Here is a 71,740-nt window from a genome sequence, read left to right as displayed (position 1 = left end):
CGTCTACTGGGAGCACCCAGCTCCTCGGCATGCTTTTCCCCTCAGGGAAGGATGTGTGCCTCCTCACCATTCAGTTCTCCCTCTACATGGACACTGGTCTAGTGGCTGGTTGAGTGGCAGCTCCCATCCCTGACCACAGGCTCCAGGTGTCTCTCACCTACCTCTTGTTCAATGAAGCATGAATCTCCTCTGTGTCCCTTTTGGTGTCCCCTGCCTGGTGACTGATGCCCAAGAGGTGTCCCAGTTTTGTTGCAAGCTGTGCTATTCTCTGGGTGCCCCATTTCACTGATTAACCTAGATGATCCTCTGGGGAATGAAGCAATGAATGTCCTCTGATATCATCTTAGCTCCCAGGAACTTTTTTGAAATGAACATACTTGGGTACATGCATCAGACCTGGGGTAGGGCCTGGCATTCTATGTTTACAAGCCCTCCTGGTGATTCACATGCATACTGAAGAGAAAACCAGGGAGTTAGACTTCATGGAAGCTCCTGCTGTTGGGTACACCAGTGACATTATTTCTGAACCATAAATTATGTTTGGATTATGTTAAAATTATGTTTAAATTGTGTTATTAATTTAAACCATAAATTATGTGGTTCCCAGATACAGATTTTCACTCTTCGATCCTTCACATCAGCTGTCTTCTCATAGACACCTTCCCTCAAGTTGTCAGGTCTTGTCCAGTGATTGTGTGTGTTCCCTGCTAGGTGTGTGTCTCCCAAGCTTCTAACTACTATGTCTGTGTTCACAGAGAAGTTCCATGTGTTTGGCCCCTCAGAGCCCATTGTGGCTGAGCTGGGTAAGGATGTCATACTGTCCTGCTCCCTGGAGCCAGCCATGAGTGCAGAGAACATGGAGGTGAGGTGGTTCCGGTCACATTTCTTGGAGTCAGTGTTCATCTATCAAGACCGACAAGAGCAGAATGAGCAGCTGATGGCCCAGTACGCAGGGCGGACTTCGCTCATGGGGAAATTACTTAGCATAGGGGAAGCTGCTGTGACCATCCACAAGGTCCAGACTGCTGACAATGGGCTGTACACCTGCTTCTTCAGCAATGGAATTTATGATGGACAAGCTAGACTGCAGCTGCAGGTGGCAGGTTGGTGACATGGTTAAATATCTCAGAGTCCTGGGGTTTTTGAGTTTGGGAGAAACTAGTACAATGTAATTTACTGTCTCAATTTATTCATGAGAAAGAAAAGGCTTATTAATTCATGGTTGCATTAAGTGTAAATATATAAGGTACCCACTATATGTCTGGTGTTATTTTAAACAGTGAACCAAATGAAGTTTTCACTCTGGGTTTTTATTTTCAATGGTAGATAGAGCAATCATAATAAATAAACAGGCAATAAATGATGTTATTAAGTGTTAAATGATGATAACAAGAAACTAAATGGCCAGTGAAAATGATCAGCAATGTGGGTCTGGGCAAGTTGCAGTAATAAATAGGAGCTCTGAGGGTCCTATTTGAGCAAAGACTCTTCATTTTGTATCTGAGCAAAGACTGAAAGGAAATGGGGATTTAGCCAAGTAGGTATCTGGAGTATGTGAGTACTTTCTCCCCTATTTCTACTGAGAAACAGTTAATATATATCATTGTGTAAGTGTAAGGCATAGAGCATAATGTTTTGATTTACATATACAATGAAGTGATTGCCAAATAGTCCAGCTAACATCTATTTTCTAATTTAGGTGAAATATAAAGAAAAAGAAGACAAAGGAGAAATATTTTCTCTTGTGTAAAACCTCTTAGGACTGACTTCCTTAGTATTTTTCCTACATATCACACAGCAGTGTTAGCTACAGTCATCATGTAGTAAATTACAAGGAAGGTGACTTATAAGAGGAGGGAGCAGCCAAGTGTGACTGTGAGTTGTAGAATAGGAGAATAGGGGTTGTAGAATAGGAGAGTTGTTTTGATTCCCTTTTTACATTCACTGGAACAGCAGGAGGAGCTGCACTGTGGTGGCTGAGATGTAGGTGAGAATGAAAAACTAGTTGTTTGTGGATTATAGAGTGTATAGTTCTAATAAGGGACAAAAAGATATTCTAGAAAGATTTGCACATGTTTATATGATTACAAAAATAATAGGTAGAATGGAGAGATTAGCAGTCATGAGTAAATACATTTAAGATATAAAAGAAGAGGAGAGCGGTGGATAGAGGAGTGAAGAGGGGAGTGAGACAGAGAGAGTGGGAGAAAATGACAGGAACAGCACTCTGGAGAGAAGGTGGCCTGTGGGTTTAGAACTCTGGGAATAGTCATGCTTAGTGGGGAGATTCCCTCTCCCTGGACGCCAGGAAGGTGGGAGTGAAGTCAGTTAGAATATAAAAGAGTTTTCAAGTGATTAAAATAAACAAAACAACATACGTTCCACAAATTTTCTACTTTCAAACATTTTCTTGTATCTAGAAGTGCACTAAAGATTTTGCGTTTAAAGAACGTATGGCAGAGTTTAATTTACACCTTTGAAAATTTTGGTATTATGTACTTTATTCTTCCAGGACTTATGTGGGTTATTACCCTTGATTTATGTTATTGGGCTGTGTTTAGAAACAGATGTCAAATTCTTTCTCATCTCCTGTGGGCATCATCTCTCTACCTGCAGGGTTGGGGGAGGAGCTCAGGTCCCTCCACCCTCTCATTCTCCTTCCGTCTGGTTTCAGGGTCAGGGTCACCATCTTGCTCCCCCAGGGGTGGTCTCCAGAATGAACCTTGACAGCCTCCCTGCAGATGTGCACAGGAGGGCCCTGCCCCACCTGGCTCTCATCTCCCTCCTCAGGTGTGGGCTCTGCCCCCCAAGTGCACATCACGGGGCCAGAGGAGGACGGGGTGCATGTGGTATGCATGGCTTCGGGCTGGTTCCCGGAGCCCCAGGTGCAGTGGAGACACCCCAATGGGGAGCAGTTCCATGAGTTCTCTGAGGCCTACCCCAAGGACACTGAGGGGCTGTTCAGCGTGGAAGCCGCTCTGGTGGTGAGAGACAGCTCTGCGGGGAGCGTGACCTGCTCCATATTCAACCCCATCCTGCACCAGGAGAAGGCCATGGCCATTGTCATCCCAGGTCAGCGCTGCTCCCCTGCCCCATTCCCTACAGGGTCAGAGGGAGGGGCCAGCACCCCCAGGTATGTTGGGCTGGGCTGTCCTGGGCTGTGTCCTGATGGGGTATCTGTGGGGGACTCTGTCTGCAGAGCCCTTCTTCCCCCGGGCCTCTCCGTGGAAGCTGGTTTTCCTGGTGAGCCTGCCCTTGCTGGTGCTCCTGCTCCTGGTGGCTGCCTGCTATATCCAGATAGCAAATTGCAGAAAGATGTGGGAGTTTCAGAAACAGAGGATACTGTTCTGGGCTAAGGAGAAGGACAAACAGATCAAGGAGGAGGCCCTGAAGGACACAGGTAAGGCAGGACAGGGGCCAGGCTGGTAAGTATGACAGTGGGTGCTGAGAGGGACAGGCTGACACCAGAGCCAGAGCCCAGGGTCCCTCTGCAGGGAAATCAGAGCAGGTGCCGAGTCCCAGAGAGGACAGTGGGGGCCGGAATCTCAGATTGGTTTGATGGTAGAACTTCTGAACACAGAGATTCATTTTTGTGTCTTCTCTAGGCACAAATTTTGTTCTTAGAGACATTTTATGCTTATATTTTTCACTCTCTTTCAGATGAACTCCAGGGAACTCTAGGTAAGCTCTGCTCTCCCTCCTGAACTCTCTCTGTGTCCCTTTGATAGGAGACATTCTGGTTCTTAGCTCTCCTGTTTCCTATGTTGCTTTTCAGACCAGAGGAAGGCAGCTTACCTGGCTGGTGAGTGATGCTTCCAAATCTTGTGTCCCTGTCCCCTCTGTTCCCAGTGGACTCTCCCTTGTCTGAGCACAAACATTTGGACCCTTTTCTGTTGGATGGAAGTGGGAGCAGGTAGGAGGCAGGACCCTGCTCCATGGGCTCTCCCAGTTCTGGATGCTGTTTCCCTCCTAGTCTTGGGATCCTGGTGGGGTGGTGACGCCTGGAATCTCCTGCATCCTGGGTCTCAGCCCAACCCCGACCTTCCCGCCATGGTGTTGGCCCTATAGCCTTCAGTGCCTCTTGTTCTTGGTCAGCACCTGGAAGTAAAGCCAGCTGCTCTGAGATTTTATAAATAACTGGGCTCATGAAGTTTAGGAGAGTGACCTCCTCCTGCCCTCTCTCCCCAAACACCCCCAAGAAGAGTCTGTTCTCTCTGCTCCTGAAGATGCTGATCAATAGTGATGGGAGAGTATGGGGTGACCCTGAAGGGAAGGGCTGGCGGGACTTTCCATCTCCCAGAGTTCATCTCTAGAAATATTCTATCTGAGGGCCTTCCTGGTGGTGCAGTGTTGAGCACTGGGCTGTGTAGCTGTCCGCAGCCTCTGCAGCGCCCTTTCGATCCCCCGCCACCTGTGAGGGTCCCACATGGTGCACAGACCTCTCCTGCCACGCCCGCTGCTCCCCTCAGCAGTGAACTTCGTCGGTCTGCATGTTCTGCTCCCAGCTCTGGCTCTGGTGAATTCTCTCACCCTCCTGCACTTCTGACTGTACCCAGTGCTTGTATAAATAAATAAATAAACAAACAAATAAGTAAATAAATAAATATTAAAAAAAAAAAGAAATATTCCATCTGAGAAAGATGGGCCACTTTCACCCTACAGCTGGCCTGATGTCCATGTTGTGTTTTTTTGTTTAAAATTTATTTATTTATTCATACAAGAGCTGGGGTACAGGCCAGAGATGTGGAGGGTGAGAGGATTCACTAGAGACAGAGTGGGGAACAGAACAGGCAGATTGACTAAAATACACTGCTGAGGGGAGCAGTGGGCGAGACAGGAGAGGTCTGCTGAGCCATGTGGGATTCTCCCTGGCTGGCTGGGGATCGAACTCATGCTGCAGAGGCTGTGGATCGCTTCATAGTGTGGTGCTTAACACCTTGCACCACCAGGGAGGCCTCATGTTGTATTTTTATTTCATCTTCCCATTAATTTCCAAGGAAATACTGAATGTAATAATTATGGAATGATATATACATTAAAAATATCTTCCCATTTACCGGTTTTGATATTTGTAGCAACACTGAGTAGCACGTGAAACAGGAGCTTTGAAGGCTATGAGGCCCAGAGCCGCTCAGTGACTTGCCCAAAGCCCCAGAACAGCAGTAGGCAGGGCTGGATCAGTCTGTCCTGCAGGCTCCTGATCTGACTCAGGGATTTCCCACCACCCACTGCTGTCTGCACAGCGCAGGAGGTCATGACCTCTCAGCCTCTCCCCTCCACCCCCAGAGAGTCTTACCTGCAGAACAGGGGGAGACCAGGGCCCCTGGATCACAAGAACAGGTGGTTGTGCTGAGATCTCACCTATTTGTTCCCTTTCAGCCTGGAGGAAGGCCCAGCTGTATGCAGGTGAGTAGCCCTGAGGGTTCTGAGATCTCCTCTCAGCACCCCTCCGTCCCTTCTCTATCAGGGACCCCTTCCAGGAAGGGGTTGGTTGTCTGATCTCCTTTCTATGGCCTCCATCTGAGAACAACAGGGCCCCCCTTATAAGCAACGACCTGCTTCCACCTGCCCTGTCCTCCCTGCAGGTCATGTGGGGTCAGGACACCCTCTGACCCCTTGTCACCTGTTCCTTCTTGTGGTGAGGACAGTGGGGGTCAGTGTGTATGGATCAGGAATTGCTGATCTCTGGAAGATTCCAGACAATCTGCTTCCTGCTTAGGAGTCTGGTCTTGCTAAAGTAGTCCCTTGGTTATTGATCGTTCTGGATCCAAAATTCCTGTCCTTTTTTGGATCTAGCTTTTGTTCTGTCTTCTCATACTCTATTTCATACTCTGGTCCATGTCCCAGCTGGATTTTCCCTCTAAGCCTTTTTGGTTGCTGAGGATTTAGTAGTTTTAGAGCAGGTAAAGCTGTTCTGAGTCTGGCTTCATAGCTTGTGATGTTATGGACTTTTTTTTGGGACCTGTGAAAGATCTGAAATTATAAGAAAAATTCTGTGTGTGTGTGTGTGTGTATTTCTGTTTGTGTATCTTTGTAACAAGATAAACAGTGTAAGAATTTTCAGAACCGGGCCTCCCCGGTGGCGCAGCGGTTGAGCGCTGGGTTGCGAAGCTGCCCGCGGCCTCTGCTGCGCCGGTTCAATCCCCGGCTGCTCCCCACCCCGGCCATCGGAGGAGGGTCCCACATGGCGCGCAGACCTCTCCTGCCGCCCGCTGCTCCCCTCAGCAGTGTACTTCGGTCCTTCTGCCTGCTCTGCTCCCCGCTCTGGCTCTGGTGAATTCTCTCACCCTCCCGCGCCTCTGACTGTACCCAGTGCTTGTATAAATAAAAATAAATGAATCTTAAAAAAAAAAAAAGAAGTAATTAAATAGATTGGAAAAGAACAAACCTAGAATGGTTATAGTCCATTTCCAAATTGTAGGAGGGAAATTTTGAAAGAAAAGTCTAAATGGAGATAGAGAGGGGAAGAAAATAGAGGGGTGTGTGGGTGAAGAACTTTCTAGGGGTTTTGGGACTGAGGAGAGGCCACAGGAATAGTCACCAATTTGAATATGTGCAGTGCAAGGCTTGGAAATGAAATACAGTGGGCCTTTATGAAGTATTTAAGATAAACTTAGACTTTACCAACCATCTTGAGGGAACCAACATCTCACTGAGTTCCCTCTGACATGACCTCCCCCAGCAGTGTTCCCCCAGAAGAAGAGCCTTCTAGGGGTTTTGGGTACAGTCACCAGTTTGATTCTGTGCTGTGCAGACATTGTGCAAGGCTTGGAAATGAACTACAGTGGGTCTTTTGGAGTACTTCAGATAAAGTTACACTTTAGCAACCATTATTGAGACGACCATCTAATTGCATTGCCTCTTACATGACACTCCCCCACTCCCAGTGCACCCAGGGCAGGGTCTGTACAGGGTCCTGCAGGGAAGGTCAGAGATGCTGGTGAAGGGAGATCTGAGCCTCCTGAGCCTGAGTCACAGATAGGGGGACTGTGGGAGAGGGGCCTGGGAACCAGGAGTGCGAGGACCCTCCTGAGAGTCTCCCTGGTTCCCCCTGGGCTCATTTCCACATAGTGAGGATCACAGAGTCATCTTCACCATCATTCCAGCCTCTGCTGAGTTTGTGTCTCATGTATTTTAACATAAACTTGTCTTTGCCATCCAGAAAGAATGATGTGTTTGAATGAAACACCATAATACACCAGAATCAATATTTTGATACTGACAGTTTCACAGATACAAGTATGATCTCATATCATTTATAAAATGTAACAACAATTTTTGACTTAACGTTTTCCTACAAAAATTACCTGACTAGTGCAGTGCAGTGCATACACATTCCTGGGCACACTGTGTCTCACGTTAAATGCCACTTGGTTTTCTCCTTTTGTTCCTGCTGTTCCTGTTTCTGTTCTCCTCCACACCCTCTTTTTTTATTGTTGTATAAAAGAAGTGTGGTGCAGAGTATTACAGTTGGATATCAAATAATGTCTTCTTGAAAACAAATAAATTTAAAATCATATTTTTTCTCAAAGAGCCCACTCATTGCATGTGATCTTGTTTCTCATCAAGCAAATCAGTATAGACAGAAATGCCAGTATCTGGCTGAACTTATCCAGTGTGGTTGGTGTCACACATTTATACACAACGTGTACAAGAAAATGTTGTCCCTTATGTCTATAACTGCGGATCCTGAGTTCCCTTTTCTCACCTCTCTCCTCACAGAGTTTGGAAACTCAAATTCTCCCCTGATGGCCTCTCTGAGTCTTCATATGTACCCAACCTGAGTGTTGGTGAATGATCTGAATTTCTTCTCCCCAAGGCAGGTGTGGGGTGGGGGATGACATGGCCTTGGGACAGTGGAAAGAGTGGCCTGTGCTCCCCTTTCAGTCATTTCAGGGGTTCCCCAGGGGCCACTGGTCTAAGAGCCTGTATGGCACATGCTAAGGAGGGCAGGGCACATCCCATCTGGTCATTAGGGCTTGTGGGTGACCCTCCCTCCACAGCAGAGTCAGGGTCTGGGTCTGTCTCTGGTCAGCAAATTGATGAACCTTCTGGTTCCTTCCTCCTGTCCCACATCCTTGTCCCCCTTTCCTCACCCGTCCTTCCCTCCCTGCCTGCTCTCCAGGCACCTATCTTTCCCTCCACCTCCCCCCAGAGCGTTGGACACTTCGGTGTCCTCATCTTTCCACATGCATCCTGGGGTAGTGGTGCTCCCTCCAGACCCTCCCCTGCCAGGGCCTTGCTCACCTACCTGGGCCCCCACATGGGGCATCAGAGCTCCAGCTGCTGCTGAAAAACGTCACCACACCCTCACACGCCTGCAGGGCAGACACCTGAGACCATGTCCTGGGACTAACTCCAGGGTCTGGCAGCTCCTTCCTTCCAGGAGCCCCTTCCTCTCCCAGGATCTTAGGGCCCCCTGCATTGACTGGGGACCCCATCCTCTGTCTACACAGCCTGCCGTGCAGCCTCTTTATGGCCCTGCTGCCGTCACCATGTGACTGTCTCTGAGCACAGGCGCAGGGTCACGGCTGTTAAAGCTCATGTGATTGGTTCCACCTGGTGATCCACAGTAACATCCCTGTTTCCAGGTGCCGTCTCTGTCCCACCTGCAGATTTCTCTTTTCTCTGTTACGGACACATATTTACAGGGTCATGAGATTAGGACATGGACATCTCTGGAGCCATTAATTTACTTAGAGAAGTTTTTCTTGGAAGCTTCCATCTCTCTAATCTATTCTAGGCGGAATCCAGTATGTCTGTGTTCTCCTTACAGTAGATTTTGTTCCCAGTCTATGTTGATGTGCAGAGATGTCAACAGTGTTTGAACTTCTCAGTGTGTGTCTATGTTTCCTACTCTGCATGTCTCTCTCCCCCTAGACCCCTCTCCACCCCCTCGTGAGTGGGCAGGGCCCTGTGTTGAGTGTCCTGAGTCTCCTCACTCATGTCACAGTCACCACCACATGCAGCTCAGTCACCTTGTTTCATTCTTTCTCTCTCTCCCTCTCTCTTTCTCTCCCCTGTTTGACAAACAGATTTATTCACAATCAGAGGGAAAAGCTCTGCCCACCAGCCCCCACATCTCCAGGCTTCCCCAGGCCTTTTCTGTCCCAGGAGGCAGGAGCATCAGGATGCACACAGGCCTGGGCTGGTTGTAGCTCTAAGACTCATGTCCTAGAAAGAAGTGGTATGTCCTGGTCTGTTAGTTCTTCATAAGCACATGCAGTCCTGGGCATTTCATCTCCATAAAACCTGTTCAAGAAAACCTAGTTTCCAGGATGGGCCTATGGCTGGTGATTCGAAAAGTATAAAGTGATGGTCATGTCTGGGTAAAGACCTTTCTTTTCAGTGTTATCCAGCCTCTCACCCCTGAGTATTAAGCTTTATGTCTTAAACATGGGAAATTTGCAGCATAAAAACTGTGTGTGTCTGTGTGTTTGTGTGTGCACACGCGTGTGTGTGAATTTAAAAGTTAAATGCATCCACTAAATGTTTCCAAATATTTTCCCCTGTGAACTCTGTGTCACTTCCTTGTAGAAAACTAGGCATGGACCCTGATGTGTGAGTATCTAGAGTCCCTCACGTGCCGTGTGTCTCTTGCAGATTGGCGGAAGGAGCAGTTTCAGGCCTGTGAGTGACTCTGTTCTCTCTGGGGCTGCTCAGCTTCTGGCCTTTCCTTCTGTTCTCTGTGTGGGCACAGACTCTGCACCCTCCATGGGGGTGGGGTGGGTGCAGCTGTGATGTCACATAGCCGGGGTAGGGGGGGACTGGTCATGGGTGCTGAAGGGTTTCCTTAGTCCTTGAGGTCCAGATGGGTCCCCAGGGGTCCTGTGACATATTTGACCCCCAATAATCTTATGGCTCCTTCTCTTGCTTAGGGACTGTGCGCTGGGGTCACCAGGCTCTCATTTCAGGGAACATATCCCTCTCCCCATAAAGCTGAGTATCTGGGGTGAGGAGGTGTGTGCCCTTGTTATGTCAGGCTGGCGTATGGGTTCTCTCTCCGCAGGGCCTGTCACTTTGGATCCAGGTTCTTGCCACAGCAGAATCGTCCTCTCTCATGACAACAAGAGTCTGACCCATCATCACGATGGAATAGAAGGAGGATACAGTGTTTGTGGTCTTGAGGGCATCACATCAGGGCGCTGTTACTGGGAGGTAGAGGTCAGGAGTGGAGACATTAGCAAGTGGGCACTGGGGGTCTGTAGGGAAGATGTAAAAATTACATATGGTCCTCATTCCCCACTGAAAGGGAAATGGGTTATTGCCCGAATCAATAACTTTTTCCAAGCCCTTACTGACCCTCGTACTCTACTACCCTTTAAGAGGGTTCCCCACAGGGTGGGGGTTTTCCTGGACTATGATCAGGGGGACGTCTCCTTCTATGACATGACTGCTGGCTCCCACATCTTCTCCTTCCCTCCTGAGTCCTTCTCTGGGGCTCTCTTTCCATATTTTGTCTGCCGATTAGGAGACGTGTCCATGACCCTCTGCCCCCTGGCGGCTGGGCCCCAGAAGCCCTCTGTGCCCATGAACAATCCTCCTTCTCTGGAGGAGCCTGTGAGTCCCCCAGGGGAGGGGATCCCCTCAGGCTCTGGTGTGGATGGGGCTCCCCCAGGGCCTGAAGACCCCCTCCTCCCCTGCACCCATGAGACCATGTCCCCATGAGGCCCCTCCCTGTCCAGCCCTGCCCTGGGCTCTTCTTGGGGCTGCAGGTTCCCTGTGGACAAACCTGTGAGTGAGTCCTGGATGTTGGAATCTCGTCCTCCTGATCTGGGTGCAGATTCCTGGGCTGTGGCTGAGAGAACAGTCAGGTCAGGCCTTGTGCTGAGACGTAACTTTGAATCCCATTTAGGGCAGGATGAATTTTTCCATGGGAAAACTTTTTATTTGGTAAAGAAAATATTTACTAGGGATTTTATGCTGTTAGGCAAGAAAGGGGATGAGCTCTGAATGATTCTCCTAAATTTATTGGAATTTACTTTACCCAACTTGACTTTGTTTGAAGGAAACTAGAGCCTAATGGAGAGAGCCCAGATCTATTTTTAGGGTCTGGACTATCTGATCAGAAAACATCTGCCTTCAAAATATTTGGGGAAATGGCAGATGATGGACTTTTAGAGGAGCCTAATATTCTGTTATCTGCTTCCTAGTCTGGAATGGATGAAATACACTTAATTTTATTAAACTTGATGAACTTCTATGACCAGAGATAAACTTGTGGTGTGTTAATTTGGTGACCTCAGGAGAAGGATCTGATTCCTCTTTCGTGTCAATGCCATTTGCAAAGGAGATAATAGCTCTCTGATTTAAGATGAGAATAAAGAAGAGACTTTCAGACTCGGGGTGACTTGGGGAGCTGTGACCTGAGCTCCAAGGACCCCTGTGCTGACTTGGTCCTTCCATGTCCTGTCACAAGGGTCACGGGAACCACAGCTGCCAGAGGAAGCAGGATCCTGAGCCCCAGACCTGCAGGGAGGAAGGTGTGATCCTCCCCCAGGGGACACTAATATGGTTCTGGTGGGAGGAGAAGACAGAAGGGGAAGTGGGGGAGTCATACATCATGATGGTTTTTAACTGTAAGAGATTGTAATAATTTTAACAATTTATCTTGTTGTGTTTGTTAATTTGTATTTATTACCCATTGTCTTCATTTGACATCTTCCCTTGTGCTTTTATACAAGTAGATGTAGTTTATGTTTATAATATAGTTTTGGGTAACAATAGATAAAAGTATTGTGAGCAATTTTGAGAAATACCTAATATGACATGTTAGATACAAAAATTGAGGCTGTCTCTCCCCTCATTTTGGGGGAAAGGTGAGCACTTCTTCACTTGTTAAGGAAGCTTTCTCTTGATATTTAAAGATTAGCTGTGTATACATTGTGACTGTGGGGCTGAGGAATCAAATGTGTGGACTCTCCCGTCACCCATTTACTGCCGTTGCTGTGGGAACAGTCAGGTCAGGCCTTGTGCTGAGCCCACAAATGGTCAAATCGACTGACTTGAACCTGTTTGGGATAGGAAGAATTTTATCCTGGGAGATTATTTCTTTTTTCATAAAAAAAAATATATATATATATATTTCAAGGGGTTTTCATACCGTTTGGACAAGGAAGGGAATGAGCTATGAATTTGTGTCCTAAATTAACTGGAGTTTTATCTAACTTGAGCTTGTGCTGAGGAATGCAGATGTTTAAGAATACCTTATGTTTATGATGTATTTTTTGGGTAGCAGATGAACAATTGAACTGTGACTGAACTTGAAAAATAATTAAGATAGACACAACAAAGATTGGCACTGTCTGTTTTGGAGACGTGTAAAGAGAGCTTTCTCTTGGTAGTTAAAAACATAATTGTGTTGTGTGGTTGTTCACGTGTGTGTTAATTGTGCATATGGGGCTGAGTAGTCACAGGTGTAGACTCTGCCCATCACCCATGTATCACTTCCTGGCCTACATTCCCCACGTGCCCTCCCGTGTGACCTGGAGCTGGACCCCAGAAGTGTGCCCCTTTGCCACCTGCACAGTGTCAGGATGAGCCCTGGAGGGGACACTCCAGTCACAGCCAAGGACATGCGTCTCTCCTGGTCTTGCTGCTTTTCTTCTGGATCCTGTGATGGGATATTTGTCATATTCAAGATGTACCCTCAGCTATTATCCATGAAATTTTTCCTTCTATTGTTCTGAAAAACTATTAAAAACTGATAAATGAGTAAGGTGTGTGTCATGTCTTTTGATCTAATGGGGTATTACAGAGATTTTGTGCTTAGATTCAAACTTATGTAACTATTTAGAAAATGTACAAGGTTTGACTTGGGTTTTATCATTAAGTAAGGATGTGTTTGCTGTGAAGTCACATGCTGTCTGTAAAGCAAAAAAGAGAATTCCAAAGAGTATATATTTTTTTATTCATAGATATTACCACTTTTGTTCTTTCTTAGAATATTTTATTTTAAGTTGCTTTCCTGCTGTACAATAAAGGATCTATTCCTCAAAATCCTCTTTGTAGCACGTTGCAATAATACCAGTACTGATACTGATTAATTAACAATATTAATTGTGGGCCTCCTTGGTGGTGCAGCGGTTGAGCTCTGGGTTGCGAAGCTGCCCGCAGCCTCTGAAGTGCCGGTTCGATCCCCGGCTGCTCCCCGACCACCAGAGGAGGGTCCCGCAAGGTGCGCAGACCTCTCCTGCCGCCCGCTGCTCCCCTCAGCAGTGTACTTCGGTCCTTCTGCCTGCTCTGCTCCCTGCTCTGGCTCTGGTGAATTCTCTCACCCTCCCGCGCTTCTGACTGTACCCAGTGCTTGTATAAATAAATAAATAAATCTTTAAAATATATTAATTTTTTAAAATATATTAATTTTTTATGTATTTGTCTGAGTCATGTTTATGATTTCATAAAAAATTACACAAGATTACTTATTTTAAGACATTTTTATACAGGAAACTTTGTATGATTATAATAGAAAACTTTTATGCTAGCAATTTTATTTTATTTTTAAAAAATTATTTATTTATTTATACAAGCACTGGGTACAGTCAGAAGCGCGGGAGGGCGAGAGAATTCACCAGAGCCAGAGCAGGGAGAAGAACAGGCAGAAGGACCGAAGAACACTGCTGAGGGGAGCAGCGGGCGGCAGGAGAGGTCTGCGCGCCATGTGGGACCCTCGCCGGTGGCCGGGGATCAAACCGGCACTGCAGAGGCTGTGGGCAGCTTCTCAGCCCAGTGCTCGACCGCTGCGCCACCAGGGGCGGCCCTATGCTAGTAATTTTAAATTAAATGCATTAACCCCCCCCCACTTTTAACATAAAAATGAGAAACTGAAATATCAGTTATAATATAGGTAACTTCCCCTCCCTGATAGGTTGAGGAGCAGCCTGAGGAGAGGAGGAGACACCAGGCCTCAGACAGGACGGGGTATACCCTGGGTCTAGACTGCAGCTGCTCATCTGACACTCATGGTCCTTCTCACCTCAGGAGCTTGTCCACCCCCAGCTGAGCACCACAGTCCATGTCCCCAGAGTCCTGGGCGGGGCTTGTCCCCTTGTCCTCTGTGAGCTGATCCCCATCCATCTCCCCCTCTTCTCTCTTGCTCTCTGGGCTCAGGGAGAAGTCATCTGAGGAGGTGAGATGTTCGTCCAGAGGGAGAGGAGCCCCCGAGTGGGCAGGTTGGAGGCACTTGGGAGAGTCCTCAGCATCCTCCTCCCAATATGGCTTCTGATTCCTCTCATGGGGACACCAATCCTCTCCCAGCTCTGCGGGGACCATGTCATCACTGTGATTTCAGGCAGAGCAGACATGGCTCCCTCAGCCCTGGTGGTGCTCCTGTCTAATACTCCCATGGGTCCATCTTCTGTCCTCCCTATTTCCTTGCTTCCTCCAATTTCCCCCTTCTGACAGTCACATGACCTTTCCCAGGCACCTGGAGGGATCTATCATATCCTGTGTTGATCAGGAAGATGATCCATGTTACACCTGACATTCTCTCAGGTACCCCAGAGACATGAACCCCAAGTTTGGAATCTGCCTCTGACCAGCTGACCTGGGAAGCCAGAGGTCACCCTGCTCCAGAGGAGGAGTGTCCCCTGCTGAGAGCAGCCCCAGGGCAGGAGGCCTCACCCTGCATGGGGAGGGGAAGGGAAGGCCCAGGACCAGAGACAGGAGCTGGTCTCTGGTGGGTGGGGGGGCAGGATCCATGATGAGAGCAGTGCAGGGGGCAGGGTGTGGGAAGGGAAGAGGGACAGAGGGGACCTGTAGGGTGAAGCCAGGACCCTTGGGAGGAGCCTCAGCTCACTGCGGATGATATCGAAAGCCCACTTCAGTTTCCTTCAGCCAATAAAAGGAAACAGTTTGAGGAAAAGGAAAGTGGTTAATTAGTCCACAAATGAGGGCAGCAGACTCATGTCTGAAAGACAGCCGTCCTGCTCTTTGACAGAGGGCAGCGGTATTTATACAAAGGGAAAAAAAATGGAGATGGGCTGGGGTCTGCAAAGGGCAGGGGGTAAGATCCAGCACTGAGAAGTGGGCTCCACCTTGTTTTTCTTTAATAGCTGATGTTTAGCATTCTCTTTCTTTTTTTTTTTTCATTTTAATGTCTTTTTTATTTAAATATTTTATCTAATATAATTTATACATCTTTTTTCATCTTTGCACAATGTATACATTTTCAATTTGGTTATATCCACCATACATTTGAACCTCCCTCCTTATTTTGACTCTAGTCCTTCCTTTCCCCGTCCCACCTTCCACAACCATTAGTGTGTCTCCGGTTTATAGTTGCTTGTTGATTTTGATTTTTACTTTGTATTGTTAGTCTTTTTCCTGGTCTCTTATTTAGGATTTCTAAATTCCTGCAATGAGTGAGACCATCTGGTATTTTTCTTTTTCTTTCTGACTTATTTCGCTGAGCATTATCCCTTCCATCTCCATCCATGTTGCTGCAAACTGCATGTGTTTATCTTTTTGATTGCTGAGTAATATTCCATGGTGTATATGTACCACATCTTCTCGGTCCAGTTATCTATTTTTGGGCATTTGGGATGCTTCCATAGCTTAGCTATAGTAAATAGTGCTGCTATAAACATAGGGGTGCGGGTGCCCTTTGGAATTACTGTTTCTGTGTCACTTGGGTAAATACGTAGGAGAGGAATTATTGCTGGATCATATGGAAGCTCTATGTTTAGTAGGTCAAGAAATATCCACACAGCTCTCCATAGTGGTTGGACCAGTTTACACTCCCACCAGCACTGCAGGAGAGTTCCTTTTTCTCCACACCCTCGCCAACATTTGTTGTTGCTAGTTTTTTGTTTTTTTTTTTAATATGTGCCATTCTCACTGGTGTGAGATGGTATCTCATTGTAGTTTTGATTTGCATTTCCCTGATTACAAGTGATGTTGAACACTTTTTCACATGCCTTTGGCCATTTGCATTTCCTCTTCAGAGAAGTTTCTTTTTAGCTCCTCTGCCTATTTTTTGACAGGATTATTTTCTTTGTTTCTGTTGAGTCTCATCAACTCTTTGTAGATTTTTGTGATCTGTCCTTTATCGTTAGTGTGGTGTGCAAAAATGTTCTCCCAGTAGGTGGGGTTTCTCTTTGTTTTGGTTATTGTCTCTTTTGCTGTGCAGAAGCTCTTTAATTTGATGTAGTCCCAGCTGTTTATCTTTGCCTTCATTATCACTGCTTTGGGTGATGTGTCTGTAAAGATGTCTTTGAGGTGCATGTCATGTAGTGTTTCGTTATATTTTCTTCTATGTATTTTATGGTTTCGGGTCTTATGTCTAGTTCTTTAATCCATTTTGAGTTGTTTTTTGTGCATGGTGTGAGGTAGTGGTCAAACTTCATTCTTTTGCATGTAGCAACCCACTTTTCCCAGCACCATTTATTGAACAAACTTTCTTCACTCCAGTGCATATTCTTCGGTCCTTTGTCAAATATTAGTTGACCATAAACCTGTGGGTTTATTTCTGGATTTTCTATTTGATTCCATTGGTCTGTGTGTCTGTTCTTGTTCCAATACCATGCAGTTTTGATGATTATGATTTTGTAGTAGAGTTTGAAATCTGAGAGTGTGATGCCTCCATTCCCTTCTTTTTTTTCTTTTTCAGAAGAGCTTTGGCTATTCAGGGTTTTTGGTGATTCCATATCAATTTCATCAATAATTGTTCTGTTTCTTTGAAGAATGTCATTGAAATTTTTATTGGGGAATACCATTGAATCTGTATATTGCTTTTGGTAGGATGGCCATTTTGATGATGTTAATTCTTCCAATCCATGAGCAGGGAATGTCTTTCCATTTCTTTGTGTCTTCTTTTATTTCTTTTAACAGTGTTTTATAGTTTTCTTTGTATAAGTCCTTTACCTCTTTTGTTAGATTTATTCCCAAGTATTTGAATTTTTTTTTGTTTTAATAATAAAGGGTTTTTTTTTTTTATTTCTTATTCTTCAGATTTATCATTTGTGTATAGGAAAGCTACTGATTTTTGATTGTTGATTTTGTATCCTCCCACTTTACTAAACTGATTAATTAGTTGGATTAGTTTTTCTGTGGAGTTTTTGGGGTTCTCTATGTATATTATCATATCATCTGCAAATAGTGATAGTTTGATTTCTTCTTTTCCTATTTGGATTCCTTGTATGTCTTTCTCTTCTCTTATTACTCTGGATATTATATTGAAAAGCAGTGGTGAGAGTGGACATCCTTGTCTTGTTCCAGATCTTAATGGAAATACTTTCAGCTTTTTGCCATTGAGAATGATATTGGCTGTTGGCTTGTCATATTGGCCTTTATGATGTTGAGGTATGTTCCTTGTATCCCAAGAATTTCAAGGGCTTTTATCATGAATGGGTGTTGCACTTTGTCGAAAGCTTTCTCAGCATCTATTGATATTTTCATATGGTTTTTATATTTCTTTTTGTTGATGTGTTGGATAATGTTGATTGATTTTCGGATGTAGAACCCTCCTTGGGTCCCTGAAATGAATCCTACTTGGCCATGATGAATTATCTTATGGATACATTGTTGGATTCTGATAGCTAAAATTTTTTTGTGGATTTTTGCATCAGTGTTCATTAGGGAGATTGGCCTGTAGTTTTCTTTTTTTGTGTTGTCCTTGTTCGGTTTTGGTATTAGTGTAATGTTGGCTTCATAGAACGTGTTTGGTATTGTCCCTTCCTTCTCAATTTTTTGGAAGAGTTTGTGAAGGATAGGCACTAATTCGTCTCTAAATGTTTGTTAGAATTCATTTGTAAATCCATCAGGTCCTGGGCTTTTGTTTTTGGGGAGGTTTTTGATTACCATTTCAATTTTGCTACAAGTAATTGGTCTGTTTAGGTGTTCTATTTCTTCTTTCTCTAGCTTTGGGTGATTGCAGAGTTGTAGGAATTTGTCCATCTCTTCTAGATTGTTGAACTTCTTTCCATATAACTGTTCATAGTAATTTATGATTATTCTTTTGATTTCTTCTGTGTCCATTGTGATTTCTCCTCTTTCATTTATGATCTTGTTTATTTGTGCTTTCTCCCTTTTTTCCTCTTTGTGAGCCTGGCTAGGGGTTTGTCTATTTTATTTATTTTTTCAAAGAACCAGCTCTTGGTTTCATTGATCTTTTGGATTGTTATTATTTTTTTTTTAGTTTCAATTTCATTTATATCTGCTTTAGTTTTTATTATTTCTGTTCTTCTACTGGTTTTAGGGTTTTTTGTTGTTCTTTTTCTAGTTCTTTGAGCTTTGAAATTAGGTTGTTTCTTTGAATTCTTTCTTGTTTCTTGATGTGAGCTTCTATTGCTATATATTTTCCTCTTATTACTGCTTTTGCTGCATCCCATACATTTAGGAAATTGGTGTTCTCCTTGTCATTCAACTCAAAGAATTTTTTAAATTCTTCTTTAATCTCCTTTTAGTCCGGTGGTCTTCCAGTAAGTGTTGGTTTCAATTGCCATGAAGTAGGAGAATTCCTTGCCTTCTTTTTATGGTTTATTTCTAATTTGATACCTTCATGGTCAGAGAAGATGGTTGGTATGATTTTGATCTTGGTGTGCCTGTTGATGTTTGTCTTGTGTCCCAGTATGTGATCGATCCTGGAGAATGATCTGTGTGTGCTTGAGAAAAATGTGTCCTCAGATTTTTTTGGGTTTTGTGTTCTGTAGATGTCTGTTAAGCCCAAGTGCTCTAGATCCTTATTAAGAGCTTTGGTATCCTTACTTGTTTTTTGTCTCGTTGATCTATGCATTATTGATAGTGGTGTATTGAAGTCTCCTACTATGTATGTGTTTTCTCTGATGTCTGTTTTCAAAGATGATAATAGTTGTCTGATATATTTTGGTGCTCCTTCATTTGGTGAGTATATGTTAATGAGTGTTATTTCTTCTTGAAGTATTGTCCCCTTGATCATAATGTAGTGACCATTGGGGTCTCTTTTTACCTTTTTGAGTTTGAAATCTGTTTTATTTGATATAAGTATTGCTCTTCCTGCTTTCTTTTTTGGTCCATTTACTTGTAGGATTGTTTTCCATCCATTAACTTTGAGTCTATTTTTATATTTTGTAGTTAAATGTGTTCCCTGGAGACAGCAAAAGGTTGGGTGTTGTTTCTTAATCCAGCCTGCAACTCTGTGTCTTTTTATTGAAGAGTTTAGTCCATTTACATTTAGAGTTAATATTGATATGTTAGCATCTGTATTTACCATTGTGTTTGTCTTTCCTCTGGTTTTATTTATTTATTTATTCTTTTAATAACTTTTTTTTGTTTTTGGCCTTCTTTCATTGTTATTCATCCCTCTGTTGGTTCTGGCTTTAGGACTCCTCGCAGTATTTTTTGGAGTGGGGCTTTAGTTGTAATGAAATTTCAGAGTTTCTGTTTGTCTGGGAAGGTCCTTATTCTTTCTTCATAGAGGAAGGAAAGCTTTGAGGGATAGAGTATTCTTGGTTGATAGTTGTTGTCTTGGAGTCTGTTGACTATGTCCCTCTACTCTCTCCTTGCCTGTAGTGTTTCTTTGGAGAAGTCTGATGTCAGTTTGATTGTTTTTCCTTTCAATGTTATCTGTTTCTTCCCTCTTGTCAGCTTCATTATTTTTTCCTTGTCTTGGATTCTTGGGAGCATTACTATTATGTGTCTTGCTGTATTTTTCCTTTTGTCATGGAAGTTTGGTGTTCTTCTTGCTTCTTGTATGTCTATTTTTAGCTCCTTTGTGTTTGGGAAGTTCTCATCAATTATTTCCTTGAATATTTTGCCTGTCCCTACGTCTCTCTCCTCTCCTTTGGGATTCCTATAACTCTTATATTTCCTTTCCTCATGGAGTCAGATAGTTCCCGAAAAATCTTTCTTTGGTCTTTTTCCTTTGTACTTCTCTTTCCTTTTCTGTTTTTTTTTTTTTAATTTCTGTGTCTTCAAGAGTAATTATTTGTTCTTCCATTTCATCTATTCTGCTTTCATTGCTTTTCCTAGAGTTCTTTAGTGCCTCCATTAATTCTTTGATCTCCTGCATTTCTTTTACTTCCCTCTTTAGGGATTCAATTTCATTCTTCTTATTTTTCATTATTTTCCCCTTATCATTGTTTTCCTTTATGACTTCCTTCAGATTTTTAAACATGACAATTTTAAATTCTCTTTCTGGAAGACTCAGGAGTTCTTCCAAGTCACTGTCATTGCCATCTGGTGGGTGGTTTACTTTTTGTGGTGTGTCTTTGTCCTGAGGAGTTGCTAGGTTGCATGTAGTTTTTCTTCTCCCTGCTGCCTGTCTTCTAATTTGCCGTATGCATTGGGACACTGTGCTGCTGATACTGCCCAGCATCTTTTTGGTGTGCTCTTTGTTGGGTTTCAGAAACTGGTGGTCCAAATGAGTCAAATACTGTTATGCCAGAAGTCTAGTGAGGCAGTGATACTTTGAGTATGCTAAGAGTCGCTGTCACAAAAAATATTTCTTCCTTCTGTGTTTAATTACAAAGGTGTGTCTTGAAGTCCCACAAACTTCCCTGAGGGTGGGGCAGCTGGATTGCACTCTGGGTTCCAAAATAACTGGATCCCCTTCTGGGCTCCAACTTCCTGGCAGGTGGTACTAGGCTTGTGGGGGTCATAAGCTCAACTCTGACTGTGCAGGGAACCTACTCCCTCTGGCTCCACGGGTAACCTTCCTCCAGTTTCAAGCAGTCTTTATTGAAGAAAGGTCCCTGTTCTAAAATGGCAATACGGGTATGCACTTCCGTGCGGGCCTGGTCTGCCCTGGCCTGGGGTGCCGCTCCCCCTCTGGGCTCGGACTGCTGGCCACAAGAGGCCTGGCATGGGTGAACTTCACAGCTCACCTCTGGCTCAGCCGGGAGCCTTCTGCTGGTTTCAAGCGGTCTTTATTGAAGAAAGGTCCCTGTTCTAAAATGGCAACACAGCTACGCACTTCCCTGCGCACCTGGTCTGCCCTGGCCGTGGGTGCCCGCTCCCCCTCTGGGTTCAGACTGCTGGCCAGAAGGTGCCTGGTGTGGGCAAACTACCCAGCTCACTTCTGGCTCGGCCCGGAGCCTTCTGCTGATTTCAAGCAGTCTTTATTGAAAAAAGGTCCCTGTTCTAAAATCAACTTTCTCGTTCTTGAAATGCAAAAGTGCTCATTTGGGAGAATGGCTCACAAAGATAAATCTATCAAACAAGGGGGAAATTGCAACAAATGGGGGAAATACAAACTGTTGATCTTGTTAATGCCCATCAAAGACAAACCTGTCAGGAAATAGGGGGAAGACAAATTTGTTAATGCCTGTCTAAGAGACTCGTCATTTGTAACTGTATCAAAACTTATATCTTAACTTTCCCAAAGGATGACAGGGCCCAGGGGTTTTACTCAATGAAACTGAAGGCACTTGAGCAGGCAGCCCTGGGTCCTGTGATAAGCAACTTGCTACATTTCCTGGGTTGTAATATGGGGATCCATGCTACTCTTGTCATCTGACAAAGGTCCGGGCATGGGGCAGATTCCTGAAAAGTCAGGAATCTCTGTAGCTGACCCCTGCTAGATTCTCCATGTTTATTTATGGATAGTTTCTACCATTGCTAAAATATGCATTTAAAAGTAAAACTGCAAACACTGATCAATCACTGAATAACCAATTTGATGACTAATGGCATTGCATGATACAAATATTACATTTTTTATAAAATTAGTAGTCCTATGCTAAAAGGCAGCAATTCAACATTTGGCCTTACATTAACAAGTGAAAAAACTTCTGGGAACAAAAGGCTGTAAACATCCCTTGGCCAAGTCTTTTAGTATGCAGGTGTGGCCATTTGAGGCAAGGGCTAATTGGAGAATGAAATTATTTTAATTTAAAGTTAAAAATAACAGTTGAGTGTCAGAGGTGAGCCAGGCTCCAAGTATAAGAAAACTCCTTATCAGCCAGGATGTGCCATAGCATACTCCTGCTGAATTATTCCTGTTTGTTTAGGGCTAATTCCCATGGATGTAGTAATTGGTATGGTAACTGTTAGAGTGTACATTCAAGAATAAGACAACAGCAATTTTGTGACTGGTTTAGCTAGCTATAACCATCTTTGGCCCTGCATCTGATAAAATATTTGTAATTCCTTATAACTACAAACAACAATCAGCAATCTTACAGAGAAAGGAATTTTCCCTTGATCAAAATGTTAAATATGGAAACTAGACTGACTAGATAAGTAGAGATGTGATAGGAAGAAAACTATTTGTTTAGATTAGGAAATTCCTCCCTTCATTGAGAGCTGGGGGCTAGGGAAGAGTCCCTGCGGCTTGCCTGGCATTAATGCCCTCCAGGCCCTTGGTTCCTTAATATCCAATCAATATTATAACAATATACTATAGATAATGACTTCTATATAAAAGCCTTCTATTTTGCTTTAATCAATTGGTTATATTTTAGTCTAAACTTTATAGGTTAGTTAGGAAAAATCCCTTTGTCTCCCTTCCCCCAGGTAACTTCCTGCCCTTTGTTTCCTCTGGCCCTTAGTTAATCCCTTTGTGAGGGAGCACCCCCAATATAAAACAGGTTGCCTGGCTGTGGGTCCTCAACCACACGCTTAAAAAGGGACTTATTAATACTCCACTACAGACACACACAAAAGGTTAATTAAAGGTTATTTACAAGGGAAAAGGAATTGAGGAAATGTACAACTCAGGGAGAAAATAGGGAAATAAAGTCTTCAATGCGTCCTACCCAATCCGCCAACCTGGAAACCCAAAGGGACTCTCAGAGCTGGCCATGTGCTGCAGGCTGGCGGGGAGCTAAGAAGGGGAATCCCCCAAAGCCCATGTGTCTGGTTTTATACCAAACCTGGCTGCTTAACCCCACCATCAGGTTCCAGCAACCTTCCCTTTGGTGGTGATGGGATTTGTAGTTCCCAGCGTCTTTTGGCTTTGATCTGGAGTGGGGGTGGAGTCCACAAAGCCTGTATGGAATTAGCTTTAGGACATCCTTTTCCCCCTAATAATTCTCCCCTTTCACTTTTTGCCACCATTTCCATGGTGACAAAGATCGAATACATGATGTTGGGATGTAGTCTCAGATTAAAATTTTTACCTGGTTCCAGTGTGAAAGAAAACCAGTCCCTCCAGGTATTGTCCATTGTGGAAAGCAAAAGTCCTCCATTCCTGGAAAAAAAGTTCATCAGTCCAAGCCAAAAAATAAATGAAAAAAAAAAATCTGGAGGCATTAGCCAAAAAAGACAGCAAACACGTCAAAATCACAGGAAAAAAAATCTTAAAATGGCTCAACTGATGTAAAACACAAATTTTCTTAACCTTGATCCCAAACTTTTAACAGCATAGCAAAAATTTGCAGACTAAATCTACTTTTAAACCACTTTACTGATTTTTGCTAAAATTGCAGGGCAGAATAACTAAATAGCAATTTTTAGCTTGCTTTATTGGAATATTCCATATAGAATCAGAGCGAACCGTTGGCATCTGGTCCATGGAGGCTTCAGGAACAAAGTTGGTCTCATCAGATTTCACTTGGCCCTTCCTCTTCTCAAGGGTACCAGGACTTTTTTGTGGGCCAGGTTGTCCAGTCCTGCCAATGGAGGCAAGCTTCCTCACGTTCTTTCGAGGCCTCTGGAACCCTGCGAACAAAGCAAACAGGTTCTCCTCTTCTTGGTTCAGCTCTGTTTCAACTTTCTGGAAGAGCTCCACACAAAGCCACACAATCAAACTCATGTCCCATTGTTTTTAGTTTAAGCAGACAAAATCCCTATGGAAGTTATGCAAAAACAGAATCTGATGTAAGTAGTAAAATATTACTACCAAAATTTTTATGCTATGTTGGTATCAAGGGGAGAGAAAATGCAAACACAGGTTAGCTTTGCTGGAAAAAAAAAAAAATTGTAACCTTGCTGCAGATCCTGGTCACCAAAACAAGAAAACTTTGTGGATTCAGTACAAAATGCAAAAAAAAAAAAAAAATTACCAGTATTATGTCAAAGAAAACTTAGTAAATATCAGGTGTATTACCAGTTCTGTTAGTCCTTTGTAGGAAAGTTTACTCTCAAGAGGTCCATCAATGGGAATCTGTTGAGACCTTTTCTCCCTACATTTCCAAAAACAATTTCTGTAGATATTAAACAATTGAAGTATACAATATTACAAGGCAACAATCACCATTGACAATTTACATACATATCAGGTACTAAGAGATTTTATACACATTTTAGAAAACCACTGTTAACATTTCTGTACATGCCAAAGTTTTATTATTTTCCCAAGTGACAATGCTTCCCTTCCAGTTTTACTTCATGAGGTAAAAGCCAAATAGAACAAATTCATCTAATGCCTTTCCCAGGAGGAAAGGGAGTAACTTTGTGGAGTGTCTCAGGAGCTCTACTGAGGTTCCACAAAATTTATTTGCATCTGCCAAATGACAGGCTATCATATTTGCACTTGAATTTAGATTTCTGGGAAGTTTTGCCATAAATGTCAGAAAAACAACAGAAACAACAATATTCAATCTCTATGAAGGCACCGGCTTAGTTCAGTAGTACAGTGTTGACAATCAAACCATAACCTTTAGTTTTTCTCATAACTGGAGACATTTTTGTTTTTTTTTTTCCCATGACTATGGGCACCACGTATACCAATTTGTCAACCACTGGAGGTCAAGACAAGGACACAAGGAAAGGACATACAGACATAGAACATATAGACACAAAGAGCTCTTTAGTTACCATTCTATCACGTGTGGGATATCTCATACAAGTGCAGTTTCACTCAGAGGCCAAATTAACAAAACAAAACAAAAAAAATAACAAGCAGAGGAAACAAAAACCCTCAAAGTTAAAAAAAAAACATTTCTATGTAAAAAATATGCTGCCAGCACACGCATGATCCTAGATGTTATTTCACGTCTCCTAAACTTTGAAAGGAAGTAGATTGGTTAGAGCATGTTACTTCCCCCCCCCTCAGGGTGTCTTCAGAAAAAAATGAGTCCTTGGGTATCCTGCAACAATAACTGGAAAAGAAGTAAGTAACATTCAAGTTTTTTTCTGTTTCTTAAACAAATATCTCAAGTCCTCAATGGGTTCACAAGACCAGTGGGACTTCGTCTCTGGGTCAGTTCCTTCTGGTGCTTTCTTAACTCTGGAATGATGTACCAAGGGTTTGATGCCTGAAAGTTTCAAAGAAGTATATGTGCTCAGCAAAATGTCATATGGACCAGTCCATTTTTCTGACAGCTGGTTTTGGGTATCCCCACTCTGCCAGGTCTTCAGTAAGACCTGATCTCCAGGTCTGAAGGGGTGCAATGGTTGATCAGGAGGCATAGAGATCCTCGAGGTTGCAAAGTTGTGAATTACTGCCAGAACCTCCTGGATGTGTTTCACATATTGTGTGATCCGGCAATCTTGAGCTATTTCCGGACTGGCTTTCAGAACTGAGGCCTGGAAGGGTCTTTCAAACACAGTCTCAAAGGGGCTTAATTGTAGCCCTCTTCTAGGTGCCACTCTTATGCGGAGGAGGGCAAGGGATAGTACCTGGTCCCAAAGAAGCTATGTTTCTTGGCACAGTTTTCCCAAGGTTTTCTATAAGGTGTGGTTCATTTTCTCCGTTTGTCCAGAAGACTGCGGTCTCCATGCAGCATACAATTTCCAGTTGATCTGTAACGCACTGCTTACTGCATGAGTAACATCAGAGAAAAATGCTGGCCCATTATCACTCTGGATAGAGTCCGGCAACCCAAAGCAAGGAATTATCTTCTTCAGCAGCTGTTTGCAACCTCGGAAGCTTTTTCCGTCTTTGTGGGAAATGTTTCCACCCATCCCGAGAACGTGTCCACAAAAAACAATAGGTATTTGAAGTTGCCTGTTGTTCTAGTCATTTGTGTAAAGTCCACCTGCCAGTCCTCAAAAGGGCACTTGCCTCGATATTGAACCCCAATGGCTTTAGGGTGGGAGTCATTCTTGGGGTTATTCCTGGCATATAGTTTACAACCTTGGGTGATCCGTTGTGCTATTTTATGCAAATATGGTCCCTTCAAATATGGACACACTGTTTCTAATAAGGCATCTCTCCCATAGTGAGATCCTTGGTGAAGATGTTTTAGCACCGGATATACCAGGAGCTCCGGGACCAGTATCATCCCATAGGAGTTTACTCTCCAAGCAGAGCTGGGGTCAAACTCAGTAAATCCCCATGCACGAGCTCTCTCCTCATCCTGCTCGGTGTATTCAGGAGCATACTGAGTCAGGTCCACAAGAGGGATGAGTGCACTCTGGAGTGAGAAAGGGCAGCGGCCTTAGCCACCCGATCAGCGGCCCTGTTTCCCTTTGCCATGTCAAACCCGCCATTTTGTTGACCAGGACAATGCATCATGCAACAGCTGATGGTAAAGCTACTGCCTTTAACAAGGCCAGGATTTCTAATGGGTGTTTGACATCCTTGTTACCAGCAGTAAGAAGTCCCCGCTCATTCCAAATGGCCCCATGCCATTCTTCCCATGTGGAGAATGATAAAAGAGCATTTTGAGTCACTAAATATATTGACTCTTTTACCTTTTGAGAGTTCCAAGGCACGGGTCAGGGCTATTAATTCGGCTTTCTGCACTGATGTACCTGTCGGAAGAGCCTAGGCTTCCACGGTGTTCCGGAGTGTCACCACTGCGTATCCCACACTTCGACGGCATTGGTCCATGAAGCTGCTGCCATCTGTAAATAGCTCCCACTCTGGATCCCCCAGAGGCTGGTCAGTTAGATCTGGTTGGCTGGCATACACTGGGTCTATGGTTTCTAAACAGTTATGGATTAAAGTGTTATCCTCAGATCCGTCTGCATTGCTTGGAAGCAGTGTGGCAGGATTCAGGGAATTAGAAACCTGCAGTTTCACATTAGGATTGTCCAACAGAGCTGCTTGATATTTTCCCATTTGCCCAGCGGTTAACCAAAGTCCACCCTTCTGCTCCAGCAATGTCAAGACCTGATATGGCACACAAACAGTGATGGACTGAACCAAGGTAAACTTCTCTGCCTCGTGTAGGAGGTCACAAGTGGCAGCCACAGCACACAAATATGGAGGCCATCCATATTTAGTGGTGTGGTCCAATTGTTTGGACAGATATGCACCGTCTGCATTTCTGGCCCAAACAATTAGATCAGTACTCCTAGGCCAACCCCCTGTCTCTCATGTACATAAAGTCTGAATGCCTTCCTAAGATCTGGAAGCCCTAATGCTGGTGCTGAGGTCAACTTTACTTTTATTTCTGACATTTTGACATTCTGGAACTTTTGACATTCTGGAATCCAAGGCAAAGGTTCAGAGTCCAGGCCTTTGAGAACATCATAAAAGAGTTTGCTATTAGTCCAAAATTAGGAATCCAAATCCTACAAAACCCAGACATACCCAAAAATCTGCACAAATGTCACCAGTTCCTGGGGACTCTAAGGGCTGAAATTACCTGTTTTCTTATCATCATCAGGCTCCATCTGCCTTTCTTGATTTAAACCCCAAATATGTCACAGTTTGTTTGCATGTCTGTGCTTTGTTATGTTACACCTTGTATCCATATTCTGCCAGGTGGTTCATTACAACTATGGTATTTTCCAGACAAGATTCATAGTCTGGACTTGCAATCAATAAATCATCTACATATTGCAATAATACACACTGGTTTAGTTGAACCTTCCTGAGATCCCTGGCCAGTATTTCCCAAAAAATAGTTGGGGTGTTCTTAAATCCCTATGGAAGCACAGTCCAGCAATACTGGGGAGTGCCCTTGGACTAAGGGTCCTGCCACTCAAAGGCAAAAAGCAGTTGATCCTGGACATCTATTGGGATACAGAAAAAGGCATCCTTCAGGTCTAATACGGAAAACCACCCAAAGTCACCAGGTATGGCAGTTAATAGGGTGTGCGGATTAGGCACAGTGGGATGTAAATCCTGAACAATGTCGTTAATAGCTCTTAAATCTTGGACAAAACAGTACTCGCCTGTATGGGGTTTCTTCACTGGCAGTATCGGAGTGTTTTACGGTGAGCGGCAGAGCCAAATGAGTCCAGATTGAAGGAACCTTTTCAATACTGGCTCAATTCCCCTCAAGGCCTCCTCCTTTAAGGGGTATTGTTTCCTCCTCAGGTTTTTTCTCCCCTCTATCACTTCTATCTTTACAGGCTCTGCATTTTTCGCACGTCCGGAGTTCCATCAGCCCATACCCATTTACTAACTCTTTCAACAATTTCTGGAGGTAAAATTTCACCTTTTGGTGGAGCATCTTGAGTAAGTAACATCTGGAACCACAAGGCATGCTCTGGAGGTACCTGTAGGTGAACCTCTGATTTTTGGGTGAGAATATAATTTGTACATTGAGCTTATTTAAAAGGTCACGACCAAGTAGAGGGATTGGACACTCTTCCATGTACCGGATGCTGTGCTGGAGCTGTGTGGTGCCTAGCCAGCACTACAAAAGTTGTAGGAAGCCTTTCTGTTGTGGCCTCCCCTTAATCCCAATGACTGCTGCAGTCTCTTTGCTCATTTTAGTTAATTTCGAATTTAAAACTGAGTATGTTGCTCCGTGTCCACCAAGAAATCAATCAGACGATCCCCCACAGCGAGGGTTACCCCAGCCTCTGACGGGGTTATTTTAATGGGCTTAAGATCTAGTGGAGCACCCGGGTACCCCTATTCTTCATCTGAACCTTCTCCATGAACTATCATTTGTCTCCTTTCCTCCGCACTTGGCTCCAGATTCCTTCTACTCTGTCTATATTCCCTCCTATCTTCACCTGAAGCTCTACTCTGTGCTATCACTTGTCTCCTGTCCTGTGTGCTGGGCTCTTGATTCCTTCTCTGTCCATATTCTCTATCATCATCTGAGGCTCTACTCTGTGCTAACATTTGTCTTCCTTTCTCTCCTTGGTTCCTGGTTCTGTGTACTCCTCCTATATTTCCTCCTGTAACCCCTGTGTGAATCATCCTGCCATGATGTCCTCAGTCTTCTATCCTGCCTTCTGTAATTACTGTGTCTGTCGCTTCCCTGTAACCTGGGACAACTGTACTTCCAATGTCCCTCTTCCCTACAGAAAGCACACTGATCTCTTCCTAGGGGTTCACATCTCTGTCCATTACTGTTTCCCCAAAACTGTGTCTTGTGCTCTCTTTGTACAAAAACAGTTGCAGTTTTCATTCTCCTGTCCTCTCTCCTGTCCTCTCTATTATTGTAAACCTTAAACGCTAAGTCCACTTCCTGGGATGGACTCATCTCTGTGACGCCGTCTACCTTTGTTAACTTTTTCTTTATATCTGGAGCACTATATGTGAATGCCATAGTGATCAAACAAGCATTTTCTGGGGCATCTGGATTTATATTATTGTGGTTTGTATATGTCTGAACAATCCTCTCAGTGAAATCTGATGGATCCTCATTAGCCCCTTGTGCAAGTTCTAATATTTTGGCTTTTTTTGTTTGTCTGTTTGGGGAGTCCCTGCTCCAGTCCTACCAATAAACATTTTTTATACAGTTCCAACATCACCATTCCTCCATTGTTGGGGTCCCACCCAGGATCTACCTCTGGGACAGCGATCTCTGGCTCTGGGGATTGGCTATCCTGCTGGCGGAGATGGTCAGCTTCCTCCCTGGCTTTCCTGACTACCATCCTCCGCTCATCTAGACCTAGTAAAGTATGTAACATTGACTGTATATCTGCCCAGTTAGGGCAGTGGGAGACAAAGATGGAGGCAAACAAGTTTGCCATCCTCTTAGGAGCCTGGCGGTACGGGGGAACAGAGCTCCTCCAATTTAGGAGGTCCCCAGTGCTAAAAGGATTGTGCAACCAAAAGTACCCAGCAGATCGCCCCTGTTCCAAGCCACCCATCGACAACTGGCAAAGAGGAAACTGTCCTGCCTCAGGGTGATCCTTTCTGCCAAAATGGGTGCCACTTCTAGTGTGGAGACGAGATGCCATTTTAGTTTCCTCCCCAGAGGGCAATGGCGGCTGTGAAGCCTCAGGAGTCTGCGCGGGAGGTGTCTCAGGAGGGGCCTCGTCAAGTGGTGAAGGCCTTTGTCCTGAAGTGTTTAAGGTATTTAGCAAATGATACTCCTCCTCTTCTAACTCCTCCCTCCTGCTTTCCTCATGGGAAGGAAAAGGTTTATCTCTTTTCTGTGCCATCAACCGAGCCTCTGCCATATCCAATTTATGGAGGGCAGCCTGTATCTGGTGCTGCATACTTTTAAAAGCTGACTCAAAAATGTTACGATTTTCATCCCTCACACTCTTAATAGTTAAATCAAACACCTGATTTTGTTGTTGCATAGCTAAGTTAAGAGCTTGACTTTGTTGCAGCACATTCTCAGTATGTGAAGTAGAACATCTACCTCTCATAGAAACAAGAATGTAGCAAATGGTGCCTATGCACATTACCAGAACAACACCCAGAAGCACAGACTGTAAAGGGATGGCTTGTAAACCACCTACATATGCATACAGAAATAAAATCATGTGCCATACACTAGGTTTAATCCAATTATTTACACTTATAAAACTGGTGGTAATATTTAACGGAAAAAGGCTACTTAAATTCAAGGCTGGAGAAAAACTTAAAGAACTCAAGTTAGGGTTAAAACAGCATAATCTCATGTTTGAGGCCACGTGTGAGTTGAAACCACACCCACAAGAGCCATATGCACGGGGGAAAAAAAAAAAAGACTTTTCAAGACGTGGAACAAAGATTTTCACTGCGAGTCCTGCAGACCTAGTGTGCTTTATGGTGATCAACACAAAGAACGTACTTTGGGCTGGTCAACCACAGGTGAAGCTTGGAAACCACGATGGGCACCAAACTGTTACGGAGCAGCCCTTATATAATATGGGTTGCTTGGCTGTGGGTCCTCACCCGCACGCTTAAAAAGGGACTTATTAATCCTCCACTACAGGCACACATGAAAGGTTACTAAAAGTTTTATTTACAAGGGAATAGGAATTGAGGAAATGTACAACTCAGGGAGAAAATAGGGAAATAAAGTCTTTAATGGGTCCTACACAATCCGCCGACATGGAAACCCAAAGGCAATCTCAGAGCTGGCCATGCGCTGCACGCTGGCAGGGAGCCTAAAAGGGGAATCTCCCAAAGCCCACGTGTCTGATTTTATACCAAACCTGGCTGCTTAACCCCACCATCACATTCCAGCAACCTTCCTTTGGGTGGTGATGGGATTTGCAGTTCCCAGTGTTTTTTGCTTTGGTCTGGAGTTGGGGTGGAGTCCACAAAGCCTGTATAGAATTAGCTTTAGGACATCCTTTTCCTCCTAACACCTTCACTATAGTAAACACAGAAATGTTAGTGCAGTCACATAAGCCTTTTGCTAGTAATAAAATGACTGGTTGTTTAAGGTAAATGACTATTCTGAGAAACTTTTGTTTAGCATATGTGCCTCCTTTAAATCAAATAATAAATGTCACAACCTCTGAGACACTTTTGCTTAGCAAGTGTGCCTCCTTTAATAATAAAAAATAATAAATGCCACAGCCTCTGTGAAAGGGTAATAAACCCTTGTTTTCTGGGAAAAGATGTGATTGTTATCTTCCTGCCTTAATGCATATGCTTATGCACTCTCCCAGTTTGCTTGAAATGTATAAATAAAGGGCTGCTGAGACTCTCAGCAGGATGATGCCTGCACCCTGACCAGTGTCTGCATCTCCTCATTTCCCCTCCCCATCACCCCATGATTGCTCTGATGCCATCCCATCCTTCAGGAAACCCTGACACCCAGGCTGCTGTGGGTTCACAGCATTGTAACTCATGCCATGTCGGCCCTTGTACAGTTACAGTGTAAATGCTCCTGGCACAAGGTGAAATGTACATAATCCCTTAACTTCTTGGAGGGTGCTCAGCCTTTGGTGGAGATCCCAAGTCAAGTACACATACAATAAATCTGCTTCTTGTTTTTCCTTAGGCTCAGTGTCCTGGTTTCCTTATGCCACGTAATGAAACCTGTACAACCCATGTGTGTGTGTTTGTGTGTGTGTGTATGTCTGTGTGTGTATCTTTTACTTTCCCATCTTCTCCTCCCACTACCTCCCCTACTCCACCCAGCAATGAAGCAATTTGACACTCTTTTGATCATTTTTTCTGTGTGGAGGAGAATCCAGTGAACTCTTCTTGTTAACAGAGTCAAAATAAATTAGATTTTACTGGATTGCAAGCTTGTAAAGGGGTTTAATCCTGTAGCTGTATTTTTAAATTACAACTTATTTTATATTCACCACTGTTTTTAGCTTCCTCATGTACTAACCTGAAACTATTTCCAAAGTACTTGAAACCATTACAAGATTACAGGTATTATACCTTGGTTGAACAGCAAAGTAAATTATTAGCCCCATCAGCACCAGGACAATTTATATTTGAACAAGACAGAATGGTGAACAGTGTGTGTTGACAGAGCAGCAGGAATAGGCCCCGAGAAGCTGGAGAGGCAGTGAGGGGATGAGTGTCCTTCCTGAAGGGTGTCCAGTGTCCCCCAAGGTTGTCCAGGGACACCTTCCCTGTGCTCTGTCCCTCCTCCCCTCCCATCCCTACATGGACCCAAGGGCAGCATTCAGGGGGAGTTGAGGTTTCTGGATGTGTCCTCCTGGGGCAGTTCTGAGTCCAAGGTCCCCTCCTGCTCCCCTCCCCCTCAGGACTGTGGAGCTGGGTTCTGGGCTGGGCTGAGAGCTGCGTTGGGGGTGGGGGGATATCCTTAAGCTGCCGCCCTTCCCTCAGGAAGGTCCTGGATTATGTCCCTACACAGAAGGCAGGACTCAGGCACCTTCATCTCTGTCTGTGGGTGTGAGAATCAGGGGCCACAGATACCACCTGTGCAGCCCAGCTCCTGGCACCTAGTAGGAACTCAGTGAAGTTTGGTTTTCTTCCCTCTGTGTCTTCATCAAATTCTCCTAATGTCTCTAGGCCCTGAGAAGCATCCCTACTGGCAGCGATGTTGGTAGCACAGTGGGATAAACACAGAGGAGAGTATTTTCCTGTATCTTCAGTTATTTTTAGATAAAGGTGTATTTTCTCAATATTCCTGAGTTTAAGAGGAGATTGTCACAAAGGAAACTTTAAGGATAAAAAACTGGGATGTGTTCAAGTATTTCTAGCACACCTAGGTTGTGACAGCATTTTAATATCTCATAGTTGATTTCTAGGCAGAAATCGTGGATTTGGATTTCAGTGATGAAAGAACACTTCTTGTTCCATGGAGACAGAGACAGGACCTCACTGGTGGTGCAAGGGGTTTAGTCGCAGCATTATGAAGCTATTCCTGCAGCCACTTCAGCAGGAGCAGGAGTTCCATGCCCGGCCAGGGAGCCACATGCATGTTGCAGCACACCTCTCCTGTCTCACCCGCTGCTCCCCTCAGCAGTGTATTTCTGTCAGTCTGCCTGTCCTGCTCCCCACTCTGTCTCTGGTGAGTCCTCTCACCCCCCAAACCCTGCGGCTCTGACCTATACCCTATTGGGGTCCCTGGTGTGTAGAAGGTGATGTGAGGATGACAACCTGGCAGGAGTGGGGTGAGGGCCACACTCTCAGGAGTCACTGCCCAGTGACCCTGAGCCCTGGGCAGGCCTGGGGGGCAGACACAGGTGCTGACCTCAATGTTTCCAGGTGAGTAAGATGTGATTAGTGGCTCAGTTATGTTTGGGGTATAGGAAAACAGGGGAGCATGGTGGGCGCCAGGTCCATCAGGGGCTGGTGCTCAGGTCAGAGGTGGTGTCTCGTGTTCTCAGGGGACTGAGGGCTTTTCTGAGTGGACGAGGCCGAGGGGCCAATGGGCAGCAGAGGCGTCTCCTCTGCAAACGAGCTCAGCTGAGGCTGGTGGGGGCCCCTCCCTGCTGGACTCACAGGGCCTCCTCCAGGTATCCCACATTGTTCCCCAGATGACACATGTCAGGGCAGTGGTCTCCTGACCCTAACAAGCATGTGCAAGGGGGATGGAGAGTTTTGGTGTGGCCCCCTGAACAGGTCACTTCAGGTGAGGTCTAAAAGGTGAGGGGTTTAGGGAGCAGAGGCAGCAGGGGCATCCAGTGACTGTGAAGAGGGCTGAGGTTAGGAGAGCTCCCTGAATTGGAGGGAGTCACCTGGGGCAAAAATGGGAGCAGAGTCAGAGAGGCAGACCCTTTCTTTAAGCAGAGGGTTCCCTTGAAGAGATGAGACTGGGAGATGACACTGGAGAGGGTCATGATCTTGGGAGGAAATGGGCTGGAGGAGGTGAGAATGGAGTTGGGGTAGGGCAACTCTTTGGCCAGGTGAGAAATGAGGGTGATGTGGAATAGGTGCTGGTCATGAATGTGGACTGAACATTTGGGTACATTGGCAGTCAACAGTGAGGGGAGTGTATTGTGATAATGACCCTGGCATTTCTGGCAGAAATAAGTGGGGGGACACAGGTGCCCTTCAGGAAGGGGAAACCACAGGAAGTGAGGGGGGGAGGGGAGGCTGAGGCTCCATGGTTTCCTTGGAGACACAGAATCGAGCCTTCCTGGTGACCCCGTGTCCTGGAGGGACAGGGTCTGGTCACCATGACCAGGTCTTGGGTGACATTAACATCTGAACAAGCAGCAGTCCCCATCCATGCAGTGTGGGCAGGACCAGGTCCTGGCAGCTCCTGGTGTCCAGTGCTGACTCCTGGTGTCCAGGGTGTGGGGCTGCTGGGTGAGTTGCTGTGAGGAAAAGAAAAACAGGTCCCCTGGGGGCTCCTCATAGGCTCTGCCATGTAGGGTGACGGTTGCCATGGGGTCACTGGGGTATTCACCATGGGGCACAGGCAGAACCCTGCACGGGGCTCTTTCTCAGTCCTGACTGGGCCCCACACTCACCCCTAGATCAGAGTCTGGGAGTCAAGCAGCCCGGAACACAGTGTGTGCTCAACAGTGGGTGCTGGGTGGGCGCCTCCCCTGTGCCTGCAGGGGTGTCAGGGTGCCTGCCCCTACCCTCTACTGGCTCCTCTGATCCTGCTGTTTCCCTGCTGATACCTGAGGTGCAATGTCCAGAGGATAGGGTGGAGGCTGCTGGGATTGCATGCCAAACTTTTCTTTCAGACAGTGGAAGGAGCCAGGGAAGGGTACTTGGCTCACTTAAGAGAAATTTGTAAGAACTCCCCGGCTGATCTCTGCAGACACCCTTCAAAGAGTGTCAAATTCTGCCTCTCTACTCTCCTGGGAATTATCTCTCTGAGCCATGAGACCCCTTAGGCACCCAGCATGGCTTCTTGGCAACTAACAGCAGGTTCAAACTCTGGGAAAATTTCTGCTGGAAACACTGAAACTTCTCAAGCTTGAAGGGGCGCCCTAGAAGCCCCACCATTCCAAAGTATGTATGTCAGTTTTGAAGACATGTTTCTTTTAAGAAGAGGAAAGTGGGGAACAGCTGACTGTAAGGAGGGGTTGATCATGTGGTGGGGGTTGGGTGGGGTGGGAGGTGGCACAGGAAATGGTGCAGCTCTAAGAGGACCCAGCACAACCTCACTAGAGGTTGTACTTCACTTATTTTAATAATGTGTCTGTAACACTCCTGGGGCAGGATTATTTTCTATCATTATAGGTAGTGATTCTTCCAATATAATTCTTGTAATTCTCATTCCAACCTTAGCTGGAAGATGCTAATGCTATTCCCATTTTTCTGGTGTGGTAAGTGAGGCAGGAAAGTTAAGACATTTGAAAAAGATGGTCACACACAGAGAGTGGCCAAGTCCAGCCGTGACCTCACAGTCAGCCTGAAGTGTCTGTCCTTCCTGGAATGTGGCTTGCCTCCCCACGACCCCCAGGCAAGAGGTGGTTTTGTTATAGAGCAACCCCGATATTAAACGGGTTCTTGGCTGTGGGTCCTCACCCGCGTGCTTTAAAGGGACTTATGAATACTTTACTACAGACACACACAGAAGGTTAATAAAAGGTTTATTTACAAGAGAAAAGGAAATAAGGAAAAATATACAACTCAGGGAGAAAATAGGAAAATAAAGTCTTTAATGCGTCCTACCCGATCCGACGGCCTGGAAACCCAGAGTCACTCTCAGAGCTGGCTGGACGCTGCGAGCTGGCGGGGAGCCAAAATGGGGTCCCCCAAAGCCCACGTGTCTGCCTTTAATATCCACCTGGCTGCTTAACCCCACCCTCAGTTTCCAGGCACCTTCCCTTTGGTGGTGATGGGATTTGGAGTTCCCAGTGTCTTTGGCTTTGACCTGGGTTGGGGGTGGAGTCCACAAAGCCTGTATGGAATTAGCTTTGGGACATCCTTTTCCCCCTAACAGTTTGAGGGTGTTTTCTCTGACCAGGACACATTTTCCCTTCTTTGCTGCTGTCTCCATTGGGTCCCTTACCCCAAGGCAGAAATCCCCACAGAGCTCGAGAGGACAGAGACGAAGCCCTCAGTTGGGGATCTGACCCAGCTCCTGCTGTCTTTGGAGCAGGACCTTGTCCTTGGTCCTGGAAGGTCAGGGCTGGAGAGGGACTGACCTTCAGGTGAGCTGAATAAGCAGACAGAGCTGGACTGGGCCCCATGGGGTGACCCTGACTCCTTGGGGACAGTGTCATGTGTCCTGATGCTTCTCAGGGACCCATCTCACATTGAGGGGGGCAGGACCACAAGAAGGCACTGGCCTGTCCTTCATGGGGGCCTGGGTCTGGGCCTCTGACCTAACAAGTCACTGGGTGTAATGATAGGAGGGGGCAGTTTGCACCCCAGACCCAGGTGCTGGGAATGGAGGGGCCTGGTGTTCTGAGCAGAGTGGGCTTGGGGTGTGGGTTCCACGGGATGGGAGGGGAAGGGAAGATGTTTTCTCCAATAAACCTCATGGTCTCTAGCAGCACAGAGGCTCAGAAGCCCTGAGAGGAGCCAGGTCTGTCCTTCTTGGTCTCAGAGCCTAAGGGGTCACCAGGAAGGACCCTGCTCCTGCTGGTGGGGGGCCCCTGGGCCCTGCTCCCCCCTGAGCCCAGAGCTCCTGGTTTCCCTGATCCTCTGTGTGGGCCTGGCTGCCTCCTGCCCTGTCTCTCCCCAGCCCTGAGGAGATGGCGCCCTGCTCCTGCCCCAGCTCTGTGTTCTGCCTCCTCCCCTCCCTGCTGCTCCTCCTCCAGCTGACCATTCAGGAGTCACCAGGTGAGTGTGTCCCTCCCTGCCCTGTGTCTCCCTCCGGTGGGTGGGGCCCATGGGCTCTGGGAGCTCTTCCTTCAAGAAGGATGGCTGTGTGGGGGCCCTAGCTCTGGAAAGATTGGGCTGCTCCCCAACCACTAATGTGATGACACAGTTAAGAGCAGTCACTGAGCTGTAACATGAGGGGGAGTGATGACATTGCTCAGTCAGGGGTTTATGGTATTTTAAAATGACAGCTGTCAAAAATTAAAATTGCCTTTTCCCTCCTTTTTTGCTTTTAACTATACATGAATTGGAAACACTTGTCAGTCACTGATTCATTTAATTTCACCAATATATATAAGGTATCAGTCATATGCTCAGCGCTGTGTACAAAAATGACAGTTCCCATCTTCAGAGAGCTGCTTCTTGCAGGAGACAGTGACTAATAAAGTCAAGAAACCCCCTCACCCCCACCTGTAGAGGGTCTGAGATGAGGGACAGGCAGGGAGCAGGTCAAGCAGCAGGGGAGTGAGGGGTGTGGGGGAAGCTGTGTCCATCAAGGGGGTCAGTGTTATGGTGGGATGGGAGCCAAGAAGTGGGGAGGGGGTGATGGGCATGATGGTCCCATGGAGGGTACAACGTGTGGGGGGCTGGGTAGGTCAGGTGTGCAAAGACAGAGGAGATGAGGGTCAACTGGAGCAGAGGGAGAGGGAGGGACACAGGAGTGGGTGTCAGAGGTCTGGGAAGGGGTCACCCTGTGGGGCTGGGGGTGTCTGTGGTGATGGACAGCCTCTGCCAGGCTGTGAGCAGAGCAGGACCTGTTTCAACTCCCAGGTAAGAGGGGCCCAGACTGGAGGTGGCAGGAGAGACTAGTCTGTGTGTCTAGGTGAGAGTGAGGACTCAGGCCAAGCTGGGGCAGCATAGGTGAGAAGTGGCTTTTGGAGGTGCAGGGGGCTCTTGAGTACAGCACAGTCATGTCCTGTCCTTTCCAGGCCTCCTCAGGCCAAGGGCTCTGACTGGGGATCAGGTTGGGGGAAACTTTTTTTTTTTTTTTTAAATTGAGGGTACATTAATTACACACTATAGATTTTAGGTGTGCTGTTTCTCACACTAGCCCCTGTATATTTCACACACACTCAACCAAAACTCAATCGCAATCCTCCCCCTCGATATTCCCTCCAGGCCCTCTGATAACTGCCATTTTGTTGACAGCATCTAAAGGTTTGTTATGGCTGTGTTTGGTGATTTCTATTGTTTTTCCACACATTCCAGATTTGTGTGTAATCATAAGGTATTTGTGTTTCTCCTTTTGACTTATTGTAATTCCCTTAAATTGTATCCATATTGTTGAAAATGGCAACATTCCAATTTTTTTTTAAATATGAGTCCTTGTCCACTGTATGTATGTGTGTGTGTGTGTGTGTCTTTTGCTTAATCCATTTATCTGCCCTTTAGCACTTGGGTTGTTTTCATACTTCGGCCATTGGAAATAGTGCTGCAGTGAAAATAGGAAGCATCTCTCCTTCTGAATAAGTGTTTTCACATTCTTCATGTAAACACCCAAAAATGAAAGTACTGGAGAGTGTGGTGATTCTAATTTTAGCTCTTTGAGTAATCACCATACTGTTGTCCAAAGTGGTCACACCAACTACATTCCCACAAACATTGCCCAAGGGTAATTTATCCCTAATCCTCTCCAAAATTAATTATTTCTTGACTTTTTGATCATAGACTTTCTAACTGGCATAATCTGAAATCTCATTGATTGATTTTAGAATGTGGAACCCTCCCTGTGTTGCTGGGATAAATCCCACTTAGTCATGATGTGTGATCCTTTTAGTGTAATATTGAATTTGGTTTTAAGATTTTGTTGAGGATTTTTGTGTCTATATTTACCAGGGATATTGATTTGTAGTTTTATTTTTTGGTGACGTCCATCTGAACTTTTTGTATCAAGGTAATTTTGGCCCCGTGAAATGTGTTTGCAAGTGCTACCTCATGCTCAGTTCTTTTGAAGAGTTGAGAACAGGTGTTAATTCATCTTTGACGTTTTGGTAGGAATCACTAGTGAAAATGTCTGGTCCTGGCTTTATTTTGGGGGAAAGTTTTGATTACTGTTTTGCAGGGGGATTTGCTGCCCCAACCAGCTAAGATGCTGGTAAAGAAAACAAAGGGCCTCATATGGTGGGACCAAAGAAAAAGGGCCTCACTCCATGGGGCTGAAGATTGCTTGTGCCTCACACTGTGGAGCTGAAGATTAAGCATCCTCTTGGTTTTTGTTCTTGGCCATATAAGAAAAAACTTCTCAGAAAGTACATTTGGCAATAAATCATACATATAGAATATTGTAAGTAGATGGCACAAAGAAATACCAGCTTAAAAATTAAACACTGTAAACTTGGCCTGCCTGACAATGGGAAAGAATTTGTTATACATCAACACGCCTGACAAGCAACCCAGGACAACAATTATAGTAAGTCCTTCTTTTGCATTTTTTTAGAAGTTTCTTAGGAAAGTTTTTCAATGTTCTATGAAGTTAATTGTATTAAGAAGTTTCTAGGTAGAAAACCCTGTTAGCTGATAAGCAGAAAGCAGCTGGTCTCTGGCTGGAGGCCATACGAATAGAGGAGTCCTTTGATGCTTAGGCTTTAGCTGATAGGAGTGTACTGACAGCTACCAACTGTCTTAGGTAATTGTCTAGCTGAAATAATGAGTTTTAGTGTAAGGTCTAGTTTTTTTTATTTATTAAGCTTGAAGGCTGCCTTCTTGGTGAGAGCAAGTAGCAGCCAAAAGTCTTTGGGGAAAGAACGCACTGATTGCTTCTGCTTTGCTTTCAAATGATGGTGTAATCTCACTCCTTGCCTTAGTGTATAAATAAAGACCTGCTGAGACCCTCAGCAGGAGATACTAACACAAGACATTGTGTGTGTCTACCTCATTTTCCTCCATTGCTCCGACGCCGTCTCATCCTTCAGGAACCCCTGACACCCAGTTTGCCGAGGTTGGCTCCCGGCAGTTGGCGCCTGAACAGGGACCTGAAAGGTAAGTCATTTTTCATACTGAGAATTTTGGAGATTTTGGGGTATGGCTAGGATCTGCTCAAGGGTACCAGGACCCCTCTGTAGAGATAGACGGAGTGAGAAGAGCAGTAATTCAGAGCCAAGACAAGTGGGTGTCTTATCTTGAGAAGTTATGGGCCTTACTGAGTCTAAAGAAAGGCAACTCTTTATAGATATTATCAAGCACATGCTTAACAAACGAGGAATAAAAACCTCTCATGCACAATTGGCATCCTTCCTAAATTTTGTTGAGATTTGTTGTCCTTGGTTTCCGAGAGATAGCACCCTTGACATAAAAACCTGCACTAGGGTAGGGAAAGAAATGACAACTTATTACTCCATCTTTGGGCCTGAGAAGGTCCCTTCTCTTTATGATACCTTCTCTTCATGGGGATTATTGCAAGACGTGTTAGATCAAGGCTCCAAATTAGAAAAGATAAATATTAAATTACAAGAGTCACGGTCCCTGGCCTCAGAGGATATAGACAAAAATTGTTCCTCTGATCATATTGTGGAAAAGCAGCTTTCTGGCCAGGTTGATCAACTCACTCTAGACAAAACTAGAGTCCAAAAAAAATTGGCATGCAAAGAACAGGAAGACAAATCCTCAGAGGAAGAGATATTATATAAAAACCTGATAATTTCATTAAATGTAAGAGGGATGCCTCTCCTGAGGCATTGGCTCTGCCTTATGAAACCTTGGTTAACTGTGAGCCTGATTCTCTCATATTACTAGAATTAACTGACATTGTCAAAAAATATGTGAAAGGGAGCCTCCCCGGTGGCGCAGCAGTTGAGCTCTGGGTTGCGAAGCTGCCCGTAGCCTCTGCAGCACTGGTTCGATCCCTGGCTGCTCCCAGCCACCGGAGGAGGGTCCCACATGGAGTGCAGACCTCTCCTGCCGCCCACTGCTCCCCTCAGCAGTGTACTTCAGTCCTTCTGCCTGCTCTGTTCCCTGCTCTGGCTCTGGTGAATTCTCTCACCCTCCTGTGATTCTGACTGTACCCAGTGCTTGTATAAATAAATAAAAATAATTCTTTAAATTAAAAAAAATGTGAAAGACTTAGCAAAAAATAAAACTCATGCAGGGCAGCATTATTCTGCTTCTGTACTGCCCTCGAGTCCATCTGAATCCATGCCATTTACTTCTCGACCATTAGGTACATCTAACAATGAGCCAAGAAAAATAAAATTTACAGGAGCCATGAGGGAAGCTGAGGAACAGGGAGATTTCACTTTTCAATGTTATATCATAAAGTTTGTGGGTGATGAATTCAGTGGGACCCCCTTTCATTTAAACTCCTTAAAGAATTGAAGCATGCAGTGCCGGATTATGGGTCAACCTCTCCGTATGTTTTACAACTGCTTGACTCTGTTGCTAGTTGATATCTCACTCCATTTGACTGGAAACAGACAGTAAAATCTAGTTTCTCTGGTGGCACTTATTTGTTATGGAAGGCAAATTATGAGGAAGAGGCCGAAAGACTTATAAAGGATCACAATAAAAATAAAAGTGAGGAGGAAAGGGTGGATTATGAGATGGTTATGGGGGAAGATGAGTGGTTCCTACCTAAGGATCACATATTCCTTCCCCCTGCAGTGTTGCACATTATACGAGAAGCCGCTGTCATAGCCTGGCAAAGGCTGCCAACTTCTTTTTTTTTTTTAATAAATTTTATGTTTATATTCCCCATAAAATTGCAACCCCCTTATTTTGACCCCAATCCCTCCCCTCCCCACACCCCACCCCCCATAGAATGTCTCTGGTTCATAGTTTTTTGTTGATTTTGTTGATTTTAATTTTCACTTCCTTATAGTTATTCATTTTCCTGGTCCCTTCTTTAAGTTTTCTAGATTCCTGCTATGAGTGAGACCATCCGCTATTTTTCTTTTTCTTTCTGGCTTATTTCACTAAACATGATCCCTTCCATCGCCATCTGTGTTGCTGCAAATTGCATGTTTATTTTTTTTGAATGCTGAGTAATATTCCATGGTGTATATGTACCACATCTTCTTGATCCAGTCATCTATTTTTGGACATTTGGGTCATTTCCAAAGCTCAGCTATTGTAAACAGTGCTGCTATAAATATAGGGGTGCAGGTGCTCTTTGGAATTGATGTTTCTGTGTCCTTTGGGTAAATACCTAGGAGTGGAATTGCTGGATCATATGGAAGCTCTATGTTTAGTAGGTCAAGAAATCTCCACACAGCTCTCCATAGTGGTTGGACCAGTTTGCACTCCCACCAGCACTGCAGGAGAGTTCCTTTTTCTCCACATCCTCGCCAACAATTGTTGTTGCTATGTTTTTTTTAATATGTGCCATTCTCACTGGTGTAAGATGGTATCTCATGGTAGTTTCGATTTGCATTTCCCTGATGACAAGTGATGTTGAACATTTTTTCATATGCCTGTTGGCCATTTGCATTTCCTCTTCAGAGAAGTTTCTTTTTAGCTCTTCTGCCCATTTTTTCACTGGATTATTTTCTTGTTGTTGTTGAGTCTCATCAGCTCTTTGCAGATTTTTGTGATCAGTCCTTTATCATTAGTGTTGTGTGCAAAAATGTTCTCCCAGTCGGTGGGGTTTCTCTTTGTTTTTGTTATTGTCTCTTTTGCTGTGCAGAAGCTCTTTAATTTGATGTAGTCCCAGCTGTTGAACTTTGCCTTCACTATCACTGCTTTGGGTGATGTGTCTGTAAAGATGTCTTTGATGTGCATATTATGTAGTGTTTCGCCTATGTTTCCTTCTATGTATTTTATGGTTTCAGGTCTTATGTCTAGTTCTTTAATCCATTTTGAGTTGATTTTTGTGTATGATGTGAGGTAGTGGTCAAGCTTCATTCATTTGCATGTAGCGATCCAGTTTTCCCAGCACCATTTATTGAACAAACTTTCTTTGTTCCAATGCATATTCTTTACTCCATTGTCAAAGATTAGTTGAACATAAATCTGTGGGTTTATTTCTGCATTTTCTATTTGATTCCATTGGTCTGTGTGTCTGTTCTTGTTCCAGTACCATGCAGTTTTGATGATTATGGCTTTGTAGTATAGTTTGAAGTCTGGGAGTGTGATGCCTCCATTCCCTTCTTTTTTTTTTTCAGGAGAGCTTTGGCTATTCAGGGTTTTTGGTGATTCCATATGAATTTCATCAATAATTTTTCTATTTCTTTGAAGAATGACATTGAAATTTTTATTGGAATAGCATTGAATCTGTGTATTGCTTTTGGTAGGATGGCCATTTTAATAATGTTTATTCTTCCAATCCATGAGCAGGGGATGTCTTTCCATTTCTTTGTGTCTTCTTCTATTTCTTTTAACAGTGTTTTATAGTTTTCTTTGTATAGGTCCTTTACCTCTTTTGTTAGATTGATTCCCAAATATTTGATTTTTTTTTGTTTCGATAGTAAAAGGGATTTTTTTTTAATTTCTTCTTCTTCAGTTTTATTGCTTGTGTATAGGAAGGCTACTGACTTTTGCATGTTGATTTTGTATCCTGCCACTTTACTGAACTGATTGATGAGTTGAATTAGTTTTTCTGTGGATTTTTTGGGGTTCTCTATGTATATTATCATATCATCTGCAAATAGTGATAGTTTGACTTCTTTTCCTATTTGGATTCCTTGTATGTCTTTCTCTTGTCTTATTGCTCTGGCTAGGACTTCCATTATTATATTGAAAAGCAGTGGTGAGAGTGGACATCCTTGTCTTGTTCCAGATCTTAATGGAATTGCTTTCAGCTTTTCACCATTGAGAACGATACTGGCTGTTGGCTTGTTTTATATGGCCTTTATGATGTTGAGGTATGTTCCTTGTATCCCAAGAATTTCAAGGGCTTATCATGAATGGGTGTTGCACTTTGTCGAAAGCTTTCTCAGCATCTATTGATATTATCATATGGTTTTTGTATTTCTTTTTAGTAGTTTTTAGTAGTTTTGTTGATGTGTTGGATAACGTTGATTGATTTTCAGATGTTGAACCATCCTTGTGTCCCTGGAATGAATCCTACTTGGTCGTGGTGAATTATCTTTGGATACATTTTTGGATTCTGGTGGCTAAAATTTATTGAGGATTTTTGCATCAGTGTTCATTAGGGAGATTGGCCTGTAGTTTTCCTTATTTGTGTTGTCCTTGTCCCGTTTTGGTATTAGTGTAATGTTGGCTTCATAGAATGTGTTTGGTATTGTCCCTTCCTTCTCAGTTTTTTGGAAGAGTCTGTGAAGGATAGGCACTAATTCGTCTCTGAATGTTTGGTAGAATTCATTTGTAAATCCATCAGGTCCTGGGCTTTTGCTTTTGGGGAGGTTTTTGATTACCATTTCAATTTTGCTGCTTGTAATTGGTCTGTTTAGGTCTTCTATTTCTTCTTTCTCTAGCTTTGGGTGATTGTAGAGTTGTAGGAATTTGTCCATGTCCTCTAGATTGTTGAACTTGTTTCCATATAACTGTTCATAGTAGTTACTGATTATTCTTTTGATTTCTGCTGTGTCCGTTGTGATTTCTCCTCTTTCATTTATGATCCTGTTTATTTGTGTTTTCTCTCTTTTTTCCTTTGTGTGCCTGGCTAGGGCTTTGTCTATTTTATTGATTTTTTCAAAGAACCAGCTCTTGGTTTCATTGATCTTTTGGATTGTTTTTTTAGTTTTGATTTCATTTATTTCTGCTTTGGTTTTTATTATCTTTTCTTCTACTGATTTTGGGCTTTTTTGTTGTTCTTTTTCGATCTTTGAGCTTCGAGATTAGGTTGTTCATTGAGTTCTTTCTTGTTTCTTCATGTGAGCCTCTATTGCTATATATTTTCCTCTTATTATTGCTTTTGCTGCATCCCATATATTTAGGAAATTGGTGTCCTCCTTGTCATTCAATTCAAAGAATTTTTTAATTTCTTCTTTGATCTCCTCATTAGTCCAGTGGTCTTCCAGTAGTGTGGTTTTCAATCTCCATGATTTAGGAGAGTTCCTTGAAAAGCTGCCAACTTCTGATGTAAAAACCTCAGGTCTCTCCAAAGTTAAACAAGGACCTAAGGAAACTTATCAGGATTTTCTGTCTCGACTAATGGATGTTGTCCATAAAATCATATCTAATGATGAGGCAGCCCCCATTTTGATTAGGCAATTGGCTTTTGAAAATGCTTCAGTCCCATGTCAGACATTATTCCGATCTATTAAAAAATCAGGTGACGTTTATAAATATGTCAGGGTGTGCTCAGAAATAACACCATCCTATCTCCAGGGCATAGCCATTGCTGGGGCACTTGAAAGCCAGACAAGCGCTCAATGGTTTGCCACTTTAAACCAACAGAGACATGGCCAAAATGCTAGCACCTGCCTAAACAGTAATGGCTCCTGTTTCTCTTGTGGACAGCCAGGACATTTCAGTCGAAACTGTCCCGCTAAAGCAAAACCTCCCATTGCCAACAACCAGTCTTGTAACAATGCTCTGGCCGCACAAACTCCCCAGAGAATTATATGTCCTAGATGCAATAAAGGGTTCCATTGGCGAAAAGACTGCAGATCTAAATATCATAGAGATGGTACTTGGCTGCCACCTAATGGATAACTTAATAATAGCCCTGAACCTACTTGTAGTCCTACAGCATCACCCAGTAAAACTCCCCTGGCTGCTATCCAGTTGGGAAACTAGGTACGTGACCCGACCCAGGCCCCACAAATAATCGGGACACACCACAACCCATCCTCAACCAGAGAACAATCTTCAACCTTTCTAGAGCAACCCCAGGGAGTGCAGGACTGGACTTGTGTACCACTGCCACAGCAACAGTAACTTCAGATCAGTCCTATACTACAGTGCCCACCGGGATTCATGGACCCCTCCCTAGTAACACTGTGGGACTCATAATAGGAAGGAGTTCAACATCTTTGCAAGGAATTAAAGTAATACCTGGGATTATTGATTCTGACTTTACTGGAGAAATTAAAGTAATGTTGAAACCTCCAACAAAGACTATTCAGACTTACTCAGGACAATTGCCGCTAATCTCCCTTGGTAACATTTCTGTTTCCAGTTAGCCAAGAGGAGAGGCTGGGTTTGGGTCTAGTGATATGGCTTTTTGGGTACAGCAAATTAAAACCATTGAAGGCATGCTAGATACTGGAGCAGATATGACTTGCATAACTGGAAAGCACTGGCCTGGTGCCTGGCCCACTAAAACAACTCCCTCAACCCTAATTGGTTTGGGGACCGCTAATAATGTTGCCAAAAGCTCCCAAATTTTGACATGGGTAGATGGGGAGTCATCAGGTACCTTTCAACCTGATGTTATTCCTTCCCTTCCTATGACATTATGGGGAAAAGATGTGTTATCACATTGGGAATATTGCTTCTCAGCCCGAATGATATAATTACATCACAAATGTTGCAAATGGGCTTTCACCCTAACCAAGGGTTAGGTAAAAATTTTCATGGGAGAATGGCTCCAAGTGAGCCAGTCCCTAAAAATTCTAAGGCTGGCTTGGGGTATGGTCAAAATTTAACCTAGGGGCCATTGCTCGAGTTACAGCCGACCCAATCACCTGGAAAGATAACAAGCCGGTGTGGGTTGAGCAGTGGCCTCTTACAGAAGAAAAAATACAGGCTGTAACAGACTTAATACAGAATCAGTTAATAAAGGGGCATATAGAGCCCTCCACAAGTCCATGGAATACCCCAGTTTTTGTTGTTAAGAAAAAATCTGGAAAATGGACACTATTACAAGACTTGAGAGCAATAAATGTCACAATGGAGGATATGGGAAGTTTACAGCCAGGACTGCCATCACCTGTTGTTATTTCCAAGGGAGAGGTGATGCTTGTATCTTTCCACTGAATTCAGACAGTCCCATTTGGATTCCTGGCAGACTGATCTGACATCATGTCTCAAAGGCTTCCGCCAATACAACCCTCCCCCCCCCATGACCAGTTGTCGCCCCAGGAGGCATAGGTACAGCCCTTCAGGACGCTATCCACTTCCTCCAATGTCTGGAGCTGCCTGGAGCATGCGCCATGTTGCGCATGCGCGCAATAAGTTAGGTTTCTATTCCTGTTTCGCCTTTGGAGAAACCACTGCATTTCCGGTAAATCACGTGGGACTGGGAGATATGATGGGAGGAGCTACGAGGGTATAAGAAGGGAACCATGGGAGAGAGTGGAGAGAGACTGGAGAGACTGTGTAGAGGATAAGGAGAGAGACTGCAGAGACTGCGTAGAGGATAAGGCGAGGAGACTTCGAGAAGGAGACTGCAGAAAGGACACTGCGTAGAGACTTGGAGAGAGGATACTGAGAAACGTACTGAGAGAGGAGCATAGAGAAGGCCAGGGAAGGTAGTAGGACAGGGAAAAGAAAAAAACATGTAAAAGTAGGAAAAGGAAAAAGGAAAAATAAAGAAGCAACCGCTAGCGGCAAGTCGTCTCAAGCCCCTCATTTCAATCCTCAGCCCTTCCCTTTCCGTGCCACCGAATCCCGCGGGTCGGGACACTCCAAGATGCCACCGCTGAGAGATTATCATCTTCCCTGCGCCACCTTCGGGTTTGTGACTCGCCACGTCATGACAATTGGAATGGGCTTGGAAATTTGGCCTCTGATGATTGTCATCTACTTGCTCAACAACATGCACACGTCACACCGGAAGCTATGTTCCTGGTCATGATAGCGATTTTATCATGCCAGGTACTGCCAGCTGCTTCTTCTCTTATGCCTCCTGTCTCATATTGGTCTTGCATTCCGGATCCCCCATCTCTCCATCCCACTCCTTGGGGGTTTCCCTCACCCCGTGTATTCACTAATTATTCTGATTTGCTAGGTGGTGATTCGGACTCTTTTGTCTTGTTTAAAAGTACTAATGATTTTTCCTTTCATGGACACGTGAATTCTCTCCCTATGTGTTTTACTTCCAGCTCCAGGTATAGGCTGACTTGGCTGCATGGCTGCTTGCCCACTAATGATAAATATCTGTTGACAGATACCCCAAAAACTCCCTCATTGAAACTGAAACGTGATTTATGGGTGTTGTTTTTATCTCTTTTTGGTCCTCGCAGCGCTGACGAATGACTAACCCAAGTTCCCATTTCCTCCACTCTCCCGGCCTGTCCATTCCAGAACCCTGGTGATTCCTGGAGAACTACTGACCTCGACCATGGATTTCTCCTCTGGCATAACTGCAGGCTTCCCTCGGTGGGGGTTCGTTACCGGCCTTATTGCACCAATCTTTCTGTTTACAATTTCTCAGTGACTGGAGCTACTGCCTCACCCTTCAATGTCCCCACAGATTACAGGCCTCACCTACAAGGTTCCTCCACTTACAACTGGTCGGACAGCGTCATTCCACCCCCAGAGCCCATCACCCCATGGTATTCAGTTGGATGGATTGCTCCCACCTACCTCGTCACTACTTCAACTGGTACTCGTGCATATCCTGACTTGTGTCGTCTCCTTGCCGCTACTTCACCTGTCTTTTTCGGTGACCTGGACATTCCATGAATGCTTACACCATACGGGCTTGTGTAGGCCCCCCTCATGCCCTCCTCATTTAGGGCTCTGGACACTTGACAATTACATACCATCAACATGCTTTTCATGTTAATTGTACTGACTGCATTCTCACCAATTGCATTGCCTATGTTAACTAGTGGCCTAGTATGACATTTGTTATCTTACATCAGCCTCCTTACGTTATGCTCCCTGTATGTTTAGAACTGCCGTGGTATGATGACACTGGACTATATGCTCTTCAGCTTGTTGAACGGGGTTTACATCGTTGAAAGAGATTTGTTGCCATGCTTATTCTGAGCATCATGGCGCTCATTGCTATTATTGGCTCTGTTGCCGCCTCCACTACTGCTTTCATGCAACAGGTTCACACAGCCTCACATGTTAATGAATTATCCCATAACATCACTCATGCCTTGATTGTTCAAGATCGCATTGACAAAAAAATTTGAGGCTCATTAAATATTCTCGAGGAGATGCATTTGTATGTTGGCAATCAAATTCAGCGTATCAAAACTCACTTGACCTCTAGATGTCACTCTGATTACAAATGGATTTATGTTACTCCACTTGTTTATAATTCCTCTTCTATTTCATTGTTTAATGTTAGAAATCATTTGCTAGGAGTATGGAATAATACAAACACTTCCTTGGATCTTACTAATCTTCAGGATGCTATTAAAGCAATTAGTTTAACTTATGTATCCTCTTTGACTCCTACCGAGATTGCTGGTTCCTTCTTGGCTTCCTTACAGCAATATACCACTAACGCTGCCTGGTTCCCATCATTTATTGCTATAGGTAACACTTTGCTTGTCACCATGATTATCTTGTTTCTTTTCCCATTGTTTACCAAATTACTTTTTCGTGCTATCAACCAAACACATATTGAGTTAAAAACGATGCAGATGTTGGCCAAAAACAAAAAGGGGGGGATTGCGGGAGGCCTTGCTACCCCAGCCAGCTAAGATGCTAGTAAACAAAGAAAGGGCCTTACACCGTGGGGCCGAAGATTTCCAAAGAGCCTCACACCATGGGGCTGAAGATTAATCTGCAACCCACAAACATCCCCTTGTTTTTTGTTCTTGGTCATGTAAGAAAAAACTTCTCAGAAAGTATATTGGGCAATAAATTACACGTATAGAATACTGTAAGTAAATGGCACAAAGAAATACCTGCTTAAAAATTAAACACTGTAAATTTGGCCTGCCTGACAATGGGAAAGAATCTGTTATACATGAACGTGCCTGACAAACAATCCAGGACAACAATTACAGTAAGTCCTTCTTTTGCTTTTTTTAGAAGTTTCTTAGGAAAGTTTTTAAATGGCATTAATTATGTTAAGAGGTTTCTAGGTAGAAAAACCTGTAGCTGATAACCAGAAAGCAGCTGGTCTCCAACTGAAGGCCATGTGAATACGAATAATCTTTTGATGCTTAGGCTTTAGCTGATAGGAGTGTACCAACTGCTATCAACGGTCTTAGGTAATTGTCTAGCTGAAATAATGAGTTTTAGTGTAAGGTTTCATTTTTTATCTATTAACCTTGATGATTGCCTTCTTGATGAGAACATGTAGCAGCCAAAAGTCTATGGGAAAAGAATGCAATGATTGCTTCTGCCTTGCTTCTATGCATATGATGATGTAATCTCACTACTTGCCTTAGTGTATAAATAAAGACCCACTGAGACCCTCAGCAGGAGATACTAACACAAGCCATTGTGTGTGTGTCTGCCTCATTTCCTCAATTGCTCCAACGTTGTCCCATCCTTCAGGAACACTTGACACCCAGTTTGCCAAGGCTGGCTCCCGGCAGATGGGATATATCATTCGCAATGTCTTGAAAGGCTTTGGTCTGCAGTGGGGGTGGAGTCCACAAAGCCTGCATGGAATTAGCTCAGGACATTCTTTCCCCCTAATAATTACCCGCTTTCACTTTTTGCCACCATTTCCATGGTGATGATGATCAAATATATGGATGCTGGGATACACTCTCAAATGAAAATTTTTCAGGGTTCCAGTGTGAAAGAAAACCAGTCTGTCCAGGTATTGTCCATTGTGGAAAACAAAAGTCCTCCATTCCTAGAAAAACAGTTCATCAGTCCAAGCCAAAAAAAAAAAAAAAATTCTGGAGGCATTTGCCAAAAAAAGACAGCAAAAATGTCAAAATCACGGGGGGAAAAAAATCTTAAAATTGGTTCCTGGTGGCGCAGGTGGTTGAGTGCTGCACCGTGAAGCTGTCCACAGCCTCTGCAGTGCAGGTTCCATTCTGGCTGGCTGGCGTGTATCCCACATGGCGAGGCAGACCTCTCCTGTCTCACCCACTGCTCCCCTCAGCAGTGTATTTCTTCAGTCTTCCTGTTCTGTTCCCCACTCTGTCTATGGTGAATCCTCACACCCTCCTGTGCATCTGGCCTGTACCCCGGTTCTTGTATAAAAATAAATAAATCTTAAAAAAAAATTGGTTCAACTTATGTAAAAACAAATTCTCTCCACCTTGATCCCAATTTCTTCAACAGCATAGCAAAAGTTTGCAAACTAAATCTACTTTTAAACCATTTTACCTATTTTTGCATAAAATCACAGGGCAGAATAACTAAACAGCAATTTTAGCTGGCTTTGTTGGAATACTCCATGTAGGATCAGAGCAAACTCTTGACAACCAGTCCATGTAGGCTTCAGGAACAAAGTTGGTCTCATCAGACTCCAATTGGGCTTTCCTCTTCTCGAGGGTACCAGGACTTTTTTGTTGGCCAGGTTATCCAGTCCTGCCAATGGGAGCAAGCTTCCTCACCTTCTTTGGAGGTCTCTGGAACCGTATGAATAAAGCAACAGGTTCTCCTCTTCTTGGTTCAGCTCTGCTATAACTTCCTGGAAGAAATCCACTCAAAGCCACACAATGAAACTCATATTCAATTTTTTTTTTAATTTAAGTAGAAAAAATCCCTATGGAAGTTATGCAAAAACAGACTCTGAGATAAGTAGTAAAAATAATTACTACCACTGGGCCTCCCTAGTGGCACAGGCAGTTGAGCGTGCAATGTGAAGATGTCCGCAGCCTCTGCAGTGCTGGCTCGATCCCCGCCAGCCTTAGAGCAACCCGCGTGGTGAGCGGACCTCTCTTGCTCCCCTCAGCAGTGTGTTTCATCAGTCTGCCTGTTCTGTTCCCCTCTCTGTCTCTGGTGAATCCTCTCACACTCCCACACATCTGGCCTGTACCCCGGTTCTAGTATAAATAAAATAAATCTTTAAAAAAAGTTACTACCACTGTTTTTATGCTGTGTTGGTATCAAGGGGAGAGAAAATGTGAACACAAATTAGCTCTGCTGAAAAAAGAAAAAAAAATCAACATTGGTGTAGGCCCTGGTCAATCAAAACAAGAAAAAATTGTGGATTCAAGACAAAATACAAAAAAAAAAAAAAAAATTACCAGTATTATGTCAAAGAAAACTTAATAAAAATCAGGTGTATCTCCAGGTCTATTCAATTCTTTGTAGGAAATTTTTACTCTCAACAGTTCCATCAATAGGAATCTGTTGAGGTCTTTTCTCCCTATTTTTTCCAGAAACAATTTCTGTAGATATCCAGCAATTGTATGCAATATTACAAGGTGACAATCACCACTGACAATTCACATATATATCAGATACTGAGCAGTTTTATACATGTTTTAGAAAACCAATGTTAACATTTCTGTACATGTCAAAGTTTCCCCATTTTCCCAAGTGACAATACTTTCCATCTAGTTTTACTTTACTAGGTAAACCAAATAGGAAAAATTCATCTAATGCCTTTCCCAGGAGGAAAGGGAGAAACTTTGTGGAGTGTCTCAGGAGCTCTACTGAGGTTCCACAAAATTTCCCTGCATCATCCAAATGACAGGCTACCAAATTTGTACTTGAATTTAGATTTCTGGGAAGCTTTGCCATAAATATCAGAAAACAGCAGAGACAAAAATATTTAATCTCTATAGAAGCACCAGCTTAGTTCAGTAATACATGTAGACAATCGAACCATAACCTTTAGTTTTTCCTCATAACTGGAGACTCTTTTTTTTCAATGTCTATGGGCACCATGTATACCAATTTGTCAGCCACTAGTGGCCAAGACAAGGATATGAGGAAAGGACATGCAGACATACAACATATAGACACAAAGAGCTCTTTAGTTACCATTAATTATGCATGGGATATCTTATACAACTGCAGTTTCATTCTTAGGCCAAAATGAAGTTAAAAGGAATATACCAAAATCAAGATCAAAAGCCTTTCTATGTAAAAATAAATAAATAAATAAAATTACCGCCAGCATATGAGTGATCCTAGATGTTATTTCACATCTCCTAAACTTTGAAAGGAAGAAGATTGGTTAGAGCATGTTAGTTTTCTCAGGGTTTCCTCAGAGAAGTGAATACTTGGGTATCCTGCAACAACTGGAAAAGAAGTCAGTAACAGTCAAGTTTTTGTCTTTTTCTTAAATAAATATCTCAGGTCCTCAATGGGTTCACAAGACCAGTGGGTCAGTTCCTTCTGGGCTTATTTAGATCTAGTGGAGCCCCTGGGCCCCCTATTCTTCATCTGAACATTCTCTGTGTACTATCATTTGTCTCCTTTCCTCTGTACTGGGCTCTTGATTCTTTCTGCTGTCTGTATTCCCTCCTGTCTTCACCTGAACCTCTACTCTGTGCTATCATTTGTCTCCTTTGCTCTCTCCTTGGTTCCTGGTTCTGTGTACTCCATCTATATTCCCTCCTGTAACCCCTCCGTGAATCATCATGTTGTGGTGTCCTCAGTCTTCTGTCCTATCTTCTGTCATTATTTCTTCTGCTGCTTCCCTGTAATCTGGGACAGCTGTACTTCCAATGCCCCTCTTCCCTGCAGTAAGCACACTGATTTCTCCCTAGGGGCTCATGTCTCCTGGGTTCATGTCTCAGTCCATTACTGTTTCCCTGAAACCCTGTCTTGTGCTCTCTTTGTACAAAAACAGTTGTAGGTTTCGGTCTACCATCCTCTCTATTATTATAAACCAAAAAGCTAAGTCCACTACCTGGGATCGACTCATCTCTGTGATGCCGTCCACCTTTGCTAACTTTTTCTTTATGTCTGGGGCACTATGTGTAATGAACGCCATAGTGATCAGACGAGAATTTTCGGGGGCATCTGGGTTTATATTTGTGTGGTTGGTATATGTCTGGTTAATTCTTTAAAGGAAATCCAATAGATCCTCGTTAGCTCCTTTTTCAAGTTGTAATATTTTGTTAATTTTTTTTTTGTTTGGGGATTCCTTGCTGCAGTCCTACCAATAAACATTTTCTATACAGTTCCAGCATTGCCATTTCTCCATTGTTGGGGTTCCATTCAGGATCTACCACTCGGACAATCATCTCTGGCTCTGGGGATTCTCCATCCTGTTGGTGGAGTCAGTCAGTCTCCTCCCTGGCTTTCCTTAATACCATTCTCTGCTCATCCAGAGTCAGCAAAGTTTGCAGCATGGACTGTATATCTGCCTAGTTAGGGTGGTGGGAGAGGAAGATAGAGGCAAACAAGTTCGCCATCCCCTTAGGAGCCTGGTGGTATGAGGGGACAGATCTCCTCCAGTTTAGGAGGTCCACAGTGCTAAAAGGATGGTATGACCAAACGTACCCGTCAGGTTGCCCATGATCATTCAAGCCACCCATCGGCATCTGTTGGAGAGGAAACTGTCCTGCCTCAGGGTGACCCTTCCTGCCAAAGTGAGTGCTGCGTCTAGTATGGGGAGGAGACGCCATTTTAATTTCCTCCCCAGCGGGCAGTAGAGGCTGTGAAGCCTCAGGAGTCTGTGCAGGAGGGACCTTGTCATAAGGAGAAGGACTTTGTCCTGATGTATTTAAGGTATTTAACAAATGATACTCCTCCTCTTCTAACTCTGCCCTCATACAGTCCTCATGGGAAGGGGAAGGTTATCCCTTCTCTGTGCCATCAGCCGAGCCTCCACCATATCCAATTTATGGAGGGAAGCCTGTATCTGGTCCTGCATGCTTTCAAAAGCTGGATCCTCATGATTTTATTATTTTTTTAAGATTTTATTTATTTATTTATACAAGCACTGGGTACAGTCAGAAGCGTGGGAGGATGAGAGAATTCACCAGAGCCAGAGCGGAGAGCAGACCAGGCAGACTGACAGAGTACACTACTGAGGGGAGCAGCGGGCATGCAGGAGAGGTCTGTCACGCCATGTGGGACCCTCACCTGGCAGCCGGGGATTGAACCAGTGCCGCAGAGTCTGCGGGCAGCTTCGCAGCCCAGTGCTCAAGCTCAACCGCTGCACCATCAAGGAAGGCCCCCATGCATGCTTTTAAAAGCTGAATCCTGCATACTTTTAAAAGCTGACTCAAAAACTATACAGTTTTCATCCCTCATACTCTTAGTAGTTAAATCAAGAGCCTGAGTTTGTTGTTGCATAGCTAAGTTAAGAGCCTGAATTTGTTGCTGCATGGTCTCAATTGGTGGAGTGGAGCATCTAGCTCTCAGAGAAGCAACACTGTAGCCAATGATGCTCTGCACATACTACCAGAAAAACAGCCAGAAGCAGATTGCAAAGCAGGGATGGCTTGCAAGTAACCCACATAAGTATATAAAAGAAAAATCATGTGCCACAGACCTGGTTTCACCAAATTATTTATGTTTATAAAGCCGGTAGTGACGTTGAACAGAAAAAGACTACCCAAAGTCAAGACTGGAATAAAACTGAAAGAGCTTAAGCTAAGGATAAGATTGCTTAAGCTCATGGTTGAAAAACCAGAGAGAGCCATATGCAAGAGGAAAAAAAAAGAACTGTGCAAGACTTGGGACAAAGACTTTTACCAGTGTCCTGCAGACCTAGTGCACTTAAGGTGATCAACATAAGGAGATACCTCTGGGCTGGTCAATCACGGTTGTAACTTGGAAACCACATTGGGCAACAAACGATTACAGGGCAACCCCAATATAAAATGGGTTGCCTGACTGTGGGTCTTCACCCGCACACTTAAAAGGGACTTACTAATACTCATTGCAGGCACACACAAAAGGTTAATAAAAGGTTTGTTTACAAGGGAAGAGAAAATGAGGAAATGTACAGCTCAAGGAGAAAAGACGGAAATAAAGTCTTAAATGCATCGTACCCCTTCCGCCGACCTGGAATCCCAGTGGCATGCTGATTGCTGGTGGAGACCCAAGAGCTGTGAAGCCAAGAGAGAGCCCCCAAGACCCATGTATCTAGTTTTACAGAAACCCTGACAGCTTAATTCCACACTCAGGTCCCAGCAACCCTCTCTTTGGTGATGATGGGTATAGTGGCAGGATGGGCACTGAGCAGGTTTTCTGATCTAGCAGATGGGTAAAGGAAGAGTCTCAGAGCCCTTGGTGGCTTTCTCAGGCTTTTATTGAGCTTTACATGTAGTGTGGCAAACAGGTACATGGAAGGCAGGGGTGCCGGGGGGCCAGGAGGCCTATAGGCCTCCAAACCCCCAGGAAGTCTCCAGCCTGGGCTTCTCTCTCCTTCTTGTCTCCCCTTCTCTCTCCTGCCTCTTATCTGCTTCTGCTTCTCTTTGTGACTATCCCCATACTCCTCCCATGGCCCACAGAAGTAAACAACACAACGATGTAACTGCAGGTGCCCCATCACGCAGGGCAATCCTAATGGTGGGAGGGCAGAAAAGCCTGAAAACCATTTACTCTGTCAATGTCTTGAATGGCAGAAAGCCACAAAGCCTGTATGGAATTATCTCAGGAAATTCTTTCCCCCTAACAGAGTGACCAGCAGGGGCTCCAATATTCCCCCAAATCAAAGCATATTATCTCTATTCTCTACTCTTACATTCTTATGTAACCTTCTGCTAATCCTTACAAGTATGGTGTATTAACTGATCTTACTAATCTGGCCATAAAGTCTGCCTGCTGTTTACAGCAGGTACTGGTTTCCCAGTGTGTTCCTCATAACAGGACTTTTGTCCTTGCTAAGAGGCCCCTGCCTGACTAGACCTAGCTGACCAGAAAGAACTCTGGGCACCAAGATGATAAGCCTCAAGAACAAGGAGGGCAGGGGATCCCATAGCTCAACAGTGAGCAGGCCTTCACCACTGCCAGAAGCCAGTGATATCCAGCCCCTGGAGCTCCTTATTGCCCTCCTGGGTGCCTGGACTCCCTCATATCCCCCCTGTTCTGAGGCTGGTTTTCAGGTAGCACTGGCTCACCACAGCCTCCGGACTTGTCCTTGGGTTGAATATTAACTCAGAGCAGACAGGCCATAGACAATACCTGTGTGCCGGTTTCCTACTATACCATGTGTTGTGTCCTCCTGATCTCCCCCTTGCTGTTCCCCATCATTTCTTCAATTTACATCTCAGAGACAAGGTTCAGCTAAAGTAGGGGTACATCTCAGGGTCACCCCAACTTCCTGGCCAAATCCAAAATGAGCCAGGTATCCCCAAAAACTCTACAGAGGTCTACAGAGGGGTCACCAGCTCACTGTACCCAGGATTGCTCCAGAAATCTGGGGTCAGAGCAGAGGCAAAATACATTAGAATTTCTGTTAAGAATGATGTCATATTTTTTAATGTGTTGTTTGCTTTTTTTTTAAGATTTATTTATTTATTTATACAAGCACTGGGTACAGTCAGAAGCGTGGGAGGGTGAGAGAATTCACCAGAGCCAGAGCGGGGAGCAGTAGGCAGAAGGAGAGGTCTGCGCGCCATGTGGGACCCTTGCCTGGTGGCTGGGATCGGACCAGTGCTACAGAGGCTGCAGGCAGCTTCACAACCCAGTGCTCAACCGCTGCACCACCGGAGAGGCCACTTCATGTAATTCTTATTCCAACCTTGGGAGCGAGATGCTGTTACCAGGGGGGAGATATTCTCATTTCTCAGATGAGGAGACAGAGGCAGGAATGTTAGGATACTTGAACAAGATGGTCACACAGAGAGTGATTCAGTCCACAGGGGACCTAATAGTGAACCCGCAGAATGTGTCCCCCCATGACCATCGCCTGCTCCCCTTAACCCCCAGCCAGTGGATGCTTTCTCTCACCAGTACTCATTTCCCCTTCTCTGCTGCTCTGTCCCATCAGGTGCCTCAGCCCGAGGCAGGAACGTCCCCCAGAGTTTAGAGAGGACAAGGACAAGCCCCCAGTGGGGATCTGACCCAGCTTCTGCTGTGTTTGGGGCAGGACCTTGTCCTTGTCCCTGGCGGGTCAGAGCTGGGGAGGGACTGACCTTCAGCTGAACTAAACAAGCAGACAGAGCAGGACAGCGGCCTGTGGGGGGACTCTGACTCCTTGGGGACAGTGTCGTGTGTCCTGATGCTTCTCCGGGACACCTGCTCACACTGAGGGGGACAGGACCACAAGCAGGCGCTGGCATGTCCTTCACGGGGGCCTGGGTCTGGGCCAGTGTCCTGGGGAGTCACTGGGTGTGATGATGGGGAGGGGAGGGCAGTTTGCACACCAGGCCCAGGTGCTGGGAATGGAGGGGCCTGGTGTTCTGAGCAGAGTGGGTCTGGGGTGTGAGTTCCTCAGGGTGGGAAGGGAAGGGAGGATGTTTTTCTCCAATAAACCTCATGGTCTCTAGCAGCACAGAGGCTCAGAAGCTCTGAGAGGATCCGGGTCTGTCCTTCTTGGTCTCAGGGCCTAAGGGGTCACCAGGAAGGGTCTTGCTCCTGCTGGGGGGGAGCTTGGGTCCTACTCCCCACTGAGCCCAGAGCTCCTGGCTGCCCTGCTCCTCTGTGTGGGCCTGGCTGCCTCCTGCCCTGTCTCTCTCCACCCCTGAGGAGATGGCGCCCTGCTCCTGCCCCAGCTCTGTGCTCTGCCTTCTCCCCTCCCTGTTGCTCCTCCTCCAGCTGTCCCCCAGAGAGTCCCCAGGTGAGTGTGTCCTCCCTGTCCTGTGTCTCCTGAGGGTGGGTGGGGGCCCAGGGGCCTCCAGAACTCCTCCTTCAGGAAGGACAGCTATGTGGGGGGCCCTGGCTCTATTAATAGGGGGGTGCTCCCCGACCACTCAGATGATGACATAGTTAAGAGCAGGCACTGATCTGTCACATGAGGGGGAGGGATGCCAATTGCTCTGTGATGGGTTTATGGTGTTTTAAAAAGTCAGTTGTCAAAAATCGAAAATATGTTTTCCCTCCTTTTTTGCATTTGTCTCTATGTTTATTGGAAACATTTGTCAATCAATAACTCATTTAATCACACCAATATTTATAGGGTATCAGCCATGTTCTCGGTGCTATGTACAAATCAGACAGATCCCATCTTCAGAAAGCTGCTTTTTGTAGGAAACAGTGAATAATAAAGACAAGAAACCCCCCCACCCCACCTGCAGAGGGGCTGAGAGGACGGACGGGCAAGGATCAGGTCAAGCAGCAGGGGACGTAGGGTTTTGGGGGCAGTTGTGTCTATCAAGGGGGTCAGTGTGATGGTGGGAAGGGAACAAACCTCTGGGGGGATGATGGGGGGTGAGGGTCCCATGTAAGGAACAATCTGGGGATCTGACTGGTGCCAGGTGTGCAAGGACAGAGGGTTGAGGATCAGCTGGAACAGAGGGAGAGGAAAGGACACAGGAGTGGATGTCAGAGATCTGGGAAGGGGTCACCCTGTGGGGCTGGGGGTGACTGTGGGGCTGGGGAGCCCCTTTCAAGCTGTGAGCAGAGCAGGACCTGGTTCAGCTCCCAGGTGAAAGGGGCCCAGACTGGGGGTGGCAGGAGAGACTAGTCTTTGTGTGTCCAGGTGAGAGAGGAGGGTCTCAGGCCAAGCAAGGGTAGCACAGGTGAGAAGTGGCTCTTTGTAGGTGCAGGGGGCTCTGGAGGACAGCACAGTCCTGTCCTGTCCCTCCCAGGCTTTGTCAGGTCAAGCGTTCTGACTGGCTAAACCTTAATTTTTTATAACTGTGGAACATTAATTACATCATGTATAGATTTAGCTGTGCAATTTCTCACCCTAACAACCTGTATGTTTCACTCCACACTCACTATCAAATGTCCAATAACAATCCTCTACCAAGCTTTTCCTTCCACCTAGCCTCTGGTAACTGCCATTTGTTGACACAATCTAAATAATTGTTTTTGCTTATTTGTTGATTGCTTTTATTTTCCATAGTCCAAAATGAGTGCAATCACTCTGTATTTGTCTCCATTTTACTTAGCACAGTTCCCTCCAATTCTATCTATAGTGTTGAAAATGGCAAGGTTACATATTTTAAAAAAATATCTGATTATTCCATTGTATATACACATGACACTCAATCTATTCCTCTGTCCTTAAGCACTTGGGTTGTTCCATACTTTGGAACAACTTTGTAAATAGCACTGCAATTAAATTAGAGGCACTGTAAGTGTTTTCTTATTCGTCAGGTAAATGCCCAGAAGTGGTATTATTGGATCATATGTTACTCTATTTTTATTGTTTTGAGAAACCGTCATATTATTTTCCAAGGTGGCAGCACCAATAACATACACAGTAATGCACAAAGGTCTTCTATCCCCTAATCCTCACCAACATTTATTATTTTTTGGCATTTTGATTTTAGCCATTTCTACTCGTGTGAGCTTAAATCTCATTGATTGACTTTCAAGTGTTGAACCATCCTTGTGTTGCTGGGATAAATCCCACTTTGTCAGGAGGTGTGATCCTTTTGAGGTAGTATTGACTTTGATTTGCTAACATTTTGTTGAGGATTTGTATATATTTTCATCAGGGATATTAGTGTGTAGTTTTTTTGTTTTTTTGTTTTTTTGTTTTTTTTTTTGCGATGTTCTCTCTTTTGACATCAAAGTGATGTTGGACCCATAAAGTGTGTTTGGAAGCATTTCCTTTTCCTCATTTTTGGGGGAAGACTTTGAGATGGATAGGTATTAATTCGTCTTTGAAGGTTTGGTAGAACTCACTAGTGAAATCATTACATGAAGTCCATCCCTGTCTCACTAACTTTTTTATCTGGAAGTCTATTTTATCTCGTATGGCTGTCCATGCCCTTTTTTTGTGGGCCTCATTTTCTCGTTTTCCAACCACTTTTTTGAGCCTATGTTTGTTTGTCTTTGGAGATATGCTGGTTCTCCTGGATACAGCAGAAAGTGGGGTTTGGGGGCCCCCCCGCTGGCGCAGCGGTTGAGCCCTGGGTTGCGAAGCTGCCCACAGCCTCTGCAGTGCCGATTGGATCCCCGGCTGCTCCCCGGCCACCAGAGGAGGGTCCCACATGGCGCGCAGACCTCTCCTGCCGCCCGCTGCTCCCCTCAGCAGTGTACTTCGGTCCTTCTGCCTGTTCTGCTCCCTGCTCTGGCTCTGGTGAATTCTCTCACCCTCCCGCACTTCTGACTGTACCCAGTGCTTGTATAAATAAATAAATAAATAAATAAATAAATCTTTAAAAAAAAAGAAAGAAAGTGGGTTTTTGTTTTCTTATCCATCCAGCCATCGTGATCCTCTCATATGGGTGGGTTTGGTGTAGTTACGTATAGGATGATTATTGATCCAAGTGGGTTTACTGCTGCCCTTTTGTCATTACTTTTCTGCTTTTATCTATATCCTTTTTAATATTTTAAAATTTATTTCACTCTGATTTTTATAGAAGTGCTCTTTTTAACATTCCTTGCAGTGGAGTTCTACTGTTTATACTCCATCAACAATCTCGTTTCAGAAGGTCTTTATTTTGTCCTGATATTTGCGGGAGAGTTTGAAGGATATTGCATTATTGGCTGGGAGTTTTTGTATTACAATTATTGAAACATTGCATTATCTCCTTGCTTGTAGGGTTTCCTCAGAGAAGTCTGATGTATGCCTTGTAGGAGTACCCTTGTAGGGTACTTACTTTGTTCTCCCCTAACCGTCTACAATATTTAGCAAGGTGTTCTTTTATCTTCATGAGAATGTATAGACAGTTCCTCCCCTGGTTGGGAACTTTTCCTTAATTTCTTTGAGGAACAATTACTGTGTTCCCTTCTCTATTCTTCTGAAATATATACTATCCTTATGCTGCCTTTCTTCATGTATTTGTTTAGCTCTTGAAGTGTTTTTGAATTTGCTGTATCACTTTGATTCATTTTTCTATGTTTTATTCCATATCTTTGGTTTTCTTTATTATGGCAATTTTGAGCTGTCTGGTAGGAAGAAAATATCTTCTGTATATTTGTATTTATGTAATGGAAGTTATTCTCTTTTTGTCATTTCTTATTCCCCTGAGGTATCAAGTTTACATGTAATATATTTATTGGTGCCTAATTTGTTGCTTTAGATTTCTATTTTTTTTTAAAAATGCATCTGTAGTTGTTACCTAGAGATTTGAACTACTTACACTTTTCTATCAGGTGGCATTTCAGTTGTATGTGAGTTTAGAGTTTTGGATTATGCAGGTGAGGAGAACTGATCTTTGAGATGCTCAGTCAGAGGATTTATGTGGGGTCTGCAGTCATCCTAACTCTGGTGTGGATGCTATGGCAGGGGGCCTGCTATCTCATGTTTTTGGCACCACAGATGGCCTGACTCTCTTGGTCCAGGCCTGAGACTAAGTCATGTTCTCATTATCAGTGTGCTTCAGTTGGTTAGTACCAGACCTCAGTGGGGAGAGAGATGCACTCCAGCTGTTGTTTTCACTGGGGACCTCGTCTGTTGGGACCAAAAAGAGTCTTTGCAAATATTTGTCATTATTTGAGGATATGTGGCTTCATACCATTCAGTTCTACCCACCCCAGGGCCACTGGTCAAATGGTTGGTTTAATGGCAGCACTACAATATGTTCTGTAGCTTCCCATCCCTGATGACAGACTCCAGGTGTCTCTTTCCACATATCCTATTTTCAGTGAAGTATTAATTTTCTTTCTATTCCTTTTGGTGTTATCTTTCTGGGGACTGAATTGCAAGAGGTGTTCTTGTTTTGTTGCAAGAACAGTATTGTCTGGATGCACTGTTCTTTTCATTAACCTTGACAATCCTCTGGGGGAATGAAGTCATGAACCTCTTCTGACACCAACTGAGTATCCCAAATAACTCTTTTGAAATGTACATTGTAGGGTACATCCTGATCTACTGCATCAGCTCTGGTTTAGGGTTCCCACATTCTATGTTTACCAGCCCTCCTGGTGATTCTGATGTGTGCTGAAGGTGAGAATCTTGGAGTTAGAATTCTCCATGGAAATTCCTGCTACCAGGTACAGCAGTGAATGAAGGAGTATCTTCACAATTATTTCTGGACCATGAGTTGTTGTTGGAACATCTTTTCCAGATTCATATTTGTTACTGCTCAATTCTTCACTTTGTTAGTCTTGTTTGACACCTTCCCAACACTTCCCCAACAATGGTGTGAGTTTCGTGCTATGCATGCACCTTTAAGCTGTGTCACTCTTATGCTGTGTTTGCAGAGAAGTTCCAGGTGATTGGCTCCTCAGAACCTATTGTGGCAGAGCTGGGTGAGGACATCAATCTGCCCTGCTCCCTGTTCCCCATCATGAGTGCAGAGAACATGGAGGTGAGGTGGTTCTGGTCACATTTCTCAGAGTCAGTGTTCATCTATCAAGACAGACAGGAGCTACATGAGAAGCTGATGGCCCAGTATGCAGGGCGAACCACACTGATGGGGGAATTCCTCAGAAAGGGTGAGGCTACTGTGACTATCCACAAGGTCCAGGCCTCTGACAACAGGCTGTACACCTGCTTCTTCAGCAATGGAGTCTTCGACGGGCAAGCCAGTTTGGAGATGCAGGTGGCAGGTTGGTGATAGTGTTAAATATCTGAGTTTTGGAGTTTAGAGCTGAGAAGAACCTAAGAACAATGTTATTTAGTTTCTCACTTCATTCACGAGGAAGAAAAGGATTATTAATTCATTGTTGCCTTAAATATAAATATATAGAGCACCTACTATATGTCTGGGTCTGTTCTAAGCACTTGGATACATCAGTGAACCTAATAAAGTTTGCACACTGTGAGTTTTTATTTTCAAGGGTGAGGTAGAGATATCACAATAAATAAACAGGTTATATATGATTTAAGAAAGTGACGAGTAATGAGGATAAGAAGTTGAATTGAACAGGGAAAATGGGTCAGCAATATGGGTCTGGGAGTGAGGGCAGGTTACAGTAATAAATAGAAGATCAGAATGGTCACATTGGAGCAAAGACTCAAGGGAAGGGGGATTTAGCTAAGTAGATATCTGGGGTGTTGGATTTCCTTCTCTCTCTCCACTGGTTTTATTGAGGAACAATACTCGTAGTTGTATTAGTCTGAGGCATATAGCATGGTGATTTGAATTACATATACAGTGAGATGTTTGCCACAATAGTTTAGCCAACATCCATCTTCTAATATAGATACAATGGAAAGAAAAGATAAAGATGGAAGATAGGAAATATTTTCTGATCAGGAAAATAAGTCTTAGGAGTTATTCTTTTAGCAACTTTCCCACACATCACAAACCAGTGATAGCTACAGTCACCATGTTGTAAATCACAGGGAAGGAACTTTTAAGTAGAGGGATCAGCTGATGTGAATAACTAGGAGTGAGTATGTGTTTCTGTTCTTGGCTGACATGGAGTCCTCATGTCTGGTGAGAGAGAATGAGAAGGCAGGGTGTTGAGAGATGACAATACTGGGGGCCTCCATGTTGGCACAGTGGTAAAAGACAGCATTATCAAGCTACTTCCAGATACTACAGCATGAGTTCGATCCCCAGCAAGGGAATTAACCCACATGGTGCAGAAGACCCTCCTGACTCATCTGCTATTCTCCTCAGCAGTGTATTTCAGTAGATCTGTCTCTTCTTCTCCCCACTGTCTCTGGCAAATCTTCTGACCTTCCACACCTCTGGCTTACACCCCAGTTCTTATATGCATAAATAAATAAATCTTTGGGGAAAAGAGAGATTAAAATACTTTATGAAAAGATGTCATGAGTTCAAGGTACACAGGTTGAGGGTGATTGATTAATACTACCAAAGTTAATCTTTAAAAAACTCCATAGAAAGTGGACTCTTGAGCTAGAACTTAGTTTTATCAGATAGGGTTCATTAAACCCTTTCAGAGCAGAGGAAGAAAGGATGAGAAAGTGTTTAGAGCATGCTATTTGTGGTTAATAGCAGTTAAATTCTTGGGTTTTCAGTATTTGTCCTTGAGAGAAGGCAAGGAAAGCAGTTGGCAGATAGAAAAGCCTTGTGTGCATGTTATGGTGTAGGATTGGAGCTGTTGAAAATTTTAAGCACAGCAGGTTTTGAATGATGACTCTGGCAGTAGAGCAGAAGTTAATGAGAGGAGAGAACATCTGGGGCATGGAGTGCTGTTATGGTGTGGATGGACTCACACAGTGAGTGAGTACCTAATTGATGAATTGGGACCCAAACTGTTTTAAGGGGAAGAAGGAATTGAAGAGGCTTCAAGCTTTTGTCCTGTTTGTTATTTAACGTTAATGTGTATCAGTTACCTATCACCATAATGATGCTGGGTAACAAACCACCACAGAAAATATCTTAGTAGCCTATAGGAATGGACTTGTATTCACTTTGGTGCTGGGAGCCATGCTACTCATGTCGTCTGACAAAGGTTCGGGCATGGGGCAGATTCCTGAAAAGTCAAGAATCTTGTTAGCTGACTTCTAGATTCTCCTATTTGTTTATGGCTAGTTTCTACCATTGTTAAAATATACATTTAAAAGTAAAACTGCGAATGCTGTTTGATCAATTACTGAATAACCAATTTGATGGCAAATGACACTGCATGATACAAATATTACATTTTTTATAAAATTAGTAGTTCTCTGCCAAAAGGCAGTGTAAGGGCCGGACTGGATACAGTGCAGGTTTTCTGATCCCATGCAGACCGGGTAAAGGAGGAGTCAGAGTCCTCAGTAGTTTTGCAGGTTTTTTATTTGGGGTTCACCAGGCATATGGCAGGCAGGGGTGCTGGCTGGGGGGCTGGGAGGCTGGCAGGCCTCCCAACCCCCAGCAAGTCTTTACTCTATCTGGGCTCTCTGGCGTTCTCTGCTTCTGCTTCTGCTTCTCCTTCAGGTTCTGCTGCTGCTGGCTGGGGCTGCTGCTGGCGTCCCCCCGTGACACCGCCCTTAAAAGCACAGTCTTAGCTCAGCTGAATCCCATCTACCTATGCCCACACCCTATTCCAGGTGCCCGCCATCAGGCATGCATTCAGGACAAGGATCCATCATCTATCTTGATGGCGGAAGGGCAGAAAAGCCTGACATTTTCCTTACCCTACAGGCAGTAATTCAACATTTGGCCTTACATTAACAAGTGAAAAAAACTTCTGGGAACAAAGGGCTGTAAACATCCTTTGGCCACATCTTTAATATGGATTTGTGGCCTTTTGAGGCAAGGGCTAATTGGAGAAGGAAATTCTCTTACTTTAAAGATAAAGATAGCAGTTCGGTGGCAGATGAAAGCCATGCTCCAAGTGTAAAAAAAATCCTAATAAGCCAGGAGGCGCCATAGCCGGCTCCTGCTAAATTCTTCCTGTTTGTTTAGGGCTGATTCCCCTGGATGTGACAATTGGTATGGTGATTGTTAGAGTATGCATTGAAGAATAAGTCAACAATTTTGTGACTGGTCGAGCTAATCACCATGGCAGCACAAATAATGCATTTGGAAATAGTCAATGTTACTACTACTGATATGTCATGTGTTAACTATTCTGAAAACCAAAAGCTATAACCATCTCCCGCCCTGCCTCTGATGAAACATTTGTAGTTCCTTAAAACAACAATCAGCAATCTTACAGAAAAAGGAATTTTCCCTTGATCTTAAAGTTAGATACAGAAACTAGGATTGACTAGATAAGTAATAGGTAGAAAACTCTTTTGTTAGATTAGGAGAATTCCTCCCTTAATTGAGAGCTTGGGGCTAGGGAAAAGTCAATACATCTTCCTTCCCGCTAGCCCTTAGTTAATCGTTCACTATGGCAAACATAGAAATGTTAGTTGTAGTCACATGAGTTTTTGCTAGTAATAAAATGAAAATGACTGGTTGTTTAAAGTAAATGACTACTCTAAGAACACTTTTGTTTAACAACTGTGCCTTCTTTAAATCAAAAAATAATAAATGGCATGACCTCTGCAGGTGGGCAAATAGACCCTTGGCTGTTCTTGAGAAAGATGTGATGATTGTTATCTTCCTGCCTTAATGTATATGCTTATGCACTCTCCCAGTTTGCTTGAAATGCATATAAATAAGGGGCTGCTGAGACCCTCAGCAGGATGAAGTCTGCACCCTGATCAGGTGTAGGGTAAAGAAAATGTCAGGCTTTTCTGCCCTTCCGCCATCAGGATAGATGATGGATCCTTGTCCTGAATGCATGCCTGATGGTGGGCACCTGGAATAGAGTGTGGGCATAGGTAGATGGGATTCAGTTGAGCTAAGACTGTGCTTTAAAGGGCGGCGTCGGGGACGCCAGCAGCAGTAGCAGAAGCCGAAGCAGAAGCCGAAAGAGAAGCTGAGACGCAGCAGAACGAACACCAGAGAGCCCAGATAGAGAAAAGACTTGTTGGGGGCTGGGAGGCCTGCCAGCCTCCCAGCCCCCCAGCCAGCACCCCTGCCTGCCATATGCCTGGTGAACCCCAATAAAAAACCTGCAAAACCACTGAGGACTCTGACTCCTCCTTTACCCAGTCTGCATGGGATCAGAAAACCTGCTCTGTGTCCTGGCCTGCCTTTACAATTGGCGTAAGTTGGCAAGATGATCCATGCAGATGGGTATTGGAGCCCTCCGAAGACCTGGAGGGACTAAGGAGTAACAGTGTTTGCCTGTGACGACGCTGGAGGCGCCATGGCGGCACAGAAGATGGATACGGTCCGGGAGCTGCAGGACGGACCTGGCATGAAGGAGACACCCAAGAAGACCAGCCAACGACATCTGAAAGGACCAGCCAACGACCCCTGAGGCAGCAGAATCGTGGGGAGGAGAGGACCACGATTCAGCGCTCGCCGGTGCTGATGCAGGGAGAGGCCGATGGACTTCAACTGATGGACATGGACTGATAAACTTGGACTGACAATCCTGCCAGAAGGCGGAGGACCTTGGCTGGTTATGTTTTTTTGTTTTTTTTTTTTTTTTGAGAATCTGGGGGTGGCCAGTGGGCCTTGATGGCCAAAAGCAGCCCATGCATGCCCAGCAGCCAGGTGGAGGAGAAAAGCCAACTGAGAAGGCAAAAGCTGGTACTGATGCTAAATTGAGAAGCCCTGAGAGGCTGTTAAGCAGCCTGAGTATGCTGAAGAACTGTGAGTCTCGTAAAATCACCTGTGGGTGATGCCCTGCTCATTCTTGAGTGAGGGTGAGGAGCTGAGGAACCCGTCCTTGGGGGACGGGTGGGGAACGTGGCTTGGGGTGGAGCCCAAGCCAAATGTAGAGTTTTGATCCCCGACCCATGTGCATGTGCAGTGGGTTGGCTTGAGTGCAGGGGTCTGCGAGTTGCACTGGTGGCTATGAAGGCCGAGTGTTGGAGCGACTGCAGACAGAAACCCTGAGGGTTGGCGATTACCCCCAACAGAATAAAATTGCCAATCCCAGAGCTAGTGCATCCTGGGGGTGGATGCTGTGTGTGGCTTGTAGCCGAGACTACAGCCAGAGAAGACCAGGAAGCCCGACGGCTCCTGGTGTGTTATAGTAGATGCCGTGAGTGATTCCCCTCCCTCGTATGAGCAGTGCCTTCGGCAGCAGATTTGGTGACTCATCTGCTGGTACCAATAATTGTCTTTTGCACTAGGTTGGTGCCCTGCCTGGACTTATTTGTGTTCTGTTGTATTTTGTTTTATTGTGATGTATTTGCTTTTGTGGGCCATGGCTGCAGTGTTTGTGTTTGCTAAGAAACAAAGTTGTGTATGTGTGAATTATATGGCAGAAAACCCTGAGGGGGTGGACTGTAGGATAAAGAAAATGTCAAGCTTCTCTGCCCTTCCGCCATCAGGATAGATGATGGACCCTTGTCCTGAATGCATGCCTGATGGCGGGCACCTGGAATAGAGTGTGGGCATAGGTAGATGGGATTCAGTTGAGCTAAGACTGTGCTTTTAAGGGCGGCGTCACGGGGACGCCAGCAGCAGCAGCAGAAGCCAAAGCAGAAGCCGAAAGAGAAGCTGAGAAGCAGCAGAACGAACACCAGAGAGCCCAGATAGGTGAAGACTTGCTGGGGGCTGGGAGGCCTGCCAGCCTCCCAGCCCCCCAGCCAGCACCCCTGCCTGCCATATGCCTGGTGAACCCCAATAAAAAACCTGCAAAAACCACTGAGGACTCTGACTCCTCCTTACCCGGTCTGCATGGGATCAGAAAACCTGCTCTGTGTCCTGTCCGGCCTTTACATCAGGTATTTGCGTCTCCTCACTCTCACTCCCCCTCACCCCACAACTGCGCCGACAGGGTCCCATCCTTCAGGAACCCCTGACACCCAGGCTGTTGTGGCTGGCTCGCAGCACTTTGGGCCTATGGACACTTCAGCTAACCTGGGATGGACTTGACTAAACTCCACTGACCTTACTCATGCCTCTTTGGTCAGATGTAAAGGTCACCAGGTGGACCTTGGCTGGCTGGTTCACATGAATGATCACTGGCTCCTGGCTGAGGGAGGGCAGCTTCAGATGGAAAGGCTGGTAACAGGCCCTGCTCCATGAGCTCATCCTCCAGCATCTGGACTACAATGTCCTTCCATGGAACAGGGGGAGGAACCCATGGGGCCAGCACTTTAAACCACTGCTGTGTCACATGAGCTGATCTCTCATGACTGAAGTCACATGACTGAACCCAGAGTCAGAGTGTGAGGGAAATAAAATGTAGGTGGCAGTGTGAGCTTTCTGCTATGAAGAACCGTAAAGACTATTGTTATAAAGAACTTACCACAGATGAGGCAAAATCATTAATTCAGATGTAGAATTTTGAGTTTGAAGTGTATGCGAAAAATCTTGTTAGATGTAACCCCTAAGGATGGTTGTATAATGTTGGTGGGGTTGAGGAGATGTGGTGAATTGATGTTTTGAAAGAGATACATAAGGAGAAACAGAAAGCTGTGGTGGAGATGCCCTGGGGGCATAAGAGAGAGTGAGAGAGAGAGAAGACAATGCATGAAACAGCCCTCAGGAGAGATGATGACCTGTGGGGTGAGAGCTAAGGGAATAGTCATCCTTGGGGGAGAGATTCCCTCTCACTAAACCCCAGGAGGGTGGGATGGAGATCAGTTTGGATAAGAAAGAGTTTGGGGTGATTAAAACAAACTAAACTATATATTCCAGAAACCTTCTAATATCAAATATTTTCTGCTCTCTCAATAAAGTCAACTCATGATTTCGTACTGTCAAAAATACATGGATAAGTATAACTTATGCACTTGAATATTTTGGTAATACATGTCTGTTCTTGTAGACTGATCTTAGTTTTATCCCTTATTAATTTATCCTGATGATTTATCTTTTTTAGAAAAAAGTTATTTGAAATTCCTTCTCTTCTATGTGAACCAGTCTTTTTTACCTGCAGGGTTGGGAGAGGGGCACAGGCCCTTCCAGTTTCTTCTGCTCCATCCTTCAGTTCTGAATTGGGGTTATCATCTTGCTACCCACCAGGGGTGGGGAGACCACCCAGAATGCACCTGGACAGCCTCCCCTGGCGGTGTGCACAGGTGGGCCCTGCCCTACCTGGCTCTCATCTTCTGCCGCAGGTGTGGACTCTGCCCTCCAAATTCACATCATGGGGCCAGAGGAGGATGGGGTGTGCATGGTATGCATGGCTTTGGCCTGGTTCCCACAGCCCCAGGTGCAGTGGAGACACCCCCATGGGGAGCAGTTCCATAAGTTCTCTGAGGCCTACCCCAAGGGCACTGAGGGGCTGTTCAGAGTGGAGGCCACTCTGGTAGTGAGAGACAGCTCTGTGGGGAGCATGACCAGCTCTATCCTCAACCTTGTCCTAGGCCAGAAGAAGGCCATGGCCATTGTCATCCCAGGTTAGTGCTGCTCCCCCCTCCCAACTCCCTGCAGGATAAGAGGGAGGGGCCGGCACCCCCAGGTGAATTGGGCTGGGCTGTCCTGGGCTGTGTCCTGATGGGGTCTTTGTGGGGGTCTCTGTCTGCAGAGCCCTTCTTCCCCTGGGCCTCTCCCTGGATGCAGGCTTTCCTGATGATCCTGACCTTGCTGTTGCTCCTGCTCCTGGGGGCTACCTGCTACACCTGGGGAGAGCATTCCACTCAGATGCGGGAGCTGCAGGAACAGAGGAATCTGTGCCAGGTTAAGGAGGAGGCCCTGAAGGACACAGGTAAGGCAGGACAGGGGCCAGGCTGGTGACTGTGGTGGTGGGTGCTGAGAGAGACAAGCTGACACCAAATCCAGAGCCCAGGCTCCCTCTGCAGGGAGATCAGAGCAAGTGGCCGAAAAGACCCAGAGAGGACAGTAGAGTTTGGGTCTGGAGGTGGAAGTACCAGGACATAGAGAGAACCATTTTTGTTCATTCTCTACCTCACAGTTTTTATCCATAAGGATGGAGTTTGTGATTTTTTTTTTCTTACTCTTTCAAATGAGCTCCAGGCAATTCTAGGTAAGCTCTGTTTTCCCTTCTGAACTCTCTGTGTCCCTTTCATAGGAGATTCTTGTTCTTAGCTCACCTGTTCCCTGTGTTGCCTTTTAGAGCAGAGGAAAGCAGCTTAACTGGCTGGCAGTGATGCTCCAGGGGTCCCTGGTCTCCTCTCCTTCCTGTGCCCAGGGGTCCGTCTACTTTTTTCTCTCAGCATTGACATGTGGACCCTTCCCTGGGGTGGAAGTGGGAGCTGGTGGGAGACAGGAGCTTGCTCCATGGGCTCTCTCAGATTGGGGCTGTTTGTCCCCTATACCTACGTAGTCTGGATATCTTGGTGGGTTGGTGACCACAGGAGTCTCTTGAAACCTGGGTCTCATTCCAACCCTGACCGTCCCACCACGGTGCTGGCTTTCTGGCCTTCAGTGCCTCTGGTTCTTGGTCAGCACCTGGAAGCAAAAGGCAGCTGCTCTGAGGTTTTACAAATCAATTGACTCTTATGTTTAGGAGTGTGACCTCCTCCTGCCCTCTCTCCCCAAAACCCCACCCAGGGAGAGTCTGTTCTCTCTGCTCCTGAAGAAGCTCATCAGGAGTGATGGGAGAGGGTGGGGGTACCCTGCATGGGAGGGGGTGGGGGGACTTTCCATCTCCCAGAGAGTGTTTATCTCAGAGGAATATTTCACTTGA

At 44.9% G+C, this 71,740-nt stretch overlaps 2 protein-coding genes across 2 annotated transcripts; both read left to right on the top strand.

Annotated features, from left to right (window-relative positions):
* Positions 1-739: 739 nt before the first annotated feature.
* Positions 740-10,668, top strand: LOC311188192 (butyrophilin subfamily 1 member A1-like; the record flags this gene model as incomplete). The annotated part of the gene is made up of 6 exons (XM_084259347.1): positions 740-1,103; positions 2,791-3,072; positions 3,200-3,400; positions 5,380-5,406; positions 9,604-9,630; positions 10,010-10,668. 6 exons carry the CDS (start codon positions 740-742, stop codon positions 10,666-10,668), a joined length of 1,560 nt encoding a protein of 519 aa, XP_084115473.1.
* Positions 10,669-62,662: 51,994 nt separating this feature from the next.
* On the top strand, positions 62,663-71,187 carry LOC311188191 (butyrophilin-like protein 1; the record flags this gene model as incomplete). The annotated part of the gene is made up of 5 exons (XM_084259346.1): positions 62,663-62,675; positions 62,933-63,280; positions 70,209-70,490; positions 70,619-70,798; positions 71,168-71,187. The coding sequence occupies 5 exons, from the start codon at positions 62,663-62,665 to the stop codon at positions 71,185-71,187; spliced, it is 843 nt and encodes a 280-aa protein (XP_084115472.1).
* Between the last annotated feature and the right edge of the window lie 553 nt (positions 71,188-71,740).

Source organism: Talpa europaea (genome assembly GCF_964194135.1).
Source record: "Talpa europaea genome assembly, chromosome: 2".
Classification (NCBI taxonomy): Eukaryota; Metazoa; Chordata; class Mammalia; order Eulipotyphla; family Talpidae; genus Talpa; species Talpa europaea.
The sequence above is the reverse complement of the archived record's forward strand: the minus strand, read 5'-3'. Positions and strand labels throughout refer to the sequence as shown.